General features: G+C 33.8%; 1 protein-coding gene across 1 annotated transcript; it reads left to right on the forward strand.

The window, feature by feature from the left end:
- Window positions 1-7,425: 7,425 nt before the first annotated feature.
- RFX3 (regulatory factor X, 3 (influences HLA class II expression)) lies at window positions 7,426-42,452 on the forward strand (the record flags this gene model as incomplete). Its single annotated transcript, XM_010180868.1, has 14 exons — window positions 7,426-7,684; window positions 15,691-15,765; window positions 20,426-20,607; window positions 21,152-21,271; window positions 27,760-27,881; window positions 29,075-29,187; window positions 29,922-30,037; window positions 30,504-30,658; window positions 35,689-35,786; window positions 36,107-36,256; window positions 37,760-37,968; window positions 38,957-39,110; window positions 41,209-41,251; window positions 42,156-42,452. Coding segments are annotated over 14 exons (2,035 nt in total), but the record flags the coding sequence as incomplete, so codon positions are not given.
- Between the last annotated feature and the right edge of the window lie 9,683 nt (window positions 42,453-52,135).

Here is a 52,135-nt window from a genome sequence, read left to right on the forward strand (position 1 = left end):
CTCAATCCCCTCATCCAGATTGTTGATAAAGGTATACTTTAATACTCCAGGTTAAGAATGGAAGAATGTAATTTATGTAAATAAAAGTTATTGAATGTATGTATTGTATGTTATAATGCCATTTATTTGATATGTAAAGAAGAACAGGGCTCAAGCATGCTGTTGGCTAACTTTTTTCAGGGATTAAGGAATTATTCTTTTATTTGCTGGTTTTGTCCTAAGTTTTATGTTTAAAAAAAAAAAAAGGTATTTTTTTGTCTCCTCTTCTTGTTTTGCCACTGGATTAGCTGTTCGGAGCTATATCAATGTGAAAGTTACATTTTAGATTATGTGGAAGTGAATAAAAAGCTTAGCATATCCGTGAAGGAGGCTGACGCTGACTATGTCGAGTTCTTCTCTGACAGAAAATGCAGAGGCCAGCCTCTCTTGTGCTAAAATATTGCAGTTCATCTTTTTCTATTCTTCATACTGAAATTGTGTGAAAGAGGGACCTTTTGGATCCCAACAGATTCACTAATGCATATTACAGCCGGTTTGTTCAGTTACTCTCACTCCAGAAGTAGTTTCACTTTCAGAAGATAGAATTAAGTTTGTAAATGGTGCAACTGAATAGAGTGGTCACTAGTTTGACTTTTGGCTTGTCTTCCAGTGATTATATGTTAGATTTATTTTATGACCATGTTAAATCAAAATCTTAATTCTAGCTCGAACTCAGATATAGGATGCTTCCGCAATCTATCAAGTGACAGTAGTGCTCTAGCAATGGAATAAGAAGTCTGCAACCCATATTTATGGTGAAGATGTTCATTTAGTGTACAGGCATTGCTGCAAAAATTTTACAGCATGTCTGATGAAAGAATTAGTCTTCGTTTCAAAATAAAGCATTTGCAAACTAATATTGAGTCCATATATAACAGCAGCAAAGGATGCAGTTAGAATATATAGGATAGTGTTAATGATTCTTTTAATTCTAAAGGTAAGAAGTTTGTTGGGTTTCAGAGACCTTGTCAAGTGTAACTTGTATTCTTACAACACAATTCTTCCCACACATCATGGATACTTGGTTTTGTTATTGTTGGAATCATAATGATAATACAAGAGGTCTAACCTACAACTTGTCATATATGTTGTATAATATGAGAGTATTTGAATTATGTTATATACATTTGCCTGATTAATAACATTTTGCTTGTCAAGCATGTCACTCTATACTGAAACAAAAATGCATTGTTGTTGCAATGACATGTACAAGCTTACCTGGCAGTTTAGAATAGATAAAGAATATTAAGGCTGCACCTATGTTAAGAAGCCAAGTGAGTCCCCTACAGAGGACACAAACGTTCTTCTTAGATCAATTGTAATGTATTAATCAAATGTAGCCATTTACCTGATAATTCTGGTGTGGCAAAGAGGGTTTTAATTGCTGGATTTGTTCAAGAATTGCTCTTGGTGTTGCATCCAAACCATATTCTTCACCAATTTGCTGTATTACAATTTGTGTGTTTTATGTGGGCATAACACACCTTGTCTGCAAACCCAAGAATTTACAATTACTCTAATTGAAATCTTAACTGTCAAATCAACGAATCATTATAAATGCAGTTACAGTTGTTATCTTCCTAGTACTTCTAGTATCCATTCCTTTTTCTCTGACATTAGGCTTACCTTTTTACTACCCCTCTGCATACTAAAGCCTATGGCTTCCAACTGAGAAAGGTTTACAGCAGGTCACCACCACCATACGTGTTTAGAGGTCTGTAACTAAGGTTCTCTTATCTGTCTAACTTACAGGTCCTGAGAATATAATTTGTGAGATTTCTCCTCTGTTTTAATTTACTGTGTTACCTGGCTTACAGGGTTTTCCTGCAGTTGTGCATTGTGTGTGCTTTTATTGCTTCATTTACATGTGGAAAAAGATCTTGGACTGAGTGTTGAAGATCTTAGTTCTTTTTTATAGATAACTGCTTGTCCGTAACATATTTACTTTGATTTTTGAATGTGACAAATAAGAATTTCTTTATATGGAATAGTACAACTCTATTTTAGGTAAATTTTATAAAGCTTTTTCTTCCTGATACATTTTTAGAGAAAATGTATATGCATAAAGCAGGTCAGGTCAAATATTCACTGTTACAGGGAATGTTGCTTACTTTGAATTTTTGTTCTCTGGTTATGGATGCATTAATTGCCCTTTCATAGAGTAGGTTTTGGTCTTTGATTTTATCAGTTTCATTTGATAAAGGGGAATTGGTGAAAGGAAACAATGGCTTGCGGTCTTATCAGTTCTTCCATCTCTGTCTTTAGATCAATTGAGGAGGCTTTTGTGGAGGAAGGTTATTGCTTCATTGGGATTTGATCTGTTATTAAAAAGCCATGGCTCAATATTCAGGTTACTGCAGTAGATTCCTTTGTGGGGAGGCAGCGTGAGGCAGATGATTTAGCTTTCCATTGCCATTCAACTGCTGTAGCATGTTCTGTTTTGTCAGTGCTAGGGTATATGGCACTTCCCCGTGTTCTCATTGCTTATGATACACCACTTCCAGAGGCTGCAGCAATGCATTGGCTGTGATAAGGCCTTCCCTCAGCATTAGACAAAGGATTCTATTCTCTCTAGTTTCTGTGAAGCTCACTATCAGCTTTAGGACCACAGAATTATACTAAAGTCTTAAAGGAGTTTGAGCATATTGTTCTGGCATGAGAGACTTTTGTGCCATGGAGGTTTTCTGCTATATTGCAACACCGTAACATTATCATAAGCATTAGCTACTCTGCATATAAATCACAGTGTATCTTGAAAAATTTGTTTTCATCTAGTGTTTATCATATTTATATCCCAGGAAATAAACCTTAGTTAATTAAGTACTATAAAAGGCTACCTTTCATTACAGAGGTGACAGTGAAAAAATACTTACATGCCTGCTGCTAAGCTATGTTGGTAACCCATACCAAAACCCACAAGAATAATTCTGAAGTTCTTACTTGATGAATAAGATAATAATCATTATGTTACTTGTTTGTTTTAATTACAATTACAGAAAAAAAAAATACACTGACTGATTTTCTTGTTTGAATTAAGATGCTGTTCTTGAACAGCCACTGTGAAGGCATACTAGTATTTGAAGTTACAGTATAAAACGTATACATCTTCAAGTAAAAAATATATTTATGTACACTTTTCATCATTATGTGATGGAAAAATCTCTCAACAAGGCAGACATTTCTAAGACATGAATTAAACCATCGCAAGTCTGTAAGTGATATTTTCTAGGCAAATATACATATGGGAAAGGTAAATCTGTCCCATCAACTACTTGCTCAAAGAAAATCTAGGGTCATGATCAGCCTATGTAAATTATTGAGACATGATGTGATGACGGGAACACTCACTTATAGAAGTCAATAGATCAAATTCTTGACATTTACATAGAACCAAATCATAGGTTTTAACTGGGAATAAATGATTTCCCAGGAGTACATGTGCATACTGAAAACTAAGGGAGGGCAACAACAAGGTTTACTCTTTCTGTGCCATTGTTTTTATTTGTCTCCTTTCTTCAAAGTGTCAATGTCTTTGAAGAGACAGAGGTGTCTTTAAAAGTTAAGCTTAGTAGCATTATGTCAGTGTCTCTTGTCAAGCACAAGCACTTAATTTGTGTGGTAATACTGGGATTGACTGCATTTAGAAATTATTTATTTTCTCTTTTCATGTGCCAAAAGTACAATTTTATTAACAACTTTATACCACAACTCCATGTGATTTTTTTCTAGTATTATATTTTGTAAATAATTATAAAATGTATGTAAACAGTAAGGTATAATAGATGATGCCTTGAATTCTTGTACCTTGCAATCCTCATGCTGGTCTCATTAATTTCCAGTGTGGGATCTCAACATTGGACATATGTTCTGGGCTGGCTTAATCTAATTTGAATTCATGCAGTGTCAGGCCTTGTGTGACCTCCTCTCAGGGTAAACACCATGTAGTTTGCACAGCATTCTGGAAACTAGGATTCTGCAGCCTAACTACTTAGTCTTCAAACTTATGAGTAACTGTGATAAACTTTCTAGTGCCATATTCTAGTAAACACTGAATTCACTGAATTTCAGTAGGAAGAATTCTTAGATTCTGCTGCCTATCTTGTATCTTAAATCACAGTATGTCACCAACATGTTCTCATAAAGAGCCAGAAGACTTAAGTTACACTGAGGTTTGTCCCTAAACAATCTCCATGTGTGGCTGTTGAAGAAAAGAAGAGCTAGGAGTTCTTTTACAACTTTTGCAATGGGAAAGAATTGACTGTATAATATGTCAGATTATTTGAGAAAGTAATGCATGTTTGTGCTACAAGTGCTATGGAGAAGCAGAAGATCACTTCCTTATTTCAAGTTTTCCCTTTTGTGCGTCTGAAGAGTATAGCATCGCATTTTCCTTTTGCCATTATGTTGAGGGCTGATGTTATCATATGCAATGACCTTAAAACCCTTGGGTCACTGCTTACCAAAACATCGTCTCATCCAGCTGCCTTTTTAATTTCCAGATGAATTAGTTTGTGTTTTGGTTAAGTGAAAAGGCTTTATGCTAAATTGCAGTTATTATTGCATGTAATAGCAATGGTTTTATCTCACTTTTAATTACCTGATTGATCCTTATTGCTAAAGGTTTGCTTAATCATCTCCAATAGTCAGAAGACTATTCTAGAAGAACCTACTGGGAAAAGTGTGTTTATCTTGGAGGGTGGCCCATTGGTGTACCCCAGTGATTGCTCTTGATCCATTGATACAGAGTACTGTTACAAGCAGTTGTAGGTGTTCTGATACAATCAATCCTTATTTAGAGAGTATACATGATAGACAGATCTAAACAAGGTAAAAACAACAGCATTTTCTTTTCTCTCCCTGTTCCACACCAAGTCTGTGACTTTATTTTCTTTTGAAACTTTGAGCATTCTCTAGGGTTTGCATTGCTTCAAAGAACTGCCTCTTGAACTCCACTTCTGAAACTGAGATTTGTTCTCCTTGCATCTCTTGGGTAGTCTTTTTTCTCTACCCATGTCTGTTTTTACTGTCAACAGTGGCCTTGTCCTTCGTTCCTTTCCTTACTGATACCTGATTCTGATACCAAGTTTTTCTTTTTTCTTTTGGGAGAAATGACAGTGATCAGTTTCTTAACAATCATTTGCATGAACTGTTTTCCCTGAGCTTCCATCACTTAATTTTCCTGAATTGTTCTCTGCTGTGTAGCTCTGTTCACATTCTATAAATTGCATGATTCTGAGACAGATGCAACACCAGCTCTGCTAGTGCTTATCTTGCTTACCACAAGATAAGCAATATCACAATAGTATTACTAGGTATCACAATGATGCTTTGGCTTGATAAAACAGCTTAATCAGGACCTGCATGGTACCTAAAGACAGCTTACTGCAATACAAAGATCAACTGATATTATATCTCCAAAAGATTGTTAATCTTTAATAGATTAACTGTCTGCTTGAGCATTAGTCCCTAGAAGAATTATTTTGCTTTGTTTTCAGTAGAGCACAAGGCATTTCTTTTACATTAACTTGAAATTTCTTGCAGCTGATCTTGAGGCTTTTGAAATATTTGAAATAAAAAGGAAAATGTTTAAGTTGCTTAAGGAAAGGTGAGAGCAAATAAAGTAGCATGAAGCTTATAAAACATTTAGGATTTTAAAACTCAAGTATTGGAGTCTCTGAAACTCTCTGAAGAGAAAGGGACAAACTATTGTGGCCATAGTTAATACAACAAAAGTTCTGACTTCAGTTGTTGATAAGCTGCCATATGTTCATCAGCTACTTAAAAATAAGGATTTTCTGTAGCTAACGAAGGAATTGCTATCTAACTCCATTGTTTACTAATTGATTACTCTTGTGTAATTTTTCATAATTAAAAAAACATAAGAACAAACAGTAAATTGCCATGACTTTTTCTATATACTGATAAGAAACTAATCTCTGTCTAAGTGAAGGGCAAAAAAATTCCCAACTTCAAGTTCCTGGATATGTGTAATAATCACCAGCTTACTGCATTAAAAAATGGATGTTGCTTCCTCCTTTTACTGTGTTTTAGGACAAAAGTGTCTGAATATTTTTTTTGAACTCATTTAGTTACGTGTTGTGGCATGATTTTGTGTTCGTTTGGGTTTTTTTTAATTATAATAAATGAATTGGAGACTTATGCAGAGATTGGGCACCTCTCTGTTTTCTCAGAATCATAATACTTTTAAAATTTACTAGGACTAAATCAACTCAGCATATGCAACGCCAAGTCAATGGAGAACTTGGAATTTCAAAATGGTGTTGCTTGTTGATCATCAGCAATATTACAGATTTTTATGATTAAATAAGAAAATTAATGGTTGGGTAAACAGACTGGTTTTTACCTTTTGACCTTTCTATCATGCTTGCCAAGATGCAAAGCTTAGCAGTCATGAAACAGGATAAAATTTCCAAATAGGACTTTTCCAAAGTGAGGAATCTGGACATTGAAATAATGAATGCTATTTACTTAAAAATTTTGAAATATGTTGATTTGATGATAAAATTTAGTACATGGGAACAAATACATATTCAAAAACTAGAAATAGATTATAACCTATGAAGAGTAATGATTCAAGATAAGTGATTAACAATGTGAAACAAGATAGAAGGTTTCAGTAGTTTAATAGTTTGTTTGGGTAAACTGGTTAATTAGGCATGAATGTTTCATAGTGTAAAGTAATTTACTGTTGCATGCCTTTAACCTCTTTCATCTTTGTGACCTATTTACAAGTCCTCGTTCTGTTTTGCTTTTGTTTCTTAAATGCATTTTTTTATCATAACATGAATTCAAGACCCGTCTTGAACTCACCCTGTAAAAATAACTGCATTTCCCAAAATACCAGTGAACTCAGAATTTCTAGCTTCAACCAAGAGTTTTAGTGATTTATAAACAATAGGATTCTTGAACATTGGACTCTCTTGGCTGACATTTGTATGAATTGTTTGCAATTTTGCAACATGCACAGTGTGCAAAATATATAGCATCTGATTAAAATTCAAAATTTTATTCTTGGATGACAAAAAGTTAAAACATATGGAGCTTTATACATTGCTTTGAAGTATATTAATAATTGGGTGAGCTCTTTCTGCCTGTCTCCTCAATTTTTGTCATACTTCCCTCCTCTCCAGGTGAGACTGACTAAGTTTTCTGTAAGGTTTGGTGGATACTTGATTTACATTGTCACTGAGTTAATTATATGAGGTTTTGACTTGATTAAATGTTATTCTTTGAGGAGGCAGGGTTTGTTTGTCAATCTTTGTTTGGTTATAGCTATTGTACATACATTTCTAGAATTATAACAGTTTCCTCAGCTAGATGAACAATACAAATAATTTATTTTCCTTTTGTTTTCTTTTCTTGAAGCCGATCAACAACTTATCCTTACACAGAAACCCAGATGTACAGCCAAAACACTGGGGGAAATTATTTTGATACTCAAGGAAGTTCTGCACAGGTGACAACAGTGGTCTCGTCTCATAGCATGGTGGGCACTGGAGGGATTCAGATGGGTGTCACAGGAGGACAGCTCATTAGCAGCTCTGGAGGAACCTATCTGATTGGCAATTCGATGGAAAATTCTGGTCATTCAGTGACTCATACGACACGGGCCTCCCCAGCAACTGTAAGTATTTCAGACTGATACAAAATCTTTGAGACTAGTTTCTTAGTCATTCAGGTGTTTCTGCAGACTAGCATGGTTTTTGTGACAGAATGTACAGCAATATCATGTTTCAGAATAAGTAATACATAGTATTTTTTTAAAATAAGTAATAACCATATGTATAAGTAAAATACAGGAGTAAGAATACTGTAAAAACTTCAACATGAGGGCAGACCTTTCCATTGACAGCTTACAAATATATAGATTTCATAGGTTAATTTTTTGCATTCCAGTCTTATCAGTGATTGTTTTGGGAATGCTCACATAATAGTTTGAGCTGAATGTTTGTCAGGTTAGGAACTAAAAGAGCCTTCTTTAACATTTTGTGCTTTTTCTGAAAGCTTAAGAAAAGCACAGTGTTGTTGGGTATAACTACATCAGATGTAAATGTTAAATAATGTAAGTTACAGATAGGCATCTGTAAATAACAGATATCTATAACTTCTCTGCATTTGTTTGGTTTGTTTGCTCAATATCAGTGTAACTTGAGGTTTGGTAGCTTAGTTAAAGTATTTCCAGTGTTTCAGAATACTGAGATATTACCTGATGCCACTTTGTTCTTACTTATCTAGGGTATGCTTACAAAGTCTGTTCCAGACTGAAAGCTCATTGTGGAAGTGTCTTACAATGCTATGGGAAGATGCAATCTGGTACAACTATGATAGATAATATTGTGGACACTTAAACATAAACTCAGAACTTTCCGTTAAGAGCTTACTCAATCATCCTTTATTTCAGTTAGGAAAATGGGCTTATACCTACCCAAACTTTGCTGCACAGCCCTAATAAATACTTTTACCTGATTCTTCTGGGTGTTCTGGTCTGGATGTAGAGATTTGGAAGTAATGGGGAAGAGAATTGTGAAACATAGAATAGGAAGCGTTGAAAAATATAGTAAAGGAGAGAAAACATCATTAATAATACAGATTCATCAGTACCCAAAGTACAAAGAAGTTAGGGGACTTTATTTTTAGGAAACAATGCAATGATTGAAGATCTAATATTATTCTGTTTGGAAATGTGACCAATTACAATAACATTGGGTAATTTAGATTATCAGATAATATATCTTTATTTTGATTCTTAAGGTGATTGGTATGGATAAATGCAAAATTTTTATACAAAGTAGAAACCTATTATTTCATCCAGAAACTGTAGTATTGTTTTCTGAGAATAAAAATTGTTAAGACTCATAATTAACGAATAGTATAAATACCAGTAACATAGTGGAAGTTTTCAGCTAGCAACAGAGAATTTTATATTTGAGTTAAAAAATAGTGTAGATTGACATTTTTACATGACTGTAATAGAAAAACAGAGTTTCTGAAAAGAGCAGCATTCCTTTTTCAGATTTGTTTAATTAAAATAAAGACTTTAACTGGACTGGTTTCTTTTTTCCTTTAAAGTATTCTCTCATTTTACTTATTTGGAAGATATTTCATGGCATTTTCACCTGACTTTATGGTTGCCAAACACAGGCAAAACAAATAATTTTCTATAGGCATAAGTAAGGAATAGGTCTTCTAGATGGAGTGAAATTTGAAAAGTGATGTTTCTTTAAATACTGAAATGGCAATGATATTCCTATGTTTTCTTAGTTGTTTTAAATTGTTCTGCAGTTAAATACAAATATTTCCTCTTTTAGAGATCATGCTAGTTTTCTCCTTAATCAAGTAAGAACAGATACATTTTGGTGTTTTGCTTATCACGCTATAAATTTTAGTTTATTCATGGACAACAGGGTTCAGTCAGTGGAAATGCTTAACTGAATGTGAAATCAAGTGAACTTAAATGCATCCAGTAAGCACAAGACCTTCTATTTAAGATATTAAATAGATAAACAGCTTTCCAAAGTGACCATTTTTATGTGAATATATGTGGACTGGTCAAGAATAAATGGTGATTGCATTGAACAAGAAGTGAATTACCCTACCTGGATGTGTGTTTGAAATTAATTTGCATGTTGAAACCTGTATGAGAGAACTGGCTGTTTGCCTTTTTGTGAGCTATCATTAAAGAAGAGGCCACTACATTTAAGAGACTGAAATCTAAATCACCTTATAATTTTTTTTCTATATGTGAACTATATATCATAAGTAATAATATAACGAAGTTAAAAATTTGTATAGTTCCTAGTAATAAATGTGCTTGTCAGATAGTGAGAGGCTCCTATCTGTTCATCTTATTTTCTGACAAGCGTTATGACTGATCTGCAGTTACAGTTGTTATTCATCAGTCATCACCAACTATAGGAGATCTCCACTTATGCCGTTGCAAAAATGTATTCTATTTCAGTGCAAATCTAAATGTGCATTAAAGTAAAAGCAAAATTAATATGGATATAATGTATTGTCACAAATTATTATTTCTGGTAGTAAGCACAGTGTGTGAAATTTGCTCGTAACTTTAAAGGAAGGATGGTACCTACCCAAAATGTGTCATAATTAATAGACGGATACAAACAAGAACTAAGAAGGTCTAGTGTAAATTTCATATCATGATAATATAATTTTAGTGGAAGTATTATAATTATGTTAAGAACAAAAAGTAACAATTGTTTAAAGAGTCCATTAAAGGTTGAGGGGTTATCAATTTGAAAATTGTTTGAGATGAGATATTATTTATTAATCTCTTTCTTGGCAGAGGAACTTTTTCCTCCTCCATTCCCCAACTTTTCTGATAATTTTTATTTAGCTGGACCCATCTTAGCATAAAACAAACCATTTCTGATCAAACTGAAGATGCACAGATTTTTATGCTACAAAGGATTAATAGATCATTTGATCTGACCTCTTATGCTTGCAAGTCATTTATTTATGACTTCTTCAACTGAGCACAGGCAGATAATCTTTTCTTTATTTTCCTCTTTGAAACGAGTCATAAGAATGGTTAATCACTACTACTGCTAAAAAGCATTTATGTAGTATGAATTAACTGGAAAGGTCAGAATTTTAGAGGATTTGTGGATCTTGTGCCTTTATAAACCTCTGCCTCCGAGACTTTACCTCCTGCTTTGGTTTCTCCTGCAGAGCTACAGAGCATATGGCTTCTCCCTCTCTCTTCCAGAACTAGAGAGAGGTGTCAGTTTAGCAATGTGGTCAAGATAACTTCTGTCTTTCTCTGCCCCTTTGAGAGCCTTGCTGCTCTAATGTCTTGACTTGAGACTGTGCCCTTTTCACAAGACAAGGAATGTGGAGAAAAGTGAGAATGACCCTACTAAGGTCAGCCACACCTACCCTGTCTTCATTCTGGCTGCAGCTGCCTATGCTCCTTGTTTCTCTTCAGATACAGTCTGGCTTCAGCTTTCAGTTGTTGGCTTTTGTTGTGTTTTCTGCATGAAAAACAATGTAGCACCTCATAGGTTATTTCCAGTTTTGGCAATTGAATATTTATTCTGATACTTGTGTGTCAAAAATCAAGTTGTAGTGTTGTTGGAAACTCAAGTTATTCCAATGTAGCATTACAATTATTGATAAAAATAATGTAAGAAACACAGTGGGGCTTTTTTGTCATAAGATATTAAAAATAAGTATCTTTGAATCTGTGAGAATTTCTGTTAATTCCTTTTATTTGAAATTATGTAAGTTGAATGCAAGAAGACATCCCACTAATGGTCTGGTAACAAACTGATTATCAATGGCATGGAGGCATCGGCTTTCTAAAGGAATGGATTTTTTTTTCTGATTAAATATATATTTATTCTAGAATGACTACTATACCTCTCTTTAGGGCTGTCTTGCCATAAATGTTTTCAAATTGGTTTTGACAGTAATCTGACCTAAAATTTCCTTTAAGTTTCTCAATTCTGATTTTCTGGTGTGAGTAGCTCCAACGTGTTTCCATGCATTAGGCTAAATATGTGTGTTCTAGAAGTTCTTATAATCAGCATGACAATGGGATTTATGTTTTTTCATTTTCCATTAAGCGTTTGTACCAAATATGGGGAAAGCGACCACAAAGAAAGAAGTTTAGAGTCTGTTTGGGGGTGTATATAATAGAGATGAGGTATACAAGTGACTGGATGATCCAAGGGAGAGATGGTGAATCGGTCAGTTTGACCACATGTTTGGTAATTTCTAGCAAGGAAGATAAATATCGGCAGCAATGTTTCATTTGAAAATTTGGGAAGGATAAAATAATCTGAACTAAACTCCAAACATTTTTTATTTTTCCAGTCTATGACTGTTAGGTGTGCTTTTTCCCCTTATGTTAACTATATACTCTTTTGTAAACACTAAATAATGTATTATAGTCGTCAGTCAGTATGCATGCCTTATGTATATGCAGGCTACTAGAGATGTGCATTTGCTGCAGGTATTTTGACTAGTTAGTTATATTGAACTTGGACGTTATATTTACAAATTAATAAATTTTAAGGAAAAAGAATAGAAAGATTTTTTTTCTAAGTTTTTAAAAAAAAATCGGCATTCTTTTATGGTTATCATATCCAAAATATTGTGCTTACTTTACATGTTTTTGTGTACTTCTCTTTCTGCATACTTCTATTTCTTTAATTCCAACAGACTTAAAAAAGTGTATTTCTTTCTGTCTTCACAGTACTGTTTCATTCTTTAGAGCAAATTTTCATAGAACCTATTTACAGGTGCTGCTACAGCTTTGTCTGTTGTGAGGAATGCAAATCTTTTAAATTTAATTCTTCCAGCTGTAAAGGTTAGTCCTGAGTTCTCTCAGTGTCGTCAATACTATTTCATTTTCAGGCTTCTTTTTCCTGGTCAGGTTTGTCTGCCTCACACAACTCTCTGGCATAAGATTCAGAAAACTGTATGTCATACATGAAAACTCTGTCATGAAACAGAATTGAAAGACACTGTAAATAATGCATTTATGTGGCATTGTAAAGGAGTGAGAGAGTCACATTTTCAAACACCCTGAATCCATTTATCCTGTAGCTTCAGGTTAGTTCATGTTCTGTATACACCTTATTTAGGTAACCATGGTTGTCACAAGTACCCAGAATTCAGCTAGCTGTAATCTTTCTTGTAGCCATTTGATGAATTAGTAATTCCTTCATAATAAGCAACGAAAGCTCTTTTTAGAATTTCACTTCCTTTATAGCCTAAAAGAGGAAACCTTTGGATGTGGATAAAAGGCAATGTGAATGGGAGGTACCTGTGGAGATAGAGATGGGAGCTATCTTTTTAGAACATGATGCAACAATATATTAAATTTTAAGATACCACGTAAAGTTGCCTGCTTTGCTGCTGGTGGACTGTGATTTGCAGATGCAAACAAAAAGAAAGTAATAAGGATATCCACATTAATCACAAAACTGCAGGGCTTAAACTTCTGCAGATTATTTTCTTTATGTCCTGACCTCCTCAGAACAACTTACTGTAAATAATTTGTTAATTAGTTGAATTGTTAATTAATTACTTGAATGATCAAAAAGTACTATTTCTTTCTTCTTTGTAAGAGGAAGGCAGTCTTTTTGAAAGTGAGTTTGGGATAGGTGTTTGCTATGTCTACACTATAAACATCTGAGACTATTATGTCTACAGCTATCGTGTAGACCTACTGCCTGACCACTTCTGGGCTGACCAAAAGTTAAAGCATGTTGTTAATGGCATTGTCCAAATGTCTCTTAAATGCTGATGGGCTTGGGGAATCGACCAGCTCTCTAGGAAGCCTGTTCCAGTGTTTTACCACCCTCTCAGGAAAGTAGTAGAATTTCCAGTCTAAACCCATTCTGGTTTGAGCCATTCCCATGAGTCCTGTCACTGGATACTGGGGAGAAGAGATCAGCACCTCCATCGCCAATTCCCCTCCTGAGGAAGGTGTAGAGAGCATTGAGGTTGCCCTTTAGCCTCCTTTTCTCCAAACTAGACAAAAGGAGGACTTTGCCCTCTGGATGCATTTGAGAACCTTCACATCCTTCTTAAATTGTGGGGCCCAGAACTGCAGACAGTACTCAACATGAGACTGCACCAATGCTGAATACAGTACCTCTTTTGACCGGCTGGTTATGCTGTGTTTGATGCACCACAGAATATGGTTTGCCCTCTTGGCTGCCAGGGTGCACTGCTGACTCATACTGAGCCTGCTGTCAACCAGCACCCACAGGTACCTTTATGCAAAGCTGCTCTCTAGCCACTCCTCTCCCAGTTTGTGCTTGTGCCTGGCATTACACCATCCTAGGTGCAGAATCCGACACAATTGTTCATGTTCAATTTCATGCCCCTGATGGTTGCCCAATACTCCAGTCTATCCAGATCCCTCTGCAAAGCCTCTCATCCCTCAAGAAAGTCAACAGCATCTGCCTCTAAAAGCAACTCCAGCAACAAAAATCCCACAAATTACAAAAAAGAAACAGTTTCTTTATTTGGCTCATTGCACAGCACCAAACAGCATTGAAGCAATGTAGCAGTGAGGAATGAGTGTCATCTGTAATGCCACTTTTCTTTAGTAAGTTCAATTAGAACTACTTTTTAACAGATTGGTTCTCTATAAACGAACAAGGCCACAAGTTGCAGTGACAAAATGACAGTAGTGCAGTAGTGAGAATGAGCAGCAGAAGGTGTAACTTCAGTGCCATAGTACTGCTGTGGACTGAGCACAGAATTAGGTTCAGAATTAGGATTTAAATGTGTATATGGTCTTCATTGTTTCATCATAGCATTATGTTAAGAAGGGAAATTCTATGGCCACAGTATATATTAAGTTGACCTTACTATGATGATGTTTTAAGCTTGTAGGTTTTATCATGATGCATGCTTTTAAAATTTGATCTTTCCTGTGTGATTGAGTACTTTAAGCTCATAGTATTTTCCACTGAAGCAAGAAGAAATCAGAATAATTAAAAAAACATTATTGCCATGTAAAAGTATGGTTTTTTACATAGTAATTGTGTGTTTTAAATAATGTACTTTTTGTGAAAAGTCTTGTATAGCTAATATTAAACAGTTGTAAAAGAGAAACAGAAAGTGATTCCTCACTGTTATTACAATAAAATACTTGTCAGTTGCCCTGTAAAAACAGAAGCTAACTCTATAGGTACAGTAAATTCAAATATCAACTATAGTGTTTTTCAGTTTTTCCTATATGGAGAGTGAATTCAGCCAATACTGATAAATTATGCCACTAAAATTATAGATAGTACTGTGATATTTGAAGTAGGATAGGGATGGCTCATTAAAAAATATCTACATAGAGAATGGCAAGTGTTTTTAAAAGTATAAGTGATGGTTTCCATTGCTTTCATTTTGGCCATTTAATGTAGCTAATTAATTGCATGCCTTTTCTTACTGCACATCCTGTTGTCTCTGTCATTTTCTTTGTTGTTTTTGCACTTCTAGCTCCCCTCTTAAATTGCAGCCAGGTTCTACTTTTTTTTCCTTTAGTGCTGTCATTCTCAAACTGATCATTATCTGTTGATACTAAAAAAGAAGAGAATGGGAGATGGATGTGAGAGTACTCATCCATTTGCATGTGAAGAAATACTACTTTCTATTTTAGTAGTGATGTGTATTCTTTTCCTTTAAAAAGACAAAATCATTGTGAACAAATCTGCTTTTCCAAAGGCTGGATCCTGACTTCTGACTTTACATTTACCTTGACAGCTGAGGACATTCAAAGTGTGTTGGCAGCAGTAAGGATGATGTCCTGATTTTTTAAATTGTATTAATGATATTTTTGTTCAGTCAGGGTTATGTTTGTTTCAGTGAAGCTCATCAGTAAGTCTAAGTCATTTAATTTCCTGAGCAGGTTAGAAGGTAAAATGGACTTTGAGGCTGTGATCCTGCCATGTATGTGCAAGCAAAAAATATCTTTCCGACCTCACAGGGGAGGTTTGTGTTCACTGGGACTCTACTCTTTTAGTAGAATGTATGCCCTAGCCAGGAATAAAGCAGGCATTTTTATTGATCTGTAAGCAATCTGTCAAAACTTCTCTGATCAGGCTTTTTTACTATCTCGTCTTGAGTCCTTTTTTTAATGACATCTATTATCAGATTGAAATGGCGATTGAGACACTGCAAAAGTCTGATGGTCTGTCCACTCACAGAAGCTCTCTTCTCAACAGCCATGTAAGTTGTCTCTTCTTCACATACACTCTCTCTTGCTTGTTCTGCATGCTTAGCCTGCCTCTAAATGTTTGTTTTATTTTATTACTGCTTTTGCTCTTATCTTCTCATCTTAGTTGCTTGCAATCTTCTGCTACATCTCCCATGGCTTTATTTTGTCAGATGGAATGTCTTTATGGTGTATTGCAGAGTGTTACCTGTTTCCTATGCTCTACACCTGTGTTAAGACAAGTATAACATGTTTGACTTTTGCAGATCACAGTGTAAATGTCAAGATAAAGTTCAAATAATTCTTAATTAGCTGGCTTTTGACATTTTAAATAAAGGTGTCTACAGATCCAAGTCTGTGTACCCTATAATAATTATGGGACATGTGAATAAGAAGAGAAGAAATAGACAGCATACCTAAGTAATACCTTAGATTATTTTAGGTGTTTTTTTGTTTATTCTGAATATAGCATTTATTATGAAATTATGTACTTAAAAATCCTAAAGATTCTTATGATTACCAGGAAAAAAAAAAGAAAACGTTAATTTGAAGTACACAAACATGTCTTGTTCAGCTGCCTTTTGCTTTATTCTTAGTCTGCAGATCTTACTGGTAAGAGCTTTCCATATACAAAGCTAAAAGGGTGTTTGAATATAAACATGATCTCCAAATACAGTGATAAATCCATTGTGTGTAACTTTAAAATGAAGGTAAAAGTCCCAAAAAGTTACTTTTTAACTTACTATAAACTTAATAATGTTGCTTTGAAAGTTGCTAGTCTGTCTTGAAATGTTGGGTTCTTTTCTGTTGGTATTTGTTTTTTTGTATTTTTGCCATGTTGATTAATTTATGTTCATCTTGCCTCTTTTTTCCTTCGCAGCTTTCCCAATTATATCAATTCAAATTCCCTTATTGTTTTACATAAGAAATTTAAATTTGGTTTTTGGCCTTAATGTAAGAATATGGTGGCTATACCTCAGAAATCCAATTACAAATATATCTTTTAGCAGGTTTGGGGTTTTGATTTTTTTCTGTGTAGGATCTGGTAATGTCAAAGTCAAACCTAGAGTTATTTTGTGGAAATTTTAAGTAAGCTTTTTTTTCTTTTAGAAAATGTTAAAATTGAAAGATGAAAATTGCCTTACTAAAAGTTACACAAAATTGTTATACAGAAGGACATTCAGATTCCATGTTGGATGTCTACAAAATAATTGTTTTGAAGATAAGACAGTATCAAAATTATTATTTAAATATAATATATAGTTTTAGACAGATATTATCAAAATTATTATTTAACTACGATTTTTAAAGGGACCATAACTTGTTTTGGCAAAGTGTCAGAAATTTGTGTTAAGGCTTGGAACACTTGAACTGTTGATAAGTTTGCACTTAATTCTATTATGAAGTCCAGGGTGTTGGTATAAAACCAAGAATTAGAAGATAAGCTGCTATGCCCTAGTAGACTATGTTCCACTCATTCCTGGTGCTATGCACCATTCACAATGTGTTCCCAATAATGAGATGCACATCTAATTGTGTCCTATAATAATATTTCTTTCTTGATCATGAAGGTTTTTTCAGAATTATTATGGTAGGGATATATTTGTGACTCTGAGAAATAAAAAATAAAATCCCTGTACATACTGTTGTGGCAACCAGCCTTTCCTTGCCTTCATAATTTTGGAAGAAATTAAAAATGTATATCAAACTTACTGTATGTTATGCCCATTTTTGAAGCAATTTTTATCATCTGTAAACTCAAGGACAGTGTGGAGGAAGCTTAAATAAATGTTTAGTCTTTATCTCTTTAAACTGTTCTTGATTTTAACTTCTATGGTTTGATTTGGCATTTATTAAATTAAATGTGTTCAATAGATTTTAAAATAGAATTCTAAATAATGTCTTTTGTTAACTTTTGCTTTGCAGATGATATATTAATCTGTGGGAAAATACCTGTTTTGCGATTGGGATGAGGTTTTCTAGAATTTATTTTTTTTTTGCCAAACTTCATGTGTGCTCATTTTTAAGACTTTGTCATTTTCGCAGTGTTTTCTGTTCTTTCCTGATTTTTTTCTGCATGAGATTGACTTATTTAATTAATTGATAGTTGAATGTTTTATAAACATTGCAGCTTAATTGAAGTCACAGTCAATTTAACAGGCCTAACTCTGTAAATATTTCATACTTTAACCCATCTTACCCCTACAGTATATTCAGTATTAATTAATTAATTAAATTAAGGAACTCGGATTCAAACCTGAACAGCTTAGTTTGGGAATTATATTTCATCTCAGTAGAATTTTTTTTAAGTTGTTTACAATAGTTTTATAATGTTTGGAGATAATTTTCCTTTTAAAATCATACATGAACTGCTGTAATCTAGCAAGTAATGACTTCAAGCCTTTGCTACTAATTAACTCCACCCAAGAGCAAAAATTATAATATTGCATTTATCTTTTGATTTGGTATTTTTGATGTTGAACAATGCAAATTATGGTTGGAATAACATCTGTTAGAAATTCATATGATGAATGAAGTGCAATTTAAGTGATTCATAATAGGTTAGAAGCCATCTGGAGAAAATATCTTTAATGCTTCATACAGAACTTAATTCGAAAATAATTAATTTTTGTTTGTCTGTCTTTTCAAACTGACAAAGATTTTCTCTTTGGAGAAAGCAGAAATACACATTCTGTTCTGATTAAATTACAGATTTAATAACATATGACAAATACTATATAAACATTTATAATATAAATACAGATGTACATTAAACTTTAAATGTAGATAAAATGCAACAGTTGAAAGATAGAATTACCTGTTTCTAAGCCCAGACAGTCTTATGTCAGGTCATTAGTGAAATAAATTTAATACATTCAAAGTTAATACTTATTATTATACATTGCCTTTATTTCCGAATGACAAATGCTCAATTTGGAAGCACTTCTGATAGTTAAGACTTAAAATAATGGTACGATAACTGATACAAAGATGATGAACTGTACTTTTTCATTTTATCTATTTGAAATGAAAAATTACCTGCAAACTGAGACAAAAATGTCTTGGAAGCATTCACATTTTACTTATGTATATTTTTCTAGAGCTTATGTTTAAGAAACATACAAAATTTATGGGCATGTTTTCAATAAAAAGCTAATATGGAAATTCTGTTTGAATGGTCTAGAGTAAATTTTGTAGTGTATTTGTATTGGTGAATTTCTCACTGTGATTCAAACATAGCTATAAATTCAGTACATTTGTTACCATCTGTGCTTTAGTACATAACAGTTTTATGATACAGAAAAGATCAGGACTGCACTATTTCACGGCTATTTCACACTAAAATATTAATGTTTTTTGCATGGTAAGTTACACTGAACACACATGGGATACAATTTGTGCACTGCTCTAACAAAATAATGGCGCAAAGGAATAAATAACATTTAGAGCATGTACATTTTATTGTCACTTAATAATTTGTGTTTTGATTATACTAGTTATTGCTTTGCTGGACTAAATTGGAAATTATTACACGTTTATGTGAATATCTGGCTCATCACAGTAAAAACTTGTAGCATGTCTTGAAGACACAGGATTCTCAGTTTGCATTTTCACTGGATAATGATGTTAAATCCAGAGTTTTGGTAAGATCTCTGATACTAGCAAGCTTGAATATTCACACTGTGCTATTTTGGTATCAATACTTAGGAAAACAGAGAAATAAAATTCAAACAGAAAATTAAATTTGTGAATCATTCAAGCTATAATGGAAGGAAAATTTCAGGGAACTGAAACCATGGCAAGTACTGGGGAAAGAAAAGGAATGATAGCACATCAGAAAACTAAAACAGTGGATTTTAAATGCATCCTCAACCTGTATTATTTTCATCTATTTTGTCATTCTCTTATAATGTTAAGTTTAGGAATATTAAATTGTCCTTTTAACTTTTCTGTTTATGAATGACAGCTAGAGGTGTTTCATCGGTGTGCATTACTTGGAAAGTCCAGTGATGTTACATGGAAAGCATTTTCTAAAATGTCTAAAATTACCTACCACAATTGCATTAAAAGTTTAATATTTTCCCAGTAATCTCATTCTGTTCCTCCTGGAAGTCAAAGGCAAACAGTCTACAACTGAATGGGATTGCACCCCTGTTTTGTAGATGTACTAGTTATTTTCAACTTTATCTAGGTTGCTCTTTGACAAAATGCAATAGCCTTTTTCTTTTGTGTATCTGAGAGTAAAAAATATCCTATTCAGTTAAGTGTTTTGATGTTTTTTATCAGGCAAAGAAAAACAGTATAATATTCCAGGTTTACATTAACTAACTATTGTTAGTCCAAGGCGTTTGTTTGTTTATGTGAATTACTTTGATAATTACTTTATTTCTTTGCAGTGCTAACAGTTAGTTTATCTCCAAATTGTAGATATCCTTATCTAATAATAGTGTGTGATACTGAATTAAAGGAAATTTCAGAAGTGGGCACTTAGCTGAGGTCACAAGTGCAATGAGTTTTGCTATTTCCTGGTAATTTTGAAGATCCTAAAGTACTATGGTATAATTGCTTAATAGGCCTGAAGAGTGGTTTCAAAACTCTTATAAGTTAATGTTGTATGGCTAAGATATTTTTAATGATGTAGGTTTTTTTTTTCCTGTTTTGTATGTGATATAGCTTCAGTGGCTTTTAGACAACTATGAAACTGCAGAAGGAGTGAGCCTTCCAAGAAGTACACTTTATAACCATTACTTACGGCATTGTCAGGAACACAAGTTGGATCCAGTCAATGCTGCCTCCTTTGGAAAACTCATACGGTCAATCTTCATGGGATTACGGACCAGAAGACTTGGAACTAGGTTTGTGTTAATGAAATCCTGAACTAAATAGAAAAGACAAGTAATAGTTATGGGTAAGAAACATGTTTGCTAGTCAGAAAATGAGTAAAACCTGTATTTATATATTACAGTGGTTTTCTGTCAGTTCTACCACTTCATGTCAAATAGTTTTATGCTTTTCCAGATGCTATTACACTTTTACTTCTTCTGGTTTTGATCGTTTATGTGTTTGTTTACACGGTGGATTTTTATCAGTACCAATAAAATGTAGCTTGTTTGGAAACTACTAAGAATTGTGTTTCTCCATGACTAAATAAGTTGTATTTATTTGCATTTCATTTTTCTTACTCAAGTGGGTTGCCAGTTAAAATGCTGTATAATATTTAAGACAGTGGATTATTTTCCTGAAGATGGTAAAATGACAGCTATGTAAAACAAGTACGAGAGGAGAGTCAGGCCTGATTTGTGGGTATTGTTTTCCAGTCAATGTAAATTGTAGAGTACATGTAATTTAGATGCATAAAAATAGTGTTACTGGCCTTTTGATTCTTGCTTTTTCATAAAGGGGGAACTCCAAATATCATTACTATGGGATTCGTGTCAAGCCAGACTCTCCTCTTAATCGACTACAAGAGGACATGCAATATATGGCTATGAGACAACAGCCCATGCAGCAGAAACAGAGGTAAAGTGTGAAATGAACATGAGTACTTATTAATATTTCTAGTTCATAAAGCCTTGGTTTTCCTTACATAGGAAATTTGAAATTCTAATGCAACTTTTCTTCAGCTTCTCTGCTGTGAAAAAAAAAGTTTGCTAAATACCCAGTTGACATCAATGAAGTATAGGTATCAGTCAACATGAAAGTATATTTACCTAGTAATTGTCATAAATGTAACAAAATATAATGGTAATAAAGTGAACTGTGATATGAACAGACTCAACTATCTTGAGTTCCTATTGTACAAACTGAAGAAAAGCAGTGAGAGCTTGAATTTCAAATTTTGCTATTTGTTTTCATTACTATTTCATTTTATGTATAAGCTGCTTATAAGAGAGCTTATGACTGAGTTCAGTTTGGTGTTTATTTCCTCTCCCTATATAGAATGAATGTGACCATAACAGTTTTCCTGTAAGTTGATTTAATTATTTTCCCTCAGCATCTGTTGTTCCTGAGGATCCTGTGAAAAAGACAGAAGTGGAAGCCTTTGTCAGCTCTCTGCAATACAGACTGCAGAAAAGACCACCATGTTGTTACATCTTACTAATAATAATGGCTTTGTTATAAAATCCTTAAAACCAGCTGTCTCTATGTACCTTTATCTCTTTGCTCAGGAACTTTCATTATTTACCTTCTTCTCTTTTAAGACAAAAATGTGGCTGGTCTCTTTACACCTTTGAAATCTCATGATGTCCTGTTAGGTAACCTAGAAATAGAAGCATTTTTCACATAGTCCTGCTGGTATACTATTAATACAAAGTAGTTCTGAGGGTCTTTGTTCATCAGTTGCTTCAGTCTGCGCAGATCTCAGTAAAATATTTTCTGTCTTTACAGACTCCCAGCACCCTAAATAAATAAAATGCCAAGGTCAAGGACTAGCTAGACTGACAGCTCCACTGTGAAAAATGTATATTGTCACTGCTTGGCATATCATCAAAAATACTAGCAATTCTGAATAGGATGTAGAAAACTTCAGAATAAAGATGTTTATCCAGCAACACAGAGGAAATTTTAATTGAAAAATGGAAATTCTTTAGCCGCTATTACTTTAACTTATTCATACTTACCAAAACCTGAAAATTGCAAAATTTTCTATTAGAAACAGGCATTTTTAAAGCCAAGTGTGATGATTCCATAACATTTTTGTCTCGTTGGAATGTGCTGATTATAATAGTAATTTTAGAAAAAGATTTAACAAATAAATAAAAGTATTCAAAAATCTAGCCTGTTTACTTCATTACAGCCACTCTCTAGCATGCAGCCATCATGAGCTTTAGTCCATTCTCTGCTCTCTGTAGCTTTACTTTGTAATTTTAGGTCTTTGGTCATACAATGTCAAGCTTTATTCCACATTCATAAAATAAAGAAGTCTGTATATTTTGCTTGATTAATTCTAATGGAGACTGAGATACGCTTATGTTTTGTAGCTTTCAGAAGCTAGGGTTTTTGGGGGAAAAAGAAATATAAAAATGTCTTAAAACTTTTGGTGCACAATTTAGAAAGTGAACTTACTTTTTTGAAGTAAGATTTCTTCCACATTTACAGAACATGCTTAGTATCTAATTTCAGTGTTTGATATATGTCTGTATATATTTTAATCATAGTTATCCGAGTGTATTGAAGGATTCTAGGAGGATTTATTAAGAGATAACTAAGGGACTGAATATTATAATTTGCATGATTAGGGTAACATTGTTCTTTCTCCAGCTTCATTGATATTTCTAATGTTTCTTTTGTCCTTTAAGTCAGTAGTAAATTGCAGTCAATATACTTTTTCTGTGTAGTTACACTAACTCTGCCATCTCTATCAGACACATCTAATTGGATAAGCACTTCTAGTCCTTTTTGGCAAAGACTGAGTGTGTACTAGAGATCATTTTTCTTTGTTACTTTTCTTAATTTGAGGGCCATGCACCTTTTCTATTTGTGTATCCCAAAGTGCTCTTGTATATTCATGTTCAGAGTTTGTTCTGGGCCTGCATTCAAGGGTCTGAGATTTATCAAACCTAAATTTCAGATTGAAAGTAATGCTTTTAGTTGCTTAGTCTTGGTTGTGAACAGCGTGAGCTTTGGAAGTACTCTTCCTTTGTTCCAGTAAGAAGGAAAAACAGAGTAACTCCAGATCACGGGTGCTAACAGTCCTTGTATTAAAAAGCTGAGACAGTGATTTGTCAACAACCACATATTAAGAAACGTACAGCACCTTTTAACTGGAGTGAAGGAAGTCTGTGAATGAAGTGTCTGGAAAAACATGTCCTTAGTTTCAGAAAGGACAGTCACTTAGAAGAGACTTAACTGAAAAGTAAAATCACTAAATAGAGAATTAGTTCTGTTTCACTCAAACTGGGACAATTAGTCTAGGGAAACTGGTGCAGGTATGCTTGTCTTTTTTTTAGGGCATTCATAACAATGTATGTTTTAAATTCCATTCCCAGAAGTAAACCTCCAGCTTTCCAAGTTAATTTCAAATATATCTTTCAGTTATTGCACACGATGATTATACCTTTTTCCTTTCATTTATGGAAGCTGAAATTTTTTAATTTTTTAAAATAAATAAAGTAACTGTATTGGTACATTATAACATTCAACTAATACATAGATTATTGTTCTAACCATATACCATTAATCACTGCTTCCTGTAGATGTTGATTACCTTATCTATAATCTCTACTTTTTCTGTTGTTCTCTTTCCTATACTCTGTTTTGTGAATATACTGTTCAAACATTACCTTCAAACCAAGCCACTGAGTCCAAAGCATCAAGTAGATACTTTTAAAAGGGGCTTGGGTTTATGGACAATAGAGAAATTATGCATTTTTATAGTGGTATTCTTTTTGGAGATAGAGAGCAAGTTATCATAGTCTAACAAATACTGACATCTGTAAAACTGGGCTACAAGTTTGTTAAGACACAATATCCTAAAGTGATAATAAGACAACTTATAAGATAAACTACTAAACAAGTTCCTAGTGGAGTAGTTCAGAAAAAAAATCACAGTCTTTCACTTGGACAAGCACAGAGATTTTGTGTGTAATATGATTATGATGCTGAGGTGATTGTGGCTTAAAAAAATAGGAAGTTCTGCTTAAGCTTCTAGATTACGTGTAGCTCAGCAATGCTTATTGGACTGAGGACAGATGTTTGTTAAAAGCACACACGTGAAATTTGCATTTCTGAAATTTCTTCACAGTTTTACCTTATTTGATTTCAGATAACCATGCTTTTATTGAAATATAGCCTCTGCATTATTTTTGACGCTTTATAATATATGCAGAATGGTATACTTGGAAATGTTTTTGTTTTCTTCAAACACTACAAAGCAACTCATACAAACTTGATCAGCACACAGAACTTTCTGAGAGCATCCAAATGCTTCACAAGTATCTATTTGTTACTTGCAGGTTTTCCATCTTCAGTAATTTTTTAAAGCATTTGAGTTTGTTCAATTTTCCTGTATTTAAAAGCTTTAGTATGTGTTGCAAGATATTTGAATCAACTTCTGCTTTCTGCCAATTTTAAAAGCTGGGGTTTTTTCCCCGATAGCATCAATGGCAACATTTTATTTGCATATAGTAGTAAAATGCTTTCTCATACTTTACACATTGCTATGCATAAGGTCACCTGATGATAAATTGTAATAATAGATTTAAAGTAAAATATAATGGAAGTGAATCCTTAAAGTGTAGTTCTGTTTCTTTCTAAAGCCCTACAGTTTGTTTTTTAGCAAGCCAGAAGGATAGAAATCTTAGTTTTTAAGAAAAAGAGAGAATATTATAAACTGAATAGCAGCATGAGTTTGATTTTTCAGAAAACTACTACATTCTAAGGCTTTGTGTAAAATACAAATCATAGCAGCATGGCAACAGTACAAGGAAACAACAAAATCTGCAGAAAATTTAACTGAAAGAGCAGCTCTCTGGTTTTTTGCTCATCTTATAACTTGGTCAACACATTTTGGCTTCTCATAGTATTGGTAGTTTTCAGCTTGTTTCTTTTCTCTACGGATTTCATATGTGCATTTCAAACCAAGTAGGCATTTTTTTATACTTCCGTTTTCTGCTTTATCTTATTAATGAATATGGATTGTTTGCTGGAAGTGAATTTTATTCAGGAAGTTATTAATCTGTTCTGCAGTGAGAGAGGAAGTTTCTGTTAGTGACATTACACCACAGTTAGGCTATGAAAATCAAGGAAGTTGTATTCTACATTAACTGCAAAGTGAGACCAGCATATCATGCAGTGTCATTCGTGAGTTACCTGGTTCTGATTTCAGTGGTTTAGGGCTTTTTTAAAATTTTCATAGCTTTGCACGAATGTCTGTTGTTAACTGAAGACTTTGCAAACTTTTACTGGTTTTATGGCAACCTATATAAAACTTAGTGTTCTTTCTGGGTCAAATGTCATTAGAAAGCTCTAACATTCATGTAAGCTTAGTTATTATTTTCTGCTCCCAGTATCCTAGCAACTAGTAATTTAGCAGAAAAGATTGAAAGATGAAATAGGTTGCAGGTTAGTAATGATTAAAACAGGGAAATAGAGTAAAAGTTTGGGTAATTTTAGAAAATGTAATTCTTACAGGTTAGAAAATTGTAACTGTTTTTTCCATATACCAAAAATGGCTCAGGTTTAACTAAAGAATTCTGGAGAGAGAATTGGAGAGAGCTGTTTGATATCTAAACTGCCAAAGCCCTACTTGTACATAAAAGACAACAGATCTAAAATTGTTACCCACTGTCTGCTTATGTTTCATCTAAAGCTTCTGAAAAATCTTTTTTTTTCTTTTTTTTCATTCTTTGGTTTCATTTTATGAGTGATTTTTCTAATGCTGTTGAAACTGGTTATCTCCTTTGTTAAGTCATCTGTCACAGTGCCAGAATTAAGAATTTTGCCCATCATATTTTATATAAAGCACTGGGATTAAGTTGGCTTTTATACTTTAATTAAAAGGGGTTTTTTGCATAACTGAAAAACATTTTAGATGAGTGTTATTTTTATGTATTCAAAATATTTTGAATCCTATTTCAGGAGTTGAAGGGATACATTTTGCAGAAAGTAATGAAGCTATCTTAAAGTACAGATTCAGATTTACAAATGGTATTTGTAATCATAATGTATATGAGAGAGAACTTAAAAATTCTTCCCAGATGAACTGCCTGGATTGCAGGTAGATTTACCAAGTAATTACAAGCTCATCCAAAAGAGTTCAGTGCTACTGTGATGGTAGCTACAGAGATGAAGTTTTATTCTTTATTAAAGTTGATTAAAGTTTCACTATTGTCATCAGCAGGCACAGGATTTTACACAGGTCTATTACGGAAAGTGAAACTTGATCTAAATGTCTTAGAGATGAGATAGGTATAGGTGTTGTCTTTTTTTCTCAGGCATTGAAATTCCTTAAGTTACAAAACTATCTGTTAATCAGGCCAGGAATCCTTCTATTGAAAAGTGTACTTTCTGACTGTCTTTTGTTATTGTATATTTCGATTCCTGTCTGGAATGCCCAAAATATGAAACCAATATATTTCATGGGAACTTCCATTTAAAGTAAAATCACAGTAATTACATAAGATAATGCTGGTTTATGATTACTGGAAACAAAATGAATTGTTCTCGACTGATTAAACTTCTGCTCTGAGTAATGCATTGAAAGTAGAATTTCTTGTCACATTTCTGAAGTTAGCATTGAGTTTTACAGTCTGCGCAACAATTCTAATTTGAATGATCATTAAAACACACTTTATTTAGCTTTGGGTTTCTCTTATTTTCTTTTCTTTTTCAAAAGTGCAACGTGTCCAAGGTGTTACCATTAAGACCTGGGACAGAGTAAATTCTCAGTTGTGTTAGAAATTACAGACATGATCTTCAGCCTGTCAGATAGATTGTCAAGATAACTCTTGACCGTCTAAACCAGCATACTAATTTGTATCATTGTGATTTTTTTGTCCTCTATAAAACATTCTGAGAATTGACTAGTGAAGAGTTTAGGTTTCTAGGTGACTTTCTCAGGCTGTCTGTCCTTTTGAGAGAAGTTAGTTGGATTTGAAAAGTCTTCCACTGTCCTCAGAGAGTAATGTTTTTTTTGTAAGGTAATGAAGCATTATTTTTGAATTATGTAATTACTAGGAAGTCAAGCTGTTTCAAAAGGGAAAGATTTGATTCCTTTTAGTATAAATTAGTTGGTCTTATGGTAGCTGTTCCTAAGCTAGATTCTACAAAAAAATGCTAGTGGTGCTGTAATGTCACCTTTATGAATTCTGTAATGCATTGTTAATGTTCTGTCTTCCCTTAGTAATTGTTTCCTCTGTTATTTAAAAAATAAATACAAATGTGTGAATTCTTTTGTTACTTTCCCTCAAAATTTGATTTTGAGCTGAAGAGTGGACATATATTGTATGATCTTATTTATGAGGACATGAACAGAAAGTATAATTTTGTACTTGATATTTTCGTAGGTATAAGCCTATGCAGAAAGTGGAAGGAGTTGCAGATGGCTTCACAGGAAGTGGTCAGCAGACAGGCACATCTGTTGAACAAACTGTAATTGCTCAAAGTCAACATCATCAACAGTTTTTAGGTATGAAAGAAGTTTTTATACTGCTATATAAATAAATAAGGTGAACTTCATTGTAACTGTGAATATCAAGTCACATAAGTACAGTAATAGTTTCTAAAGTTATCATGCCCGCTTTAAAATCGTTGCAACAGAACAAAAAGTCACTTAAATTACATGTTCTTTATTGTGTGCTTTATGTAATATTTAATACACATTGTGTAGGTATAAAAGGAAAAAAATGCAAATTCTGTATTTTTGTGATATATTTAATATTCTATAAATCACTGTGCAGTTGCTGTGCAAAGTTATATTAGACATGAATATTGAAATTCCTACAATGAAACTTGTTCCCTGCATGTGCATTACAGTGCATTTCATTTAATAAAAAGGGGGGCAGTGGTGTTGCATTACTATTGCAGGTTAGCCATCCAGTGGGCTGTTTTGAAAGTGTGCTGTAGTGATGATGTAAGTGGAAAGAGCCAAATAGTTTCAACTAGAACCCCAAAGTTTGAGTTAAAAATGTCCAAGTTGTGGATTCCTTGATCCAGGTAAGCATGTATACTCAGTAATGAAAACAGATGGTAGTCTAGTTATTTGTTTATGTAGAAAGACTCTTTGGCTGTGTTATTTCAGAAGGTGTAGGTTTATTTGGTTGGGATTTTCAAGCACCAAATCCTTTGGCCTAACCTCACCGTCATTGAAATCACTGGGAACATAAAGATAGCATTAAAAAGTTTTGAATCTTCCTTTCCAGGTACCTTTCAGTCCAGCATTTCTCTCTTATGTGAACTTGTCTCTTGGAAAAAATTGTGACAAATAGTAAAAGCATGCATTGGCTCTACTTGAAAATCTAGTAAATTTCAAATACCTGGCTACATAGAAACTCTTCAGTTGAACAAGAAAAAGACAGTTCAAGGATTAATCTTTCATACACTGAGATAGAGGTTTTCCTTCTTCCTGTAATAATCTGAAAACGTGTGTTAGCTTTTCTACATAGGTGTAGTAAGTACATAACATATTCTTAATGTCTTTAAGAATAATTTCATATATTTGTTTACAAATTTAATATACAATAGATATGAAAGACTTTTCTCTTTGAACATTATGACCTTTTCAAATTTATTTCTTTTTATCATCCTTAATTTTTTTCTTAATCATACTGTAACTGGCACTGCTCATAATAGACCTCTTTCATTTTGTTGTCATGGAAACAGATGCATCTCGAGTACTTCCAGAGTTTGGAGAAGTTGAAATATCTTCTCTACCAGATGGTACTACCTTTGAGGACATCAAATCACTGCAGAGTCTTTATCGAGAGCACTGTGAGGTATTTCCTTCAAACTGTTCATTTTTTAAAGTTCACGATTGCTAGTGAAGGTCTGTATGAGAGAGTAATGCCAAATGTATTGCAGCCATGTTAGTGGTCTGTGACTTTCCTCCAAAATATTTTGCTTATTTCATTGGAAATGGTATTAGTAAAAAGGTGTGTTTTTTTTTCTGGAGGGTCCCCTTTACAGGGGGAAAAAAGTAATTTGTAATAGGTACTGAGAATGAAATGTAGCTATGTACATGTTATCAGTGTGTTAGAGAAAGTAGACTTCAGGTTGTACATGCAGATCTCTGATTTAGGCAATAGAGATTTAAGCCACATTTGATATTGAACAGTATGTCTTTTGAAATTATTTTGAAATTACTTTCAAACCTATACTGAATTATAAAAAATAAAAAAATGGCAGGTTTCCTTTGTGTTTGCAGTTGCATTGTGTATTTACTTTGGGTGAATTCCTCTGGTATGTTTACATAGGCCACACTTATTTCTGGAGGCTTCTGTGTACTTGCACTTGGCCTTACTCAAGTCTCTGTGCACACCAGTTTATATTGCTGTATAATTTATGTATATCAAAGGTATTAAAATAGATTGTTATTCGTAACTTGAGACATGTACCGTTTGTCTTTGCTTCACCACATGATGAAGGAAAAAAAAGCTATAGATCTAGTTGGAGTTGGGAGTGGGAGGAAGCAGGGTAGAAAGCAACCTGTACTTCTGTTTTATTTTCTCAGGCAATACTGGATGTTGTTGTGAATCTTCAGTTCAGCCTGATAGAAAAATTGTGGCAAACTTTCTGGCGCTATTCTCCCTCTGCTCCACCTGATGGCACTACTATTACTGAACCAAGGTCAGTAAATGTTTCTCTTCATTTACTGCTTCTCATGATAATATAACTCAAGTGACAAAAAATACCATACTAGTTTTACCTGCAAGTAATAATTGTTTTTCATATACTAACTTTTCAAATTAAATTTATGTTATCTGACATTTTTTTCAGTCTGAGTGTATGCCAGAAAGCATGATTGTGTCATCTGTTTTCTTCTTTGCTTGGACAGCTACAGTAAATGTGTCTTTTCCCAGTATTCTATCCAGTTCTTCTAAATTGAAAAGGTCATTCATACCTCTGCATAATTTATGAGCTGTAGCAGAGCTATGGAGACATTTTTTAAAGCCATTTCTGTCTGACACAATGCGTATAGAAGTTCTGTTGGGTGTAGTTGAGACATCTACAATACATTTTAACACCCATTGCAGGTTTTTTTCTGCTGTAAATGCATTAGCATTTGTTCACTTTCTACATTTTTTGCTACCAGCAATCTGAGTGAAATTGAAAGCCGACTTCCAAAAGCAAAGCTGATTACTCTGTGCAAAAATGAGGCTATTTTGAAATGGATGTGTAACTGTGACCATGTGATGTACCAGGCTTTGGTGGAGATTCTCATTCCTGATGTCCTTAGACCTATTCCTAGTAAGTTGAACACTTGAAACATTTTGTAAGGATTTTTGTGCATGCTTGTGTATGATGGTGGTGGTCTTGTGCCTCACAGGACAGCTCTTGGAGCAAGTTTGAAAGATAGGAAAGAATTATGTGTCATGTATCCTTAATTTTGTTGTGTAGGAAGTTGTGCTGAGAGTTGATGTATGCTTTGTATTTTAAAAGTAACTGAGGATTTTAGAGCGGTTGGAAGGTCTAGTTTCCAAGATAGAGTTTCATATTAAAGGTACATCTTTCTCCATATGTTATATTTTCAGATAAAAATATTTTCCTTTTACTCTGGGTCTAGACCAACTGGTAGACTTAGACATATGTCCTGTGGCCCTGAGCCAGTGTGCACTAATGTCAGTCAGTCCTTCCACTAAATTCAGTAGTCCTTCCACTAAATTCAGTAGTTTCTAGCTTAAACATTACATATTTATCTTTCATTAGTCTGAAAAAAAAAAAGTATATGACATTTATGATTCCATTTTTGGATAGTTAGTCTTCTGTTCCTTATTAGTGGCTAATGAAGTCAGTTTTAATGACTGTTAAGGCAATGAAAAATTAACTCAGAAATTTCTAGTCCAATTTATTATTTCAATCTACTGTTCTTTTTTCATACATCCTCCATGAAAGAGTTAGTAACTGTCTGGCCAATCAACCATTACCAGGAGTTAACTTGGTAACTCCAAGTACTCCAATGGTTAACTTTCTTGTCAAAGTTAATTTTACTAGAATCCATTGTTGCTTTAGCAGTGTATTTTTATGGCTATTTTTGGTAGAAAATGAAATTATGTGAAAAAATTTGAACTCTTTAATAAAGCATTCATTGTCTTGCATATGTTGTGGTAAATATTATGAAGAAATCATGTTAGCATCCCACTGTGAACCTCGTAACTCCTACACATTTCCATGAAAAAACAGTATTGACCTTATATAGTTGGATTAGTATTTATTAAAAAATCAGGACCTTAAGTAGCTTTGCTGCTAACAAAGCTATTTTTTCATGCTTTGAACACGTTTCTGCTGTATTGACTCCAGCAGTTAGGATATTACTTTGACTAATATCACAATTTAATAGGTTGAATTAAAACTCTCCCTTCCAAAAGCACATTATTTTCTGAATAAAAAGGTGGTGCAGATATGGTTTTTCATCAGATCTGCTTGTCACTTGCATCTTCTGCACAGCCTGGCAACCTTTAAAGAAGTTTTTATATGATAGCTCTGTACCTTGTGGTCTCTTCCTGCCTTGTTTCATAAGATACATTGGGCATTGCCAGTACAGCATTTCAAGAAAATGAGACACAATCATTTAATATCAATAACTGCAGGCATCAGGTCCTTTTCATGCTCCTTCTTTTCACTAGAATTACCAGTCATATTTGAATAATTATTACCTACTGTGTTTGACATTCCTGGTTTTGCAATGATTATCAGATTTCTTGGTGCAAACATATCATCTGATCACAGAACAAATTAATCCCAAGAGACTTCTGCCTCTATTTTGTTAACAGTCCAGTGGTTTTCTGCTCAAAAGTCCATCTACTGAGCTACCTTTGGAAGACAGCTAATCTGTTTTCATAGAATCATAGAATCATGGTTTTGGTTGGAAGGGGCCTTTAAAGATCATCTAGTCCAACTCCCTTGCCACGGACAGGGACATCTTCAACTAGATCAGGTTGCTGAAAGCCCTGTCCAACCTGACCTTGAATGTTTCCAGGGATGGGGCAGGCACAGCCTCTCTTGGCAAACTATTCCAGTGTTTCACTATCCCAAGTGTAAAAAAATTATTCCTTATATCTAGTCTGAATCTACCCTTTTTGAGTTTAAAACCATTACCCCTTGTCCTGTCACCCCAGGCCCTACTAGTTTGTCCCTGTCTTTCTTAAAAACCTGTTATGAGTACTGAAAGGCCACAGTAAGGTCTCCCCAGAGCCTTCTCTTCACCAGGCTGAATAACCCCAACTCTCTCAGCCTTTATTCACAGGAGAGGTGTTCCAGCCCTTTGATCATCTTTGTGGCCCTCCTCTGGACCCACTCCAACAGGCCCATGCCTTTCTTATTTCTATCTTTAGGACCAGTTAGCTGAATGGCGTTTTGTAGTCAGCTTTCCTGTAATGATGGTCTATACAAGTTCTCTCTTCACTGTTAAATATTTATTATTAGTGTTTTGACTCCTGCTTTTGAAATAACATATCTCCAACCATTACAAGAGACCAAGAGAAAGGCTTAAAAGTTGTGCTTAATGGTTGACTATGACAGTAATGAAGCTGGGTGAAGTAGACAAATTCATAATCTTTTGTGGGGAAACAGCAGTTTGGACTCTGTAGAAGGAAGGGGACTGTAAATACTTCATCAAAATCATGTCTGATATTTTTTTCCTGAATAAATAGTAAGATGCTCAGAACAGGAAAAAATACTGATTTGGAAAGTGCTTGAACTATAAGCATATGATTTTTTTAAGGTTTATCTTTCTTCATGTGTAGATTTTCAGTGTTTTTCTTCTAGAAAAGACTTGCAGTGCTACTCAACTATGTGATACATACTACTGGAGTAGAAAAAGATTCCCATTGAGGAAAAAATTTGTTTAGTTTTAAACTCTATGTTAAATTTGTCAACTGACATGTTTATCACTCAAAGAATGAATGAAGAATTGCTGTGTATGAAACAGCAAAATTCCTTTTCCTAAGAAAACTGAAATACTGTCCATTTAAGTCGGGAATAGAGACTGTAATTATCTAATGTCTTTGTCAGTAGATGAGAGCTATTATGTTTTCGAATGGAGTTTTTGGACTTTCACAAGTGACAGAATGGACAGTAACAAACTTGCCTGTGATTTAGTTTCTATTATAGGTGGAGAACTTACGCAAAAGGTATTTCCACATCACATTACACTTTCAAGCAGATGAAAATTTAAAGTATTGGAACAACTGTAAAATCGTGGTTTTGTGAGATTTGCATGTCAGAGGGTTTTCATCTGAGAACTCAAGTTTTTTAGGTACTTACCCAAATACAACTTTCTATTGGTAACTGCCATTGCAACATCATTTAGCATATGCCTGCTAACATTTCACCAACTCAGGCCATTTACTTTGTGTCACACTCCTTGTGATTCTTTGAAAGGGTTTGCTTGTTTTTCTATAGTAGGCAGATTAACTTAAAAGAAGGCTTTGAGGATCTATGTACTTAAGGTTTTGGTAATGGGTAGATGAGTACTTAAGGATGGAATGTTAGAAAAATTCTCTAATATGATATCTGCAAAGCTCATTAGAAATTAATGGTTGTTCTATACAATACTGATCCCTGATTATCTACTTTAGCTATTTTATTTCTTCAGAACTTAGAATTCTTTTTATGTGCTCTTCTTTCTTCCTAGTTAAAGGCCTTACTGAAGATGAATATATTTTTCTGTATTTATTTTTAAAGGAGATAAGCATTACAGTGATGCAAATAATTTTGTAATATATAGCTGGGTGAAGAAGAGTAATAAGCAAATTAGAAGTGGAAAAGCAGTCATATTTTCCTTAAATGTCCAATTATCATTCACACTGTATTTAAATTATTTCTTCTATTTTGCATTTTCTTATTTTATTGGTAAGGAAATTTGATGAAATACATAGTTAATTAGTAAATGTACAGAAATAATTTACAGAGCAGCACAAGTGAGCTAGATGATTGACAAGTTTGAAGAAAAGAGTTTGTTCTTCATTTGGGAACCTCAAAGGGGGAAAAAACGTGTTACCATAGAGTGTTTAGCTAATACAGATACCTTGTACAATCAAATTGTGTTCAGCTAAGTATCCAAATGTGTGGCCGGTTATATAAATTACCAATATGTGTTGTACTGTTTACCACTGCAGATTTGAAAATGTGAAAAAGATGTAATGAAGAATACATTTTAGTAAATTTACTTGCTAATAGAAAACTCTATTAAAAAAGAGGTGATCAGAAATTCAAATGGTAGAAGTGCCTTTCTCAAAGACAAGTTCTATCAGCATTAATTTCTTACACTACCAGAGTATTCAGACTTATAAACAGAATCCAGTAAATCTTTACTTGGACTGTTTCTTCTCACATGTAGATATAATAGTTTGAAAATAAATATGATTTCCTCGTTCTGCTTTTTTCCTCTTCACTTTTGTAGTTCCAACAATGCTCTACTAGTCTTTAGAAACCTGTAATGTTTTCTTTTTGTCTCCTCATTTTTGCAACTATTTCAGTGGATGCTATTATGTCAGTGAGCAAGTGATAAATATCAGAAAGTGTGATTTTGACTACTCAGAAGATAGGATTTTCTTTCTTCCACACACAGTTCCTTGGGAAATACTTCCTGTCCTCTTCCTCTGAAAAATTAAAACAAATTTTGAATAGTGCAGATTGCTGTAAGGGCTTCTTTAATTTCCCTCTTTCAGCCACCCAGCAGTTCTATGGGTCTCACAGTGAACAAAAAAGAAAGCACACAAAATACACAGCCATCTGAATAATCACACTTCTTGTCAGTGAAATGCACTCCTATATCTTGCTTAGTGATGATATCCTTAAGCGCTGCATGTAGGATTTTGTTCTTTAAAACTGAAGTAAGCTGCACCATGACATGGCTGGAGGTTACTTTGGCCTTATTTGAGGAAACTGTAGTATTGATATAACTGGAATATTTTCCAGAGTTTTGTTCCTTAAAAGAGGTGCTTAGATGCAATGGAAATCTGAAAGTTTGTGATGGAAATTTTAATCACAACAACTGCTGATGTTCTTCTATAGGAGTGCCCAAAAGAATACTGCAGAATACAACTTATTGAAAGATTGTCAGGTGAGGAATTCAGAACTGCATATTAAACCAAAACTGCAATCATTATTACATAATCTGTATCTGAATGAGACATGGTGAACCTAGACTGCAGTTGTATTTTAGTAAGTAAAAGCAGCAGACCTGAATGTTGAGTAATTAAGTACTGAGGATGCAAAACATTTGAAGATAGGTATTTTGCTTTCTTTTAATTCTGTTTTTATTCTTTAATGCACAGGTGCCTTGACCCAAGCCATTCGCAATTTTGCAAAAAGCCTTGAAGGCTGGCTTTCAAATGCTATGAACAATATTCCACAGAGGATGATACAAACCAAGGTAGACAAGACTGTTGCAGTATTATTGTTGCAATGGCAAACCAATGGCAATGATGCTTTTAGATGCTACTAAAATCAGTAGCATTTTAGCTTCATTGCTAAATTTTGTGTTTAGCATCAAGCATCAGATAATGCGAGAGGAAATAACTTCATTTGGTCAAAAAAATATAAGGAAAACGTTATTTGATCTTCTACATGGATGTAATTCACATATGAGGGCTCATTAATGGTGAATATTAAAGTGAAAGTAAAGACACAGTCTGTAGAATTAATCTACAGGTAAAGAGTACGATATTTAAAAATAAATTAATTTATTCTTAGGTTGCCGCTGTAAGTGCCTTTGCCCAGACTCTGCGAAGATATACATCTCTTAATCACCTGGCTCAAGCAGCTCGTGCTGTGCTTCAAAATACTTCTCAAATCAACCAGATGCTCAATGATCTTAACCGTGTTGATTTTGCCAATGTTCAGGTAAAATGTAGCTTTAAATAACAGGCTTTTGTGTTATTACCTCTATGATTTTGACCTTTATTGCTAGCTGTCATTACTCTATGAATAAAAGTGAACTGAGAACATTTTGCTGATTCATATATGAAGTGATTCAGTCTAAATGTGAGAGTTTGCACCATAGGAGTAAAAGCTCGGAACCATTATCTGTTTCCATTTACTATCTTGAAGTGCACATATTCTTCCAACTTCTATGCAAACATAAAGCAAATACATTCTTAGAATGGGTACCACGAGTGATGTCTTAGTAACAGCATAAATGATACCTTATAATTAGATCTCAGATAGTAGTGTAGCTTCTGAATGTCTTTAAAAGCTATTAAATACACAACATTGTTTTTAGTAGAGGCTGTTTCTTTAATTCAAATACAATGCCATTAGTGTACTTTTTCTTAGTCTATGCTTAAATGTACAAGATCTCCTGAGTAATTGATTATATCAATACAGATTCTAGGCAGTTGCCAGTTAGCTATAGAATGTAAGTTTATCTTTTCACTAAGCTTAATGAGCCCCAAGTTTCTGCTCCTCTGAGGAAAAGCATTTTTTTTCCTTTTGTTCAGCAAAGTGAAATGTTCCAGATTACTAGTACTTCTGTGTTTGCCTCTTCTCTTTGTTAACTAATGTTTTAACATACTTGTTAATAAACTGAGCAAAAGTCAGACAAGACTACTTGACCAAAGATACAGCATATTAAGTATTGTAATATGTTAACATGGATACAGAGTCTGTGAATCTTGAGGTGTTACCTAGGCACATGATACATAGAGTTTAAGGACATGGCTTGCAATTAGTGAGTCTTTTTTTTTGTCTTTTCATTTCTGAATTGACCAGCTAGCCTTATTTAAACTTGACAACACTGACTAAATTACTTATTATTGTATGCAGAATGTGTTTCTCTATTTGCATGCAGTTTATGTTGTACTTTAACTAACGTGTAATCTATTACTGCCTACAATCAGCAAACAAAACAATCCTTTGTTATGCACAAAGCTTTCTTTTATAAGATTATAAAACAGAAATTCTTTAAGCTTAAATTCTTCAGAACAGAAGAAACCTTGCCCTTGATGTCTTGCTACTTTATTACTTTAGCCCCCATTTAATTGTTCTTTCTGCTTGCACTGCCTGTAGTCCCACAAAAACTGACAAGTCCCAAATATTTCAGTAGAAGAATGATGAATGAGGAAAGTAGAAGCATTTTTTGAAAATTAATATGGAAAACTGCAACATACTTGTGTCATTTCCATTGTTCATCCTAATTTCTTTATTTGATTTCTGGTCTTGTATGTTACGCTTTTTCTACCCATTTGCTTTCAATAAAATTGTGATAGACGTTAAAAAAAGCCCTATTTCTTAGTTTTTCTAATAAGTGAATTGAATCCATTGAATTCCTTAATCTTTGAGAAAGAATTACCCTCTGTGCTTTGGCTTATGTATTGTTAATTCAAGAGTTGCCATGTGCTGTAACAGGAGCAGGCTTCCTGGGTGTGCCAGTGTGATGACAACATGGTTCAGAGACTAGAAGCAGATTTCAAGATGACTCTTCAACAGCAGAGCACTCTGGAACAGTGGGCTGCCTGGCTTGATAACGTAATGATGCAAGCATTGAAACCATATGAAGGAAGACCCAGCTTTCCTAAAGCAGCACGGCAATTTCTGTTAAAATGGTCTTTCTACAGGTAGTATTTTATAGACTTCTAAAACATTCTAACTATTCTATTATTTGCTGAATTGTTGACTGTAGTAAAGTTGACTGATGTAATGTCAAACAGTGGCTCACTAAGTCATGAAAAATATGGGGTTTTTTTCAAAAATTATTGTTTTTAGCCTTGAACTCAGGGCTATTTGCAAATTGACAGGGACTTAAATAAATGATCCTTGTTTAATGTTTTAAAGCCCAAATGATTGCAGGAGGAATTTTGTCCTGAGTTAGAAACTAAATATGAAATTCTGGAGTTGAGTAACTACACAATTACCAAGCAACTGTTTTTAATATTATTTATTTTAAAACTACGCTATCTATGTTTATTATATAAGCATGACAAAACGTGGTTTTAATGTGTAAAAAGAACATTAAGAGAAGTATTCCATGTTAGCTGCTTATTGAAACAGTTATTAGAGTAATCCTCGTTCTTTGAAAATAACTGTAGCAATTACTTGCTGAAGATACCAGAATTTGTCAATGTAATATGTATACACAAGCCTATATATTTAAATTTTAAGTTTGAATGTTTAAAAGCATGGCAATTAAAACCTTTGTATTGGGAAGGTGGACACAACAGACACTATTTAAGCATTAGTTTGTAAAAATAAAATAGTTTTCATACCATTTTAGTTGTTTATGTTTTCAACAAAGTTTTCTTTCAAGTTAGGCTTTACACATGCTTAAGTATTGGTAGTTGTGCATAGATGCAAACGAAGACTGAAACCAAAACAATCAGGTTATTTCTTATTTAATCTGGTGTCAAACACGCCTTCAGAGAAAGGAGAGAAGCAAATGATTGCCTTTCCTGGACATCTCTTTCTGAAGAAGCCATAAATCAGACATTTGTGGATAATGTTACTTTTGAGAATACTGGTTTTGAGGTGAAATGTCTACATGGATAAGTGTTAAAATGACCATGACATATAATAGATAAATTTATATATTTTTCTATTTTTGAATAGTTCGATGGTGATTCGAGATTTAACCTTGCGAAGTGCTGCTAGCTTTGGCTCTTTTCATCTGATCCGCTTGCTTTATGATGAATACATGTTTTACTTAGTAGAACATCGTGTTGCTCAGGCAACAGGAGAGACACCTATTGCAGTTATGGGAGAGGTAAGATAATATGTAAGAGATTAGATTGATAGATGTAGTGATGAATTTGGGTATGTGTCTTTGCAAATTTTTAAACATTTATGTGGAGCTGCAGTATGTTCTGCAATATAACTGTAGATTGGGTTACAAATACATGCAACAGTTTCAAACATGTTTCAGTGGTTGATTGTCAGAGTACTAAAATCACATTGAATTCTAACAACAAATTATTTCCAGATGAGCTTGCTTTACAAATCTGCATGCGGATGCATGTGTACAGTTTGAAAAATGTGCCATTTTTGCGAACTGAATATTTTATGTGAAAATAAAAAAAACAACAGAGTAATAGCAAAGTGTTGCTTACATGGATCTGTATACTTATATTTGCACACGTTTTGAATTCTCACACAAATGTTAACACAAGTGAGCTGGGTAACCCCACTGACTTGAGAAGGATGTCTTAAATGCATAATTTTGGCTTTTACAGGACCGTTCACATGCATGTAATAATACCAGAACATACATAGAGGTTTGCAACGCAGTTGATTTTCATACATGTGTTTAAAAAATTATTGGTTTAAAAACCAGAACAAGAATCTCGATTCATAATCGGTATTTTATATTTGTCTATGGCATCTACAAGGCAAACTGTGTCTCTTCCCTCTTTTTCCAGTAGTTCATCTGACCTTTTATTTTGAGTGAGTCAGTGAGGAATGCATGAGTTGTCATTAAATAATTGCTCTGCAAAAGTGCTGGAAAATGGATATATTTGAAAGTATACTAGATAGTTAATGGGACATATTTGTTACATTTTCACACTCAGGAGTCACTGTATCATATTATATGTAACTAAAAATTGGCAAGTAATTTTGTAAGTTTATTTGCCATCAGGTATGAGTCTTCCCTCAAGATATATTGATCGGCTCATTAAATATTCTAAGTAGATGCTATACTTTCAAGAGAAATTGGAAATGTCTCAGCCTTATTTGTCCAATGATTTTATGTGACATGTTTCAGAAAAACTAAGTGACAATGTTTCTGCTTAGTGACCCACCAACAGTATATTTGCTTATTCTCAGCCTTGTATTTGCAGTAAGTTAATACACAAGTATACAGTTACTACATTCTTGCCTTCTTAATGGACATTGTATATGTCAGACACAAATGTAGTGTAGGGTCTTCTAAAAAATGTATGGAAACTGAAGATGGAGATACTACCAAGAAGTAAGTAAACCAGAGGAGAGGATCAGAATAGTATGTTTATGTTTCTTTGTCTTCAATGACTGTGACTGCAATAAATTAGGAAATCTGAGACTATGGTCTGACAAACAGTGTAAAACAGTATAAGCTGGTGTTGCAGCTGAGAAAAGCATTCTCATTTTTCTCCCTTCATCTTCTCCCAGCTTTGGACACAGGTATTGGCAAAATTCTTCTGAAAAAGACTGGTATCATCATTTATGGTTAGAAATTTATTTATCTAAATAATGTACTCCTTCCTTTTGAGATTCATTGATGCACTTTGCTCTGCCAATTCTTATTTAAGTGAAACTTAGAGGATCCAGGGAGGGAAAGGAAGGTTGTACATCTAGCTTGTGAGAAACTTTTTTAAAAGGTCTTTTTTGATGTAAGCAAATTGGTTACCATACTGTAAACCCTTTCTCAGCAGTGCCTTTCTTCTACCTTACAGGTAGACTTGCGACACTGTAACACACTTTCATTTTTGTTCCAGCACAATTAAAGTTTTCTCTGGTAAATTTTAAAAAGAGTTTTTTGTTAAAATATCAGCAGTTCGGAATGGATGTCCGTCATAATTTATGACTTTATACAAGACAGATAAAGCTCACTTCAAGCAACAAAGGCTGAGATGAAGTAATCTTAACAAAGTTTATACTTCTCTATTTTAATTTTTGAGGGTTTACTTAGTGATAATTGTCTTAATAAGCACAAGGCTAGGGTGGAATGGAAAATTAATTGCTCTACTATGGATGTGACTGCAGCCAAGATCATGTGTTTGACTGCTACCATCCAACCAGTGGAGCACAGATCTGCTCCATCACAGATGCTCTAAGTTCACACTTGCTTAAGACCGTGTCCAGTTTTTTAATTGTTTATTTTGCAGTTTGGTGATTTAAATGCTGTGTCCCCTGGAAATTTGGATAAAGGTAAGCATTTTAATCTCTACAGTGTATACAGCTGTATAAAGCTATTGTGTCTCTTTGAGCAAAGTATGTCCTTATGTTTTAAAAATACTGTAAAACAGAATTGAGAGCTGTATTATGCTTTAAAGTGCATGTGTATGTTATACGGATAAGTTAATATAATATATGGATACAGTAAGCTAGCTAAATAATATGCAGCATGTAATAATGACTAGAATGTTGTAGGTTAGTTTTAAAATAAGCATATATTTTAAATATGTTTATTATTGACACAATAAATATTCCAATTTTTACATAGAATTTAGTTGTATCTTATAGGACAGAGGAGGGTAACAGCTGTGGGAAGATAGACAGGAGTATGCTTATGTATGTTTATCTGTAGTACATGTTTTTCTAAGTGAAAAAAGTGTGCAAGTAACCTCTTCATGCCATATTTTGACATACATTCTTATATTCACTAGTTGAGTGATGTGAGGTCCAGTCATCCCAAATCACTCGACTAGTCAGTATAAGAATGTACATCAAAATTTGTGGTCAAGTTACCCCAAATCTCTTCACCTCATTTTCCCTATCTGTAACTAAGAGTTATGACTCATGTTCCTCGTGTCTTATAGATGAGAGGCATCTTGGAATATGAAGTTAGCATTGCTTGTTAGAAATTGCTTTTGAGATTGCAGTTGTTTTTTCCACATACAGTTTGTAACTCAAGTGGTCAAAGCTGAGAATCTGCTAACCTATTTGAGATAATCATTGACTTTTTCCGTTAGAACTTCAAATTTACACTTTGTGCTTTACCATATTACTAGGTTTCCCTGTATTTTTGTATTTCAATTATTTGCTAAATAAAGGCCCTTTTGTTAGATTTTTTTTCCCTTCATGCTAGTTTCATGGTGGTTTGTTTGTGCAGATGAGGGCAGCGAAATTGAAAGTGAAATAGATGAAGAGCTGGATGAAAATGGAGAGCCACAAGCCAAACGAGAGAAAACAGAGCTAAACCAGGCATTCCAGGTGGGCTGCATGCAGCCAGTGCTTGAGAGTGGAGTACAGCAGAACCTCCTGAACCCAATTCATAATGAGCACATTGTTGCAACTACTCAGACTATCAGACAATGCAGTGCTACTGGAAATACATACACTGCAGTCTAATATGAAACCTCTCCCCCACTAACACACACACCATTATATTAGCCCTTTGAGTTTAATATTAAAAAAAAAAAAGAGAATAAGTCTGAAAGTTGACTGTTGTCAAATTTTAGCTGTGTTGAACGTTATTTTATTGGAGTTGTCAAATGGAATGGGTGTATGTATTTTGCCAGATCTGTTTTCAAAAAGAGATTTTTTTGTAAACAGAATCATTTTACATTGGCTGCTCAATATGAAGAGTTTTCTTAGTATCAAATGCAAGGAAGACTTTTTGCAAAGCTTAATGTTAATGTTTTTGTCCTCTTATAATAATTTAAATTTTTTCATAGTTTTTAAAAAAATATTTTAATGTTAATTATTAGTTATGATGATTATTACATATGCATAGGTTTGTAATTAGATGCATTTCTGTGAAATATCAAAAGAACTATTTTCTTTGATTTACACTGGAGGCATACTTATTTGACAGCAGATGTATCAAATTTGTTATAAAAGGTGCTTTTCATTGGACAACTAGAAGACACTATTTTGATAAAATTGTGAGCATTCAAGGGGATTTTTTTCTATTAATGCTGGAGAGCTGGGAAGATCTCATAGTTTCTTTCTTTAAGGAAGAAGTGAGTTTAAATGACAGAATTGTAACAGAATGTGGTAATGTGTACAACATAAACGTACCTAATTACCTGACCATTGCGTAAACAATGCAAGATTCCGTTAAAATCAACAGTTCCAGATACTATTTGCATAGCAGCTCCTCTGTTTTGAAGACTACTGATTCTATATGTTGGGCCGCTGAACAGGTACTTTTGACTGTTGAGTGGTACTGTAGTTGTTAGAAACTGAAGCTAAAAAAAAGTGACTTGATTATTATTATTAATTTTAAGTGTATGTGCTACTTATGCTGAACTGGACATACAGGAAAACATTCCATTTGGATGACTTTCTTCTATTCCAGGTCTTTTCCTACTAGTGGTTCAATCTGCTGCTCTTAGAAAAGATGATTTATAGAATGCAAGGAATGTAGCAACCTGCATCATTTTCCTTTTAAAAATATTTCCTTGTTCTTAAAGTGGATTTAAATTTTTACAAAAATTAGATTAAGGCAGTGTAACTGGCACACCTTACTTGTACTTATTCCCAATTGTGTAGAATTTGAATAGGTGGCTAGATGGACCATTGCCATTTAAGAATGTACATCAGGGATCATTGTACCTCGGCTATTACATGGTGCCTTAAACAGAACTGAAGCTAAGACTTAGTACTTTTTGTTATTCTTAACTCTTAAATTAATTTAACAAGGTGTGCCTGTCATTTTCAAATTCCCTAAGACATAAGGACAGGTTGCATAGCCTTCAAAAGAATAAAAGGATTTTTTTATTATTAAATGATTTTAATATCCCTCTCAGAATGACAATAAACCTATTTTTTCTCATTTCTAGCTGAATTTCACTTTATTACAAATGAAATTTGCTTGGGAATTTGGAAAGCAAAGCTAGCTTTAATACCAACTTCAAATGTCAAAATAAATTGACCGTAGTCCCAACCATGATTATATATTTTCTAAACTCTTGCCTACTTTTAATTTTAAAAACTAAAAAGAAATAAATGAGCAGGTACATAATGCAGTGCATGTTTTCAATTTCTATATTTTGTGGGGTATCAGCCAGATATTGCATTTTGATGGTTTAATAATGACAGTTTATAGAGACCGTATTAATTGACATTAAACAACTCAAATAACTCAAATTTTTCTTAATAATTTCATTATGCAGACACATGAATTTGCTACAGTAGAACAGTGGAACTTAATAAGCAAAAAAGCCAAAAATTGAAGGAGAGCACAAAAAGATCAACTTTATAGAAAAGACTGTGTAAGAAAATTAGGGCTTCTTTTATTTTGGTTTATCTACTGTGTCTGAAAAATTACTTTAAAGTCATAAATACCAAATGGGAGAGGAGCATGTAAAATGAACAGCGTGTTTATAGCAAACAAGTTTATTGCTGGAGTTTACTTATGCTCCAAATACAACTGCCCATCAACTAAAATGTTCTAACATTATTGATGTACAAAATTAAATTTTAATTCAATTGCAGAATTGGAGGTGAACCCATCCTTCTCATTCTATGTAGGTGTAATTCCTACTAATGTCAGTAGATGGCTTTTGCCTCTGTAAAACGTGAAAGTGAGGTTTATATTCATTATTTCTAAACTCATAAATGCACTGAATCTCATTATAGATTTTGTTCTTACATATATCACTCAGTGTGTCCTGATTTTTCCTTGGAAATCAGCACATCTGTACCCTTCACCAAAAATGCTAAAACTAAGCTGTGATAAATATTTAGTCCCCTTCATTGTGCATTATAAGATGTTTACAAGTAAAATAAAGAGAAACAATTCAACATTTTTTCTCATTTTCAGCTTTTTTTAATATTATAGTATTTGTTTCAGTTTTTGTGTTGATGGACCTATAATGTTTTCTTATTACTGTCCTTTCTTGGTTTAATGTTGGATTTGTTGTTGCTGAGAGAAAGAGTATGATTGTAATAGTTAAATTTAGATTGTTAAAAGAGGTGGGACCTGAGTATCTTTCATTTCTTAGCTTCCCACTCCACTCAGTTGTTCACTGTTCACAAAGTGTAAAACAAAACTAAATAAAAAATGGAATGTATTTCATAGCTTCTAAAAACAATGAGTTACCAAAACAAATTGGAATTATCCCAGGTTCATAAAACTGAATGGAGTCTGTATTCCTGTGCTTAAATTTTAAACATTTTACCAGTTTTTTTTAAGAAGAACTATGTTACTGTAAGCTGTGTTGTATACTTACAGGTTTGGGGGTCTTTTGCTTTTACATTTACTGAAAATTTAATCAGACACTTAGATAAAATATTTTGTACACTCATGCTATTTAATATTTGGGGTTTAGTAATCATTAAACTACAGAGATACGAATACCTCAGTTCATATTCTATAATGTGTAGCATGCGGTTGCATTGCCATACCAGCACTGAAGTCTATTGTTAGTGCTCTGGAGAGGTGTAGCATGTATCCACAGGGTAGACATTATGACAGGTGATATGGTTTATGTGTTTTATCTAATCTTGACATGGAATCAAAGATAATTATTTTAGAGGCATTTACCCCATCAGCACAAATAGCAGAGTGAACAGTGTGGGGAATGGGTATTTTTGAATTACCTTTTCAAAACACAGGGCCCAATTTTCAAAAGTTCTATATTTATTAAAATTTATTGGTTGATTTTAATCCTTCACATGGTAAATAAGTTTTAAAGTGTTTTTTTTTGTTTCTGTTTTCAGTTATTTCTGTGTTTTGCTCTTGTACTGTAGCATGCTCTAAGCACCTTCTTTAAAAAAAAAAGTTCCATAAAAATTTGAAAAATAGATTTTAAATTATTTACCAGTAAAATGATGACTTACAGCATTACTGCCTTTAGTTCAAAAATAAGAAATCAGATAATGCTCTGTCATTCAGGAATGTGTAAATCTATATACAAATTTAATTTAAAGCGAGGTATTTTTAAATATCTAAAACACTTCTTTTGTTCACCTTGTTTTCCCTTGGAGAAATGTTCTGATATCTTTGTCATTCTTACCAATTGACATTGCACTGTTTAGAAGGAGATTTTATTAGGGATACACTGCATTCCAATTTAATTCAGAATGTTTCTACAAAATAAAAACAACCATTAATAGCCATAAAAGTGCTGATGAAAACTAGATTTATTAGTAACATAAACATGGTTTGGTACTTATATACAACAATAATTTCAGTGTTTAAAACATGCATTTGAGAGAGCAGTGTGAATTTCTGAAAATTGGGCCCTTGTCTCTTTAACACGACTTCCTCTTTGTATATGGTTTAAAACAAATCAATAAATGGAATTCTGGTATCTCTGCTAATTTGTTTGGTGATTTAAGACAATAAAAACTGGAATAGAAGCATAAACACACAGTGCTTAGTTCTAGTATTAGAAAATTAATTTTATATAATGCCTTGCATTAACCCTTTGAGCATTGTAAGTAACATGATGGGAACAAAGCTTTTTAGATCATTTAATTAGCCCATTAAGCATATATTTTGAAATAGCTGATAGTGTTGTAGATTTCTTTTAATTATTTCTAAAGTAAGTACTTGCAGACTATACAGGAGTGGTTTGGTTATAGGAGGCTCAATAGATGTAGGCAAAATATTCACTGCCATTGATGTGTACTGTCTAATAGAAAATGGTACGTAAGCTCCCTTGTTTTCATAATTGCATAAATATATAAAGAAAATAAAAAATATGTTTCTACAGATACTAAATTGTCTACTTTAAGATGCCTTTAGAAGATAAAGGTTTAGAAAATACATTCAGACTATTTTGAAAATCTCCTGAGGTAGGTTAGTATTGGAATACGGTAAAAGAGAATCTTTAGGTTGAGAAGAAGGCTTTGTGAAGAAGAATAAACTTTGCAGAATATTTGGTGTGTTTGCATTGACATTTTTGGCAGCTTTTTGATAAACTAGAACGAAAAGAGCATGATTATATGGATATTCCTTTTAAAATTCAGTCACTGCAATAATGACTAGTGAAAAAATTAAGGCATTTTTTTCATCTTCATCTCAAAGGGTAAAGTTTGGACAGCCCTTATTGAATGTCAGAATTTTAAAATCAGCCTAGAATTGCACAAGCCTTTTGCCATTTTTAAAAAGCCTCTTAGATCTTACAAATACTGCTTACAAGAACAAGGAACAAGTATAGTAGCAAGTAGACGTTCTTTGAACTTACAGATAGAAATGCCACCTTACTAAGTGAGAGTACAAAACATTTTCTGCTGATTTCTTGCAGTATCAGTCAGCAAACACTAAATGCAGCTGTGTACTTAAGTCTAGCTGAAGAAAAAAAAAAGGGTCTCATTTTAAGTTGTTTAACGGAATTACGTCAATAGAATAGAGCAAGTACGTTGTAAACATTTTTAGTCAGTTAATGCAAATTCATGCATAATTAACATAAATGCAATACTCAAAGGGTTTTAACAACTTTTTTTATTCATAATTTACTGTAAATGCTTCTGAGTTTGCATGCCTTGATCATTGCTGCTAGTGATTTTATGTGCCAGTAGACCTGAGTTTAATTTACCAGTTTAACTAAGAAATAGTAAAAGCCACTTACAAAGTGACTGCCTAGTGTTTGTTTGAGGTAGAATATGCCTTAGTTTGAAAATTATCATTTTAACTCTAGTTTTATTCTGATTTGTTTATTTTCTTTTCCTGTTGAAAAAATAAATTAGCATTTTGGGATTGGAAGCCCTGAGTAGTTAAATATTTGGTAAGAATTGCTCTTGTAGATTGTTCATTAAGGCTGAGATTCACTGTAGAAGAGAAGGTCCAGAAGAAGCCTATGAGCATCAAATGAGCCTCACTTAAATCTAAATCGGGAAAATGTTTCTTGTATATTCTTAAGCACTTTCTTGATTATGGTGCAAACATCTTACAGGAGTTTTCAGCTCTGGATTAATTTTACCTGAAATAAATATCTTTGTAAGAGGAATTCAGACTTCAGAAGAACAACTTTGCATGGATTGGTATTTACCAGGAACTCAGTTCAATTTTTTGACTCACTGATACCAGCAAGAGCTTTTTACACAAAGAATACTTAAAGGTTTCCCCAAGTAAAGTTTCCTTCAGTACAATATTGAAGTGATTGCCTTGTATTTAAACATTTAATATTCATTTTAAAGTAACCCAATTAAGGAATTTAAAATATGCTAGGAAAATATCACTTTGTACCAAAGCAAGTTGCCCATCTCCACTCATCTTCACTGAAAATTTGGATTTACAGTTAATAACCAATGAGGCTGTTAAAGAAACTTTGAGTGCCTTTCAAAAACTTGGAAAATTGTGCCTGAGGTGGTAAACTTTAATTAGGTTAATTCTAGAGCTACCAATCAGTAATTCTATCATCACTCAGGGCTTTCTTACCTTCTAGGAAACTTCCGTTGTTGAGTTTATTTTATACTGTTTTTTTTCTAAGTGCCATGATTTAAATTTCACTTAGTAAGTGGCAGATTACATTATTCAGTCCCACAGCACAGAAACATCATAACACTATGACATATTCAAACCTTTTTTTTCCAGTTGACTGAATAAATTATGTAAATGACGTAAGCAACTTTTTGTAGATTGTATGTGTGAGATAATGTAATGTTCTTTTCCAGTTTTTGGACTACAGTTGAATATACTTTTTAATTATTTAAAGAAGACATCTTTACAGAATAACGTGATGGCTTTTTTGTATAATGTATTTGATTTTGTAAATACGTATTTCCTGATGTGATTTTTGTGAGAAATGCTAAATCTTTTAGTATATCATGTCCTCTCAAAACTGGCAGGAGCTAAATAATAGTTTGTGGGCAATTTGTATTGTGTACTGTAAAATAACTGGGGAACTTTTATAATTATAAAAATATATATTAACTTTTAGTGTGTTGTTTAAAAAATGACTGGAACATACTAAAGACAGTAGGATTTTTCTGAATATTTCAGACTTGAACTCAGGCTAGCTTTCTTGTGTTTTTCAAAATGAAATTGTGTCTTGTCTTTTAAAATCAATAAATTTGTTTTCTTGTTACAAACTTATCTGAATTGCTTCAGTTTTTATACAGCCAAGTATTTTGGAATGTGGTACTACTGATTTTGAGAGAAAAATTATTTCAACTTACACCTTTTAAATGACATTTTTTTATTTAGCAGTAACAGAACGAAGTAATGAGTGAGTCTCAAACTGCAAAAAGAAACTAGTATTTTGAAGTGTCAGTTCAATTAAGTAGTTGTCACATTTCCAGTAAATATAGATAGTAATATGCTTACTGATTTCAATATTAACAATAATTTACCATTACAGATTTAGCTAGTTAACATCTGTCAGTGAGGGGAAATGCAGACTTTGACCTCCAGAAATTAGTGCTGTCAAGTCATTACTAGCAGAACCTACTTCTGCAGATTTTGCTCTAAATATTCTGTGGTATACAAATGCAGTGGGTATTTTGGCAGTTTCACAAAACATAGACAAAGGTCTCATCATACCAAGTCATACATATTACCTGACTCTAGTACATGTTACAGGCACCGTTTCGTGTAAAGAAATGCAGAATGTTACTTTAACAGGGGAGGATCCACCAAGCAATACATGCTAGAATATCAAAATGACTATTGGATACCAAGATTAAAACAGGTATTTCACACAAAACTCTCATAAAGATAGAAAAGCTGCATCCTAAACCTTATTTTTTCTCAGGAAGTTCAGCTCTAAGTTATTGTCCAGTCATTGTCTATCCTTTATTTTCAAATAAAGACCAACAGCTTAGCAGAGTACAATACTGGTTCCCGCACTGCAGTCTACCAAACAAGACTACAGATTTTCTACAGTAGTGACCAGCCACACTTATGTTTACAGAATATTCCTAATTGGTTTGCTAATCAAGACTAAGACTGCCTTGCTGAGACCAAGTAGGTCTAGCTCCTGCACACAAAGAAAAGAATCTGTAGAGGGACATCTCCCTCTAGAGGGATCTCACCAATTAACACTTGATATAGCCAACAGGTTGTATTACTTCTTTTCCACTGACAGTGGAAGACCCTGCAGAATTCAGCCTCTCTTGCTGTTGATATTAATTGAAGTGGCTTAATTAGTTAACTAATGTAAGTTTGGTTCAGCATTCCAAAGCACTATGCTCTACATCTTGAAGCATGAAGCATAGCTGAAATGTAGGAGAAATTCAGACATACTGGGAACTGTAAGAAAACATGAGTTTAAGAGGAGTTATAAGTGAAGCTTTTTTTTATTACTTCTGTAAGGTCATTTTCTGCACAATGTTAGTGATATCAAATAAGTAAGTGTCTTCATTTAGTCAGTTGTTGTATCACCTGATGACCCGCCCCCGCCCCCGTCCCCCCAAGGTGGGTGAAATCTGGAAAAGGAAAGGAGACCCATGTGTTCAACTAATTTAATAAAATAATAAGAATAAACTAATATTAATACCAATATTAACACAAAATACACGAAGTTATACTTAGCTCAAGTAGTTGTTGCAAGCTGTGCACTCCCAAGCAGTGTGCAGTGTCAAACACTGTGAGCACCACAGCTCCAGGGAAAGCACGATGGTCCCAACAAATGGGGGAGTAGGCCTGAGGAGCAGAATGATGGGGAAGACCCTCCAGAGATACTAACCACTGAAGAAAGAAGGCTGTTCTCAGCAAATGCTACAATTTATAGCAAGCGCAACATTGATGTCATGGGACAATTCTGTTGGCCAGCTTGAGTCATCTGTCTTGGCTTTTGCTTCTCCTAGCTTCTGCAGCTGGCTAACTTGAAACTGGTAAAGACTGGGGTCATTGTGACCACCTTCTTACCAGGGCTGGCCACAAACTAAAACAAAGTGTCTTAACTTTCTTCCCACCAAATCAAGTGCAAAATGCAGCTTTCCTGAATAGACAAATGATTCTATGATTTTATCCCAGAGAAACCAGGACAGTAAGATACATTCTGTATCAAGTTATTTTAAATGTATTTATTTTTACTTATCTGAAGCATTCAATTATGTAATACAGCCTGCACCAATCCAATGTGCATCAGTTGTTTAATTCCATATCAAGCTCTGTGCCAAAAGCTACCTGAAATATAAGCCAGTGATTTTTCCACAGAGGTGTCTGACCAAGGCAAAGAAGAAACCTTGATCTATTGTTGGCACTGTTAACAGTATACATGAAAGAGTTTTTATTCTGACTTGATTCTGCTCATCTCATTTCATGTTTTGCTAAATCCCATTGTGTGTGTTCTTCCCCAATAACTGCATTAACCTAACCAGCAGCACGTTTCTGTTCAAAAACCAAAACAACTATTCTTGACCACGGTGTGCTGCTGATGACATTTATTCTAAGCAATTTTTAAAGTAGAACTGTTCTACTGAGAATCAGTTTTCATATAGACATCTTTTCCTGCACACTGTGCACAAAATCTGCTGCTGCTTTCATTATCAGAGTTTAGGGCAGACATAATAAGTCAGTACTTACTTAGTAACTAGCAGTTAGTAAATCAGACACACCTCTGGTGATCTAGTTGGAAGAGGTATCAAAAATTGCTGCCTGAAGCTGTTCTGTCTTTGCAACTGCATGTTACCTTTCCACACAGTGGAGCCACACTAGTCAACAGTGTCCTGGTACAGGTCTGGTTTAGCCACCTTTGCTCGAACTGCTGCTAAAAGTGGTCTGTACTAATGGCTCGCTGCTGGAGATATTTGTTGATTAGAAAGTCCTGAAACTTGCTGGAAGCACATGACTGGTCAGATTTTTTGTCTTCTTTCATGAAGTATTACTGACAGAAGCCTATTTACAATACTTGAGTTGTTAAAGCTGAGTTTTAGAGAGCTACTAGTATTATTGTGAACAGGAATATTTGAATGCTCTTTATATGCACTTTAGAAGAAGGGTACGTGAACTGGTCCTTTGCAGAAGCTGTAATTTGAGGTGGTATTTCACCAGTATTGAAAGACTGCAGAAAGAGCTGAAGAAGCTACTATGAAAACACATTAATTGAAGTTAGTGTCACCAAGAACTGTGTACGGAGCAGCTTTTGTTAGTAGTTGCAACACAGGCATTTAATTTACTGAGCCATGTGAATGACAAAGTGACTTTTGCTCAGAATGGTAGCAGTCACTTTCACAGAATCACAGAATCACAGA

This window comes from Mesitornis unicolor, unplaced genomic scaffold (assembly GCF_000695765.1).
Source record: "Mesitornis unicolor isolate BGI_N332 unplaced genomic scaffold, ASM69576v1 scaffold8043, whole genome shotgun sequence".
Taxonomy (NCBI): domain Eukaryota; kingdom Metazoa; phylum Chordata; class Aves; order Mesitornithiformes; family Mesitornithidae; genus Mesitornis; species Mesitornis unicolor.